General features: G+C 42.7%; 3 protein-coding genes and 1 long non-coding RNA gene across 8 annotated transcripts; 2 read left to right on the top strand and 2 right to left on the bottom strand.

Moving 5' to 3' along the window:
* Nucleotides 1-1517: 1517 nt before the first annotated feature.
* MTG1 (mitochondrial ribosome associated GTPase 1) lies at nucleotides 1518-14008 on the bottom strand. Of its 4 annotated transcripts, XM_088139418.1 has the most exons (11): nucleotides 13846-14006; nucleotides 13675-13739; nucleotides 12130-12234; nucleotides 7304-7384; nucleotides 6953-7009; nucleotides 4948-5038; nucleotides 4398-4459; nucleotides 3519-3615; nucleotides 2692-2773; nucleotides 2495-2607; nucleotides 1522-2217 (listed from the first exon to the last, which is right to left on the bottom strand). In XM_088139418.1, the coding sequence occupies exons 1-11, from the start codon at nucleotides 13952-13954 to the stop codon at nucleotides 2111-2113; spliced, it is 969 nt and encodes a 322-aa protein (XP_087995544.1). In that variant the 5' UTR covers nucleotides 13955-14006; the 3' UTR covers nucleotides 1522-2110. The 4 variants fall into 4 exon arrangements, with proteins under 4 accessions (XP_087995545.1, XP_087995546.1, XP_087995547.1 ...); XM_088139420.1 differs by lacking the exon at nucleotides 3519-3615 and having other exon boundaries at nucleotides 1520-2217; nucleotides 4398-4463; nucleotides 4951-5038; nucleotides 13846-14007; XM_088139421.1 differs by having other exon boundaries at nucleotides 1521-2217; nucleotides 2495-2773; nucleotides 13846-14007.
* A 48-nt stretch (nucleotides 14009-14056) lies between these two features.
* On the top strand, nucleotides 14057-15903 carry LOC112540973 (uncharacterized). The gene is made up of 2 exons (XR_003085010.2): nucleotides 14057-14194; nucleotides 14817-15903. It is a non-coding gene; the product is annotated as an uncharacterized LOC112540973 (long non-coding RNA).
* Nucleotides 15904-16865: 962 nt separating this feature from the next.
* On the bottom strand, nucleotides 16866-28056 carry PAOX (polyamine oxidase). Its single transcript, XM_007431027.4, has 7 exons — nucleotides 27548-28056; nucleotides 25395-25884; nucleotides 24782-24981; nucleotides 21939-22194; nucleotides 20249-20361; nucleotides 19828-19985; nucleotides 16866-17739 (listed from the first exon to the last, which is right to left on the bottom strand). The coding sequence occupies exons 1-7, from the start codon at nucleotides 27723-27725 to the stop codon at nucleotides 17584-17586; spliced, it is 1551 nt and encodes a 516-aa protein (XP_007431089.2). The 5' UTR covers nucleotides 27726-28056; the 3' UTR covers nucleotides 16866-17583.
* Nucleotides 28057-32839: 4783 nt separating this feature from the next.
* Nucleotides 32840-51076, top strand: TMEM72 (transmembrane protein 72). Of its 2 annotated transcripts, XM_015888578.3 has the most exons (6): nucleotides 32840-33057; nucleotides 33178-33298; nucleotides 39177-39243; nucleotides 46875-46946; nucleotides 47371-47510; nucleotides 48954-51076. In XM_015888578.3, the coding sequence occupies exons 2-6, from the start codon at nucleotides 33229-33231 to the stop codon at nucleotides 49328-49330; spliced, it is 726 nt and encodes a 241-aa protein (XP_015744064.2). In that variant the 5' UTR covers nucleotides 32840-33057; nucleotides 33178-33228; the 3' UTR covers nucleotides 49331-51076. The 2 variants fall into 2 exon arrangements, with proteins under 2 accessions (XP_015744064.2, XP_015744063.2); XM_015888577.3 differs by having other exon boundaries at nucleotides 32840-33298.
* The last annotated feature ends 9872 nt before the right edge of the window (nucleotides 51077-60948 follow it).

Raw genomic sequence — 60948 nt, 5'->3', positions numbered from 1 at the left:
TATACATAAAATATGCCATGCGGTCTGCGTATAACTAGCTTGCTAATTAGAATGTGGTGGAGTGCTTTGCTGATTCAAGGTATTTTATGTCCACAGCATTTCCATGCTCTACTACTTAGCACTTTGTCACTGCCTTTTCAAACTTGCACTTTCCTTGGATCACAGTTATTACAGGTAGTCCTCATTTAGCAACTGGTTTGTTTAGCGACTATTTTGCAGTTACGACAGTGATGAAAAAGTAACTTTATCATCAATCCTTGCATTTACGACCTTTGCAGGTCTGTAAAGCAAAGGAAAGGTGAAGTAAGATCATAAGCACAGTCAGAGTTTCACTTAGTGATCATTTCACTTAACAACTGAGTTGCCGGTCCCAACTGTGGTCACTAAATGAGGATTACCTGTATATGAATATGGTTTCTTTAAGAAGCCACAGATTCAGTGAGCGCTCTAACAGCAAATGTGAAGTATCTTCCCAGTTTCAGATGCAAATAGCTGCACACCCCTACAGTAAATGTACACGCAGCAGGATGTAAATTGGTTTTGGCTTTATGCTTGGTCGGAGCAGGTAATCAGAGGGTGGATGACCCCTGTATGACTCCATGGTCACAGACCACTTTCTGGTCAATTTTAGAGTAAGGCTGGTATAGTCTGAAGGAGTACAAGACTTATTAAACCTCCAACCCAGGCCTCAGGAGGGTCCTGAGTGATCTCAGGAAACTCCACAGTATATGTCAGTGATATTGACATGTTAATTTTACATGTGATCTGTGGAATAGGGAGACAGACCGTGCAGTTGACAATTTAGCACCTATCTGCCCTCCTCCCTCTCAGTCAGACCAGTCCCTTAATTTACTAGAGAGCTGAGACCAATGAAGCAGTTGGGATGACAGATGGAGTGCAAGTGAAGGAACTCTTGGTACAGATCAGATTGTACATGATGAGGCTCATCTGGAGGCCCATTTGAATTCCTTCTGCAGTTGCAATGGAGGCAGCCAAAGGGCCTTATTTTTTGCCTCCACTGCATTCATACAGAAGAGGCCACCAGAGATTTTCTGGCTTCTGCAGCGCGTCCCCTGCCGACCTGTTACAAGAACAGCTGTATACTGTGAACAATCTGTATTCTTGGCAGAGAAAATCAATCGTGCCTGTCTCAACTTGAGGCAGGACCTTGGGATGTGACTTCAGCATCCACTTGTCTTATTTTGAATTTTTTTTGTACATTTCGAAGATGTGGACAGGATGTATCATAAGACCATCTGTTTACGCAGCCTTTATAATATTTCACTGTTGATTAGAAAACTCTGTATTGGCCTCTGCCTTGCAACAAAAAGCTGATTTGATGCAAATTAAGATTTTATCAGGGAAAAAAGGGCCGTGATTTGGAAGAGTCGGTTTACCTCTTCATTTCATTCTTGCTTTTATCCTTTTTAGTCTTCTGCATCCTTGATGGATTTATATGCTCTTTCTACCTTGGCAAGAATGAAGTTGGCATAATACCAATGGAAAAGCAATGTTAAATTGTTTATTCATAATACCACAAGGGAAGCCAAAAATATGGGACACATGGGATGGCAATCATTTAACTTGGGACAATGTATTAATTTTATTTTAAAACAGCAGCATTTGTTAACCACATCTTACGTTGTATGAACAAATTACAAAGCAGTACAATCTTCCTCCACGTTTTTTTTTAAATAGGAGGTAAACAATAGATGTCTCTAGCTATTACTGTCATCAAAGAAAAGCTGGTACCAATCACCTAATCATACAGCACTGAGGATTGGAAAGAAGATGTGAAATGTTCCAGGAATAGCCACAAAAAAAGCCCCAGGGCAAACTATTTCAAGGGAGTTTGCATAAATCCATGTCCCAAAAAGGACAATCTGTAATATCCACTTTTATATTGCTAGGCCCAACCTATCTGAGCTTCTGAAGAAACCAAACTACTTCACAAAGGAGCACAGGAAGTTGACAGTGACTACATATAGCCCAGAGTTATTGATAAGGTCACGCTGGTATCTTTCTTAAGCACACAGTGTTGGTCCTCCTGCTCCAGATACATCCCGAGAACGTTTCAAAAGAAAACTTCAGAGTGATGCCACACAAAGATCTAATTAACTTGATCGAGCATTACCTTCCCTAGAAGCCCTTTGCGGAATGTGTGGATAAATTCACAGGCGGCTGCATTGTAATTAGGTGCTGACACTGTCACATTTCCTGCCAAAAGAAGGGAAAGCTTCAGCCTCGTTACTGAGCCCAGTTATTTCAATATTCCAGTCATTCTTCCCTCCCAAAAAGGGAAAAAAAGACTGTCACTCACAGGCCCAGAACAATTTGATCTAGAAAGGCTTGACATTCCCTTATACATTCATTCTGGGCTCTGGCATCATCTGCTCATGGAATTTCCACTTCCTACTCTGAAGCACCAGATTTCAGGTCACCTATCAATGGAGAGCTTCGCAGCAGCTGCTGATGGCGAGAGGACAGGACTCACCTGTGCCCGTCAGAACCTGGATTTTTTGAACCTTGCCCAAATGCAGTGCTATGCTTTTGAGTACGCTCTCCACATCATCACAGGGGCCACTCAGCCCGTAGCGCTCCACATAACTGCAAAGTAGGGGGAAAAAAAGATGCCTGTAGCTTATGGAGGGCCCCACTGGGATCCACATCCAGGCCCAGGGACTGTCCCACCTGAATTGTTGCTGCTGGTTCAGTACATAGAGAAGATAATCAGCAATGACATCCACTCCGACTAGGTGATCGTGAATTGCTCCTGAGTAAGTGAAAAACAGACAGACTGTTAGCAGGACGGGAAAATGTAAAGATACTCCTGCTGGCAAAGTTGGACACAGGTTGGGATTATTACTGCAACCCAAAGAGCCCCAGAGATACAGGGAAATAGCCAGTAAACCAGACTTAGGATGGGTGTTAATTTGGAAATGATACAATACATCTGAACTCTACAGAAATTAGACAAACACTGCAGAAATTAGAAGCGCAAGGCTGTGAAAACAGCAAATGTTATTTCTCTAGTAAGTTTCACACAAAGGAAGTGTCAGGCTATACAGAGGAACAGATATCTGTACGGAAGTGTTACAGGGAAATAGGGTTAAAAATCCAAGTCAGAGCAGCTGGGTAAAATGTTGGTTGACTGGCCTATTTCTCTGGCAACGGACAGACTCCACTGCTATTCTGTGCTCATCCAGCAAGGTCCAAAAGCTGCCTCACTCACCAACCCTATCATTTACATTTTAATTTTTAGAAATCTGTTAAGTTGTATATCCTGCCTTTTCTTCAAGAGCTCAGGACAGCTTCTATGGGGTTCTTCCTTCATTTTATCCTCACTATAATCTGGTAGTGGGGATAGGTGGTTGGAGTGAGGGAGGATGACCAACCCAACATCACACGGCTTCCACGGTTAAGGGTGAACCTGAATCTAGATCTTCCCAATCTAGTCCAATTCATTAATCATCTACCCCATACTGTAGGAATACACCCTCCACCTGAAGTCATCTCACCACATAATGCTAGCTTCAGCCCCGTCTCGACAGACTTAATTTGGGGAGACAGCACCCCAGGAGTATCCAGTAAGTACATGAGGGGTTTTTCAGACACCTAGAATATGAAGGTATCAGATTCAGTTTTACAATCTCCAAAACTGGCACAGAGGATTATAGGATGAGGTGGTTTAGTACATGTCTAAAGCCGACTGAAGACATCAACTTGCTTTATGTTTTTGAAGAGTTATCCACCATGACTACAAGATCAACATTCTGGCTGAAGCACATCCCTTAAACATGTATCATCCTGGATTCCACCTCTAGTTTTTTTATTTAAGCTCTCATGGAGTAGGCCAAATATTATTCATCAGTTTCATATAAACGATTCTGAAACCCTATTCTGAGATGAGAAACAAGGTGCATCTACCAAGCTTTGCTGAAAAAGACCAGCTCTTTCGGGCACCCCCTATCTTGGACTGTACCCAAGTCTTCATTACTTAAGAATCAATACTTAAAATAACCCAAGTTTGTATTCCAGATGGTAACTCTGAAGGCAGGGATGTTTTTTTTTTTTTTTAATGCAACCCATTCTGCAAGTGTCAACTTAGAAGTTAAAAAATAATATACAGAGCTTAACTTCAACATAACATCTTGGCATGCATAAAACAGATGGGGGACTTGCAAAGACACTGTGCAAAATTAACTAGGGATGGAGCACATCTCTACACACCTTACAGAGGCAGCTTTTGTGACACAAATACTTCCTCTGTCACATTGTGATATTAAACAGACCCACCACATAATCCCCCTATCGTGTTACTTCTAGCCATACTCAGAAATGCAACCCAGGGTTCTACTCCAGTCACTTCCCATTTGGTGCAAAAATTATTGGATTACCTGGATCCTGGTGAGAACGGCTCTGGTTATACCTGGTGCCGCACCAACTGGGGAGGCTTTTCCTTTGCCATGGGGAAAGGAAGGAAGAAAGAAAAAAAACAATTATATGCATTAAGGATGCAGCGCGTAGCAAGTTCTGTTGTCACTGTCTGGGGAACTAATTGTCCTTTTTGCTTTTTAGGCTGGTAATCAAGCACAGGCAAAAGTAGATATTGGTTCTGGAAATCAACCCAGCTATCCATTCCTTCTCTGGCAATTAATCAGGGATGTCCATGGCCACATAATTGTGTAAACACTGTTTTCACAACTGCTGGACAGATTTCTGGTCTCAGCAGCAGAATAGCTCAAACACTCCAACATCTCTTCCCTTTGCCTCCAAGAGCTTGCTTAGCCAGGTCAAATTTGCAAATTTGAACTAGACTACCATGTTTGTGTGTTATGATAAATGCCCATGCTTGTTTTCTTGTATACCAATTCTACTGAATACTATATTTAAATATATTAATTTGTTTGATCACGTCAAGAACAGAAGCAACAGGAAATACTGTACCTTTTTTGAGGTGTAGCTTTCTCACTGAATTGATGATTGATGATTTCCCCACATTTGGCACACCAATTACCATGATGCTATTTTCCACATTCTGGAACCAATCAGAAACAGCTGAAAGTAACCTTGAAAACATACTTGGCACTAGCAAGAAAGAAAAGAAGTAATCCAAATCTTTGAGCAATATCTAGATAGTGAAATATATGGAGACATCCTTCTCAGTATCCAGGGTATAATTTCAGGCCAATGATGATTGAAATCTGGGGTTCTACTACACCCAGGACACTTTTCTTCTCCTGTCTCTTTTGAGATGCTTACAAGGCTGGAAAGAACCAACCTACATAAAGCCCACCCGGTATGTACTGGATCTTATGGTCTGATAGGCTGTGAACATCTGTTCTTAGGAAGTCTGCAATTCAAGATGAGATATGTCCAGGTGCTGGAAGATGGAAGCCAAAGAGATTCATCTTTTAAAGAAAAACACAGGAAAATGCTCAACTATTTGTTAACCTTCTAAAATTTAGAATTTCTCTGAAGAACTTGTTAATAGGAGTACACATGTAGGGTGAGTCTTCTACAAAAGGTCTGTTCTGATTCGTTATTGTCTTTGTCCAGGTAATTATTTGCCATTTTATTTAATCTTAATTTTAGGAAGGGAAGTAAAAGCGGTATCATCAGGATCTTCTGAAAGAACAGCTATCATTCTGAATAAAGTGAGCTTATGATCTTCAGGTTAGGGTTTTCTAAAGTTATAGGAGACAGAGAGAGCCAGTTTGGCATAGTGGGTTAAAAGCATCAGGCTAGAAACTGGGAGACCATGAGTTCTAGTCCCACCTCAGGGCAAAGCCAGCTGGGTGACCTTGGGCCAGTCCCTGTCTCTCAGCCCTAGGGAGCAGGCAATGGCAGACCACTTCCAAAAAGAGCTTGCCAAGAAAACTGCAGGGAATTGTTCAGGAAGTTGCCAGGAGTTGAGACTAACTTGAAGGCATGTGCGCGCGTGCACACACACGAGATAGATCTAATGGAGCCTAATAAATCCCATTAAAAATGATTCAATTCCACGCATCAGGAATTGCCACAGGAAAGAATAGGATAATTCTTTTTGTTATTAACCAAGTAGTTACAGGTAGTCCTTGACTTACGACCATTTGTTCAGCTACTGTTTGAAGTTACGACGGTGCTGAATGAATGGTGGTTATGACTCGTTCTCAGAGTTACAGCTGTCCCAGCACCCTGGTGGTCACGTGATTGTGATCTGGGTGCTTGGCAACCTGTTCGCACTTATGACTGGTTGGCAAGCTCCCCGTGATTGCCATTTGTCAATGGCATTTCCCAAAGTCAATGGGAAGCCAGCAGGGGAGGTTGCCAATCACCGGGGTAAATCTCCCCCATCCGCGCACCCTCCCTAACCCCTTTGCACTCATGTTGTGCTGGCCTCTTGTGCACCCTGCACACCCTCGAGAGGCAGAGCACCTCTCATGCACCGCTGCACACCCTCCCTGATTTGTGCAGCACCCCTAAAGCACCCCTACACACCCTCCCTGACCCGCGCCTCTTGTGCACCCCTGCGCAACCTCCCCAACCTGCGTGGCACCATTTGTGCACCACCATGCACTCCCTGACCCACATGGCACCTCTTGCGCACCCTCCCTGATCTGCAAGGTGCATCTTGCACTCTCCTCAATCCTCCTCCGCACCTTGTGTACCCCCTCATTCCCTCCCCACCCAGCAGCAGTCACTTACCTGCCTGCCAGCCTGGGACTTGCAACTTCCTGACTCTGGTTGTCGGAAGTTGGCAGGAAGTTGCCTCGCCTAATGATCATGGGATTCAGTTAACGATGGCACCCAGGACGGCTGTTGCTAAGCGATGCGGTCACGCTTTATGACCACATCGCTTAGAGATGGAAATTCCAGTCCCAATTGTTGTAAGTCGAGGACTAACTGTATTTCAGTATGAAGGAAAAGCATAGCAAAGTTTTTGCTCTCAAAAGTGTCCAGTTTAACTCACCTCTGCCCTCTGGTAACGCTGACTGTTTTTGATCAGTGCTGTGAGAATGGGAACAAGCTACAACAAAAGAAAAGATAGATTCCGTGGAATTCTAGGTCTTTTTTGCTCTTAGAGGAGGTTATATGCTCTCTCCCTCTCCCCTGTAGCTATTCCTTAAGCTAAAATTGCTTAGAGCCAAGGACAATTATTTATTTATTCATTTAAGAAATGTACAAGGCTGCCCAACTCTATGACTCTTTTGTACCAACTGTATTGCTTTATCTATCAATGAACAGGAAGACTGGTTCTAGAATAAAGAGCTCTCATCCAGCCTTATCGTACTAGAATTAATTTTGTACATTAGAATTGTACCTTCTTGATATTTTCATCTTTTAGGCATTCTGTGAAGAGAACGTGTTGCAAACCTTGCTGTTCCAAGAGTTCCAGAATTCTCTAAAAGCATATCAAAGAGATTCATAAGAAGCATTACTGTTGTTATTATTATTATTTAGATATATATTATAGCTACCCACTCTAAAAGACTCTGGGAAAAAACTGGGTACCTCCTGTATAATGTTCAAATGTAAGTCCCACAGTTCACTTTAATATGCAAACAGGCTCAATGCTGCATACAGCTTGTGCGCAATTATAACAATTTAAAACCAGTAAGGATTTGGTATTAAAGAGTAAGAAATAGTTATGTGGGAAAAAATGGTGTGGAAAGGCCTTCAGTTAGAAAGAAATAATGTGGTGCAGTACACTTTATTGTTATTTGCTTATTAAATTTGTATTCCACCCAAACCTCCCAGACTCCTGCAGGCTTGCAATAAACAAAGCATACAATAAAACGCCCATGTAATAATTGAAAGCTCGCTGAGTTCAAATCCACCTTTAGCTTTGGAAGCTGAGAGATGATTTGGGGCCAGCATAACCTCCCTCTCAGGGATGTTGTTGTGGGCAAAATTGGTAGAGGGCTGCTATTTATGCCACCTTGAGCTCCAAAAGAAAAGGCAGCATCTAAATCTAATGAGCAAAAATAAGCAAACAAAAACAAAAGAAAAAGAACATTTTTACTGTTCACTTAAAAGCAGTCAATGGGGACTAGGCAAAGGCCCTTCTTTCTTCCTTGCAAATTACAGTTTTCTTCATACGGGACAAAGCCAACCTGAGAAAAGACTTAGTTTCCAACTCCTTTTAGATAACTGTAAGAATCCTGAGGCAGCTGACTTTAAAAATAAGTAACTTCTTCCCATGACATTTCATGTGGGTCTGGAAAAAGACTGGCAAGGGTCTATCACTGTTGGGAATGCTCCTGAGTCTGACTTCTATTACCACTGAAGGAAGAAGGTGTAAATACTTTGCTGCATTTGAAAAGAATGAGCTGTTCAAGGCACTTGGTGTGGTGAAAGTTGGAATCATGGCTGCCTCTACAATATTTGTGGAGCAGATGGGAGCCCTCTGGTTGTTAACATCTACCAATCTCTGCTTTTTTGGCAACATCCTATCATACCAACAGTGGAGAAAGTCCACCCTTAAATATTTTCAGTCTCACACTTTCAAGAAGATATAGCTGCAAGCAAGTATTAAGGGAGTCGGCCTGTGCAAAGAAAGTTACTTTCAACTGCTGAAAAGATTCTGTTTTCTACCATTATATGAATGGCCACAGTGGGCCACCTGAAATAATTTTCTCAAAAACAAAACAAAACATTGCCCAGATTATTTCATACATGGTTTATATGGAGCCTGGTCCAAATTCAGTACTATATACGATTTAAGCTAAACCACAAAATTCTTAGCCGCAGCTGGTATGTAATAGGCTCGTCTACTGATGATATCATATGCCAAACACTGTAGCTAACTTGAGTTTGATTTTTCACTGTCACTGATTGAAAAATCATTCTCAGATATTTGAAGTATGCTACCTACTCTACAACTTGTTGATTAACTATCTAGATAAGCCTTTCAAACGTTGCTTTCTGAAAATTTATTTGCAGTGGTTGTTCCCTGCAACTCAAGGTGCTGGTCCCTAATCTTATATGGCTTGGAGCCATGAGCCTCCCTGGCCCAGGTAGATTTCGCTTGCCCAACCCAGATGAACAGGAAGTGCCTGCTGAAGGTCCCCCTCTATTGCAAGCACAATGGGAGAGGGCTTGACGGGGGGTGTTCTTTGTGGAAGCTCTCCTCCTCCAAAAGAGCCCGTCCCTCCAGGTGAGGATGGCTCCAACTCTCATGACCTTCCACAAGCTAGGAAAATGGCTTTCCTGGAAGGGGTTTGGAGACTGATTGTGCAAGGTCATCAGCACCAGAATGTCTGTTACTAAGACAATATTTATTTATTTATTTATTTATTTATTTATTTTATTTATTAAATTTTTCAACTGCCCATCTCCCCCCAATGGGGGAACTCTGGGCGATTCACAACAAACATTAAAAACATAAAATATATAAATACATAAAACTATTATGTTTAAAAATATTAAACATAATATTGCTATTATGTTTAATATTTTGCAATTACCTAGAGTCTTTTGGCATTGGGGTAGTTATTAAACCTTATAAATAAATATGCTAGGGTACCCAGTGCATCTTATCTTATCTTATTTTATCTTATCTGTAACTAAGTGAAATTACTGCTTTGTCAGCATATAATAGTCATGCTCTATGCCTTAACTCCATTTCGGTTATATACAAGTAACACTCAGCCACTGAATTGATACAAAAATTAAACAGAAGTGAGACAAGGACATATTCCTTCCAGCCCCTTTTCTAATGGGCCTGGCTCTGCTACATCTTTCTCTTAAATAGGTATTCACATCAAATTTATAGATGTAAACAAACAGCTATTGATTGTGGCTTTAAATATATATATCTCAAAATGTGACTGAAGCTTTGTTAAAAATCAATAAAAGATACCTATAGTGCAGGCTTTGGAGTATATTTCTCCACTAGATGACTTAATATTAAACACTGATCAATGGTACTATGACCAACTCTAAAGCCAGCTTATTCTTCTGCCAAGATGCTTTCCAAGTCTAACAGTTTCCAGTACAGAGATCTGACAAGGATTTTAATGACTGTGCTTAAGTAGACTGATTGGGAAACAACTGATAGGGATCTCTACTGCCCTTCTTAAAAATGAGAGTAATTATTGTTAGGCCCCAATCATTTGGCATTCTAGCTTAAATGTCAATACATGTAAAAAGTAAGGCCAGAATTGGGGTCCTAAAATCTGTTCCAAGTGCCTTACCAGATTTCAGCTGGCTGATCAGTTTAGATATTTCTGAAACAGTGACTGGGGCCTATAGGAGGAGGGCAAAGGAGATGCCATTGTGCCCTATAAGAAGACAAAAGACAAAAATCATAGTAGCTGGTGATTCACTACAGCAAAGAATCTAAACAAACATATGCTGATGGACCCACTGGCTTGCAAAGTACAATCTGCCAGAAGCAAGGATCAAAATCCCCTTCAACTTCTAAAAGTTATCCAGTCCTCTGATAATTATTCAGTCCTGCTAATGTGAGGACAAATGTCAGCACAATGAACAGCCACAAATTTTGAAGATTAGAAAAAAAAAGTTTAAGGCCCTAGGAGTTCAGGTGGTATTGTCACCCATCCTTCTAGTCCATGAAAGAGGACCAGAAAGGGAAAGGACACTACAAGTCAGTGACTGGTATCAATAAGATAGCTGTAATTCCTGGAATCCATGGCCTGAATTATTTCAGTGAGGGACTGCTGGCACAAGATGGATTGCATTACATACAGACTGGTAAAAATGCATTCTGGCAAAACATGGCAAGTTGGATTAAAGTGAATCCTGAGGCAGTCAAAAACCCAGGATCTAAGAAAAAAGATCTATGCACTGTAGGGGGAGTGTACTGTTGAAGTAGGTCTTAAACCACTCTGTGAAAAAATAGAACAAACTCTGCCTTACAGAACATATGGCTTTCATATTCTATGCATTAATGTTCAGAGAATGGGAAATAAATAAGATGAGCTTCAGCTATTAATATAGAAGGTCAAATATAATTTAATAGCTTTAACCAAGACCAAGTAAGACGAATCCCATTATTGGAATGCTGTAAATGTAATATGGTAAAGCCTTTTTAATGAGCTAATTGGGGGGAAGGAAAGTTCATTATTCATAAATGTACAATAAAAAGTACATCATCATGATTTTTATCATGACATGATATATGTGCTAAGAAGGCTGATCCTCACTCAGCACTGAGAAAAGTATCTTCATAATAAGAGCAGTGGACCCAGTTAATGGGGAAGGTGGGGAAACTCTCCTTCACTGGATATAGTAATGTGTTAAACAGTGAGGGGGGGATCACTGGAAAAGAGTAGAGGAAATTTATGCTCCCCCCCCACTGCTGTTAGTTTCTTAAGTTGGTCAGTAAAACAGTACAGCAGCTAAGCAGCATTGATATAATTATGCTAACTAGTTCTTATTGTAGTATGACCATTAAACTACTCCATAAGCATTGCAAATTAGGCTGAACAACAGATAATTAATTAAATATAGATTATGTTTGCTAATATGTAATTTATTTTCTCATATCCCATTTCCAATGGAGGTTTCTTCTTCATAAAAATGGGGAATGGAAGCAATAGGTATGGTTTGGAAACATCACCTCAGATAATTGCAGCTTTCTTTGAACTATTCTTGCTAGTACTTAGGAAGAGTATATGCTATTATCCAACACACTGGGATATTCATAGAACACTGTAAAACATGTCACTTTTATCCCCTCAACAAGGTCATTCTTTTTGTCAGTTCTTTTACTGATTTCTGATGAAAAACTGTTACCAGACTCACACAATACATACAAGCAGGAATTGTGGTTAGCATGGAGTGAGCAACCTCTCCACCTTTCATTAATTTGTAAACTAAATTAAGCAAACACCAATAAGGCAAGAGGCTGACGAAGAAGCCAGGTGTTATCAAACAGGGCAATGGCAGATATGAAACTTGAACATCAGACACAAAACAGTATGATTCAAACAGCAGGAGTTCAGGTTCCCTACTGTAAAGTTAGCCTGAAACATTTGACAGGACCAACCTTTCAAAGAGCAATCTAAACTAAAAGAAATAGTTTCCATCCTATATCCTTACTGAGATACTTAGGGTGTTTTTTCAAACTCTGGTTAAGCCTACAGTCTATGAAAGAGGAAAAACTGACAAGATTCTACTTACTGACTTGTGGGTGAGATCTGCCAGATCCATTTTATTCAACACTAACAAATGTGGACGGATGCCCAGGACTTCGTGCAACATAGGATTCCGGCCGGAAAGTGGAATGTGCATGTGCTAAGGAAACAAAGACCCGCAATCCAGACGCGCAATGGGGAGCACAGATTTACTACCTGCACCACAGAGACTGCATTTACAGTGAAAACAAAATGGTAGGTGAACTCAACACGAGAGCCCAAATCCTATCATTCTCAAATTCTTAATTTGGAAAGGACAATGGGCATTATAGGCTGGCCAGCTTAATGTCCGTTCTAATCAAAATGGTAGAAATGGGAGTCAATGGAAAAATAACTACTGTAATCCTACTGAAGAACACACTTTGTTCAAGGAAAATCAGCATTGATTCCACAAAGGTAAATCCTGCCTTACTAACACAAAAAGCTGGGAAAACCGTAGAAGAGGGCAACCAAAATAATTAGAAGCTTGAGCATTATCCCTATAACAAGGACTGGAGAACAGGACTGAACAAAATGCTGAATTATGAGCCCATCTGCACTGCTTCCTTTCCCAGCATTAAGATGTACTACTTATTGTTTACCAAGGATGTGTTTTCAAGACCCTGCTTCTATCTCATGATCAGCCTGCTGTTAAGGCAGCCCAGGTGTTCTGGGGTAGAAGTGATGTTTTCCCCCAGCAAAATATTCCATGTGGAACAATCTAGGGTATGTGGAAGAGGCAGACTGAGATGATGCAGATAGGGTATGTGACCTGCTTGGCTCCAATTGGTCTTGCCTCCAATTGCGGGACTTCCCCTTCTGTCTCATTGCTGGGCTCTGTGGTTGTTCTTCAGCTGTGAGACAGTACAATTCATAGCACCTGACAGATGGTGCTGGTCTATCTTGTGGGCAGAGCAATGGAAATCCCCTGCCCACCTCCATATACAGGAAGCCCCCAGACTATCTGCTTCATAGCACAGCATGAATAGAACTGGTATTCAAGAGCAGGAACAGTATGTGTGCAGGATCCATCTGGTGGATTGCACAGCCTCTCAATCAATGCAGTGATCTTTTAGATTGATTGATCAAATTATCCATTAGGGAAAAAAAGAGTCCAGAAATAAGTTGCTGTAGAAACAAGCCTTCTGGTCTCCCACATAGCCAAGCCAGCAGTGCAGAACAGGCACAGAGCCAGCGACGGGATGGAAGGAGGCAGGCCATTTGCAGATCACTGACCCCAACCGCATCACCTCAGACAGCCACCTGCGTGCACCCCAGATGGTCTGCACGGATTGCCTTACGCCTGCATAACACGGACAACGTCAGTTCCACACCAGAACTCCTAAATCAGTCTCTGGGATGCTTTAGGAGCGGGCTGGCAATGAGACATCCTGGGCAGAGGCTGCTGGGGCAAGGAGGCTCCATGGATGCGCTGTGAGCAGGCTCTTCTCACGTTCGCGAGCCACTCTCCGGGTCTACTCGGTGATACGACCCGGCGGGCAGAAGCGAGGGCTGCGCGGCGAACCACTTCCCCGCAGCTCCAGAAGGATATACGGGCATCGTGCACTTCCAGCAGGCAGTCCACGGCTCGCAGGCTCCTCCTCATGTCCTTCAGTCCTGCGGGAGTCAAGAGGCACCGTTGCAACCGCCGCCCCGCTGGAGGAGGCCCTTCGGCCGCCGCCTCCGAGGCCCTTCCCGCCCGTCGCCCCGGCCCCAGCCGTGCCTCGCGCCATGTGCCCGGGGAACCAGCGAGCCACGTCGCGCCCACCGCAGTCAAAGCGCTCCCGCCAGCCGCCGCCGCCCGGCGCCCGCAGGAGAGCCGCCAGACGCATCCTCGGCCGCCCCGGGACCGCTGCGGCGGCGCGCTCGGATGACAACGGCGAGGTCCTGCGGGGCGCGCCCGGATGACGGCACGGAGGCTCCGCCCCGCGAGAGGAGGGGCGCTTGTGACGCCTCCTGGAGAGGGCGGGGAGCGGCGCTCAGTCGTCCCGGCGGGAGTGGAGGGCCGAGGCCACGCTGCGCTCGTTCTCCGCCTCTGGCGGTCGGAAGTGCGGAGAAGGATCCCTGAGGAGGTGAGGCTGCCCGGGCGCGCCCCTTGGTTGCTTCCCAGTGCCCGCAGTCCATCCCGCCTCTCTGGCCGTGTCCCCACGACATGTGGGGTTCGCCGGACAGGGCGGCTGCCCCGCGTCTCGTGCCCGCCCGGCCCTCGCGGGCCAGAGTCGTCCGAACGGACGCTGCTGGAGTTAAGCTAACCAGCTCTGTCATCTTGAGCCCATTTGGCGTAGTAGGTGTCTTCAGGAAGACGTTACGAGCCGGGGTTTTCTTTGATTTTACCGTGTGAGCCCGTTTGGTGTCGCGGTTCAGGTGCTGGGCTGGAAAGCAGGAGACGGTGAGTTCTGGGCCTGCCTTCGGCACGGAAGCCGCCGGGCCCGTCCCTCTCTCTCAGCCCAGCCCACCTCGCAGGGTTGTCGTGGTGGGGAAAGCAGGAGGAGGGAGGAGTATTAGGGACGTTTGCTGTCTTGAATTATATATGTAAAAAAGGCGGGGCAAAAATACCTCCTCCCTCCCCCCATTTGGGGACTCTCAGATTCGCATTTGGGTCACATTGGGGTTGAAAAACATCCATTGCAGTCAGGGTGGGTTCTTGGCTTACGAGAAAACCTGTTCGTAATTCTCTCCTTTCCACCCTCCCAGCCTCTCGGAATGAGCTCCGACAGCCAAGCCTTGGCAGAAGCTGAATTGGATCCTACGCAGACTCAGGAGGAGCCCATCCAGGAAAATGCCGGTTGCAGCCCAGAGTCGCTGCCAGCCCCGGCTCCCGAGGAAGCCAGTAGCCCCAAGAGCTACTGCCAGGCCTGGCTCCTGGCCCCGCTGGAGGATGCGAGATACCTCATCTGCTGCACCAACTGGTACTAGCAGCTCTTTCTGGGCCCCCTAGGCAGCACAGCTCACCTGACTGCCTCAGAAAGGCACCAGCATCCATCTTGAGGCTGAAGAGACGCATCTCTCCCTAGATGTGCAGTTGTTATTAAAACACTGGGGAGTGTAACGATCTGGCTTTACCTGCCATAGGCTATGTTTGCACTATCTGCTTGTTCATGGTTAGCTTAATCATGATTTCTCATATTAATTCCCAGCCACATTCTCACAGTGGATGGTATTGGTATTCAAGCTGTTTTTTTTTTGAGATGTAAGGGCTGTGATTGCCCATGGTTCCTGAAATCAGGTGGAGAATCCCTGTTGCTTTAACTCTCTGTTCAACTCTATGTTAAGTTTGGTGCACTTAAGCATGGTTAACAACTGAGTAACAGAAAGCCCAACTTCCTGGGTTTACACATCATACTATGTGGACTGTAAACTCTGGCTGGGTTTACACAACATGCTAAATAAAAATGTGGTCTTGTAAACATAGCCATAGATAGGCTAAGAAGTGTAAAAATGTGATAGAGCAAATATATAATGCACATCTGCTCCAACATTGGAGTGGCAGACCTATCTGAAGACTTTTTGTCCTGAAAAAGGACTGATAGAGAATAAATGCAAGAGGATTCTCATTCTCTTCTGTCCTTTGTGGCAGAATCTGAATTCAGTTCTAAATATGCTCTCAGCTTTATCCGGGACACTTTGAAGAATTTGAGCCTTGCATAAAAAGACTTTGCTGCATATTTATAACTGAGTGGACAATGATGAGAAGAACTTAGAACTTTATTATCATTGTTGTAAAGTTAACTAAGTAATGACTGTCATAAAATATTAAAAAGATGATAAACATATGCCACCATCTTACTCCCTACACCACATGTGGCCTTTTTACCAAAGCTTATCCATGTCATTGGAATTACGATCACCTACAAATTTGAGTTTATGAAAACCAGAATTTCTAACAAGGTTTTGGTTTATAAAATATAATCATGTGCCAGCTTAGGGAAAAGCAACAAAACCACATTTCAGGTATAAACTGAACATTTTATATATTTGACCCCTTCACATTTTCTTTCAATCAACTTTGCTAGTAAGAAATTACACTGAGTGGGAAAGAGGAGTGTAGCTCTGTGGACAATCCTCCCAATACCTGAGTGTCTTTAAAATTGAAAGACCAAGGCAGCGTGTATGTGTACAGATAATGGGTTGTAAGAACATGTCAAGAAGGCCTAGTTAATACTTGGATGCAAGAGCAACAGGAAATTTCAATAGCGTATGCTAGACAGAGGAGCCAAAAAGCGTTCCAGAAGAAGGCAGTAGTAAATCACTAGGTCCATACTGTTGCCAAATGAATGCATGGATTCCTCCTTGAAGTTACCAGAGGTTGAACTCAACTTGAGGGTGCCTTTATCTTAATATAAATGTACATGCTATGTATGAATTATGTTTTACTGCAAAAGTATCACTTTCCAGTTCCTTTTCTGTCCTTCATTTCTTCTGCCCACCTTTAGAACCTTTCAGGAGCATTTGGTGATCCTGATGGGTTGGGGAATGAGTGTAGCTGTCCCATAGGCTCAGCCACATTGTATCCTAGCAAAGTGGTGTGAACTTAGCCTGTGTGGTTAATGTATGGTTCAGGAGGAGACATGAACCCAGTAAATTGGTTTAAGAAAACTATTTGCTACGGATAAGAGCCATGCAAAAACAAGGATAGATACCCAAGCCCTTCCCTCCCACACAGCCATGAGAAAACAGATCACTTCTGTTTTTAGTAACTACAGTTTGTACTGGTAAATAATTATAGCTAATGTTAAATACAGCTTATTTCAAAGAAATCAACTTTATAATCCATGATCTGAAGATGTTTCAAACAGACCATAGTTATGATGAACTGATTGGATTTATGTAGTGCATTAAGCAAACACTCACTCTCTCTGACAATGTTTAGCACAGTGTGAGAAGGCAGCCTATAGCCAGGGTTTCTTGTTCTGTTACAGGATATGCCTCAGCAGCATATTGGGAATGTCATAAAAAGTACATTTAATACAGTAGCTGGGTTCTCACATAATGCAAATCCAGAGCTTTATCACAACATCACATTTTGCTTTCTTGGTATAACAGACCAAGCTATAAACCAGGTTCTTTCACATAATAAGCCAAAACCAAATAATTCCCAATGTGGCTTAGTATGCTCTTATCAGTGGCTGAATAAGCCAAATTTATTTGCTTATTTGTGGCTTAATGTACAGTATAAATTTAGCCAGTGTATTTAAAGACCTCAGCTCACTTTCCATGGTATGTAGTGACTTCAGGAGCATTCTAGGAGCAGATGAGGTAGAAATAGTGACATAAGCAGAGGGTAATTTAAACTGAATGCATACAGTTGAGGTATTAGTACTGTCATATCCTCTGACAAAAATGCTCCTAGTAATTGACTCACAGAACAAAGATTCCTGGAACTTTATCAGACTAATTAAAAGTATCCATAACCACTTCTCATGACATTTGGTGAGAAAATAGCAAAGAAAAAGGCGCTGTTTCAGCTGCTGGTTTCTAGCGAAGCACGTGGAGACTCAAGCATGTCGTAGAGATGGATGAGACGGTCTGCTTCTCTCCAGCCGGACAACAAGGCACCGTGAGTAGTAGAATAGAATGTGCGATGTGTAGCTTCTCCTGCAAAAAGAACCTGGGGGAGCTGCAACGAGAAACAGCAATGTTACGCTAGCCTGGATCACCTAACACAACCAAGTCATGGTGAAGGGTAGAACAGTTGACATGCATGTCTTTAAGTATCAGGATGTGTCAGCTAGTGATTTGATAAACCTCTGAAAAGGTTTGCAAATAGAAATGGGAATCAAAGTATTGAACCAAATCAAAGTGTTGCTTCACTTTTTGAAGTCCTACACAGATTTGATGGTTTTCCTGGTGCTTCTGAGGTGGTTGTATTTAGTTTCTCAATATAATTTGACAACTTTAGTTCTGTTTATGGAGAAGTGTGTGTGTTGAATAATTATGCTGAGCTCTGACATTGACAAGAATAGTCAGCCAATCAGCTCACTGGCTCTTCGTCCACCCAAACTCTTTTCAGGTGCCAATGATAACATTACTATGGGCTTTACTTATTATCCCAGCACCTTTAATATGGCCAGCTGAGGGTTCAACTTTGCTCTCTCTTGTAGTAATGAAATAATAGCACTTCTGTGCTGGTGTTGCCAATGCAAATGGGAGTTGAACTTGGCTCTCAACACATTGAACATGGCCTCAACACTGATCAGACCAGCAAGCATTCTTGGATTAAATCTTTTAAATTTATGCATGGTTGGGGCAGGTTCAATGTCTTGATTAAGAATGTCTGTCAGTCTAATGCAACCATGGGCCCCAACAGTTAACTCTTTTTAAGAGTGTAGAGTGGCAAGGCTGCCATTTTTTTCTGTGTTAGCTTCTCTCTGATCTCCTGATCCCTGAGGCGTTATATCTCACTGTGCCAGCCTGCTTCTGCTTTCTCTGCAAGTCATAACTCTGTCACCAATGAATCTTGATGGTGATGAGAGGATCCTTTCCAGGAGTGGAAAATGCACCTACTAGCAATGCCAAATCTGGCACCCAAGAAATCCCACCAATCCAAGAGAATTAAACATGATCCTACAAGGGCAGGTTGTGGTGATTCCTTAGAGTTATGACAAGCCTGGTACCCCAGGAAAGCAACTGGAAGAATTAAGAGGTTATGTTTTAAAATCAGTTTTTGGCAGTTTATATTTACAATCCAGGGTGGACCATTTTCTGCATTGGTTTCAACCTGCTTCTTTGCTGGATAGTTTAATAATAATCATAATGATTTGTTAAATTTATATGCCACCCGGCTCCCAGTGACTCTGGCAGTTTACAGTTGTTAAAACATTTAAAAACAAGTAACAATATAAGAAACACAAAATCAGCACAAGACAAAGAATAACGATGGCGATGAAAACAAACCTGGAGGGGAACAGAAAGGAGGAACAGGGCATCAGCTGTCCTTGCCAAAGGCCTGGGCAAAGAGCCAGGTCTTTAAGGCCCTTTGAAATACCAGTAGGGTGGGAGCAAATTTCAGGGGTAACATTCCAGAGCTTGGGAACAGATGGTCTATACTTAATTCTGCTAAAATCTGCCCCAAAAGAGGTACGGATACTTCAAAAGTGTACTGCAGTAAAATTCTGGGAGGTATCCAACTGAAACGTCGATTAATCTTGAAGGAGTAAGGTCTTCTAGCATCCTATTCTGTGGAAAGGTGAACTAGCTTCAGATGTTTTGAAGTTTCCTCATTATAGTTTATTTCAGGCTATAAAAAAAACTTGAACATGAAAGAACTTGAAGCAAATTAAGTTGTCCTTGAATCACAAACTTGAGTCATACCCTCTTCAAATCTTGAATGACCAATTTGAATCTAATGTAAGCTGATTTGTGCAATCCTACAAGATATAGGGATAATACCTAGGGAGCTGCATAGGTTGCTCATTGAAGTATACTTTAAAGTGTCAGTGTAAACCTTTTCTAAATGGTTTAGTGTTTGATTATTTGAGGGGCTGTCTCTCCAATTACAAACCAGCCTTGAAAATTTAAAGCAGCAGTCCCTCTGAAAATACTCCTGATGTCAAAATTTTATTTACCTAGTAGGTAGAAAAAAGCCATTTCTCCCAGTGTATTTGAATGCCCTTTCCATGGTTCTCAGCTCTGCCTTTAGTTGTAACTCACTGATGTTCGATAACAGTTGGAAGGTTTCATATTGCTATAGACCCATAATGCTTACCTTGGAATCAGATGTTTCCTGAGGAAGGGGCTGAGACAGTACATCAATATCTTCTCCGCAGCTCCCAACAGCTACATGACTGTAGGAACCTTTGGTATAAGGTTCATTATGCCATTTAGATCTCAATATATTCTTTGGAGGAGCCAGTTGTGGATTTCCTGATCGAAACAAACGCAGAGCAAATTAATATTTTATTTTCTAGTTTAGCCATTTATTGGATTTATACCTCACCTTTCCCAACAATTTGAGAATACAGAGTTCATTGGGGAATACTGATGTTCAGTGAAGGCAAGGTGAATGATATTTCCTCCCTCCCTCCCAAATTGGGTAGAATTGTGGAAACTTTAGGGCCATATTTTAACAGAATATTGCATAAGGCCTGCTATAGATCATCCAGCACTTGCTCAGAAAGAACACCTACCTGTTGCTTTACGAAATATTTGAGTTAAAGTTGTGAGAACCTCAGAATCTGTAAGAGTTTCCATAAATTCAGATTCTTTTCCAGCAATGAAGCCACAAAGTATATGCCCATACCTGTAAAGTCAAAGACCAGAGGAAGAACACTGCAAAGCAAGATTGCCTACAATTCATTAATCCTTGATCTACCAATCTAGAATGATATCTGTTCAGCATTCTTATTTACTATACTATAGAATGTATTTTCTTGGAAGTTACACTTGGCTTCCACTTTCTGTTCTTAGAAAGGATGTACTGTCACATTTCTTTTGCTAGGCTTTTAACGTTCATATTTTAATTTACTGTACTTTTTTGAATTTTGTCACATCTTTTGTTTTCTGCCCTAAATAGTAAACTGCCTTGGGTATTCATTCTGAACAAAAAGGTGGCAAATAAATAAATAGAGCCTATTTGTTCAATTTTTAAAAATTATTAAATTATTAAAATTGAGAAACACTGTTATTAAAATTGAGAAATACTGTTGAATTTATTAAAAACAAAAATAGTAAAATGAAAATAAATCACAAAAGTATCATGAAATGATGTAAAATCATTTACCCAATATTTACTGTACAGAATAGGCACTTAAAATCTTTAAAAAATGGATTGAAAAAAGATTGAAATGAATGGGAGAAGAAAGTTTTAGCTTGGCATTGAAAGGACTTGAATATGGACATGGGGGCAGGGGGTGTAGAGTTTTTACAAGGACTCCATAATTGAAAAGGCCTTTTCCACTACAGCTGTCCTCAGGATGGGCATTTTCAAGACCAATTAAATGACTTTGTGCAATGATACAATCTCATTAATGGGGAATTTTTCTTGATTGAACTAAGCAACTGTCAGTTTCCCTAATAAACTGGGCTACTTTAGGCTTATTCTACACATTCTGTAAGACTAAGGATGAGGTGGGGGAGCCTCCCTAAGGACATCCATGCAGAAAGCCCAAATCTTTCTCCAGCTGTTCTCTCTGCAGTGGATTCTATACATGTGCTGAAATCTTTGACCTTATTCAAGGAGGTACAGATAGTCCTTGTTTTGCTCTGGCCTCATATAGTGACCATTTATAATTATGACAGTGATGAAAAAGTAACTTTACAACCAACCCTCACATTTACAACTTTTGCAGTCTGTAAAGCAAAGGAAAGCTAAAGTCAGATCATAAGCACAGGCATGGTTTCACTTAGAGACCGCTTCACTTAACCAAGTTGCTGGTCTCAGTTGTGGTCGCTAAACGAGGACTACCTGTAGAAGCATCTTGTTGCAACCCCCAACAGCTGCTCTTACAGTCCAGCATTCAGATCTACTCTGCAACCCCTGGATCTTTTGTGATTCCCAGAGACTATTTGGAATGTACAAGACAAACATCTCAGACCTTGGAAAGCTGAAATGCCAAACCCTCGATAATGTAAGACTCATCCTAATTCAATTTCTCCTCCGAGTTGTAAGTTAAGATGTACAATAGAGCAAAATAACATCAGCAGATGGATAGCAACGCTGCAAAGTGTGAAATCATCATAGATTACAGACTACTGTAACTTGTTTGTTACTAGTTCAAGCCCAGCCATTCCCTCTGTTTGAGATTCATGACATGATCAAAGCTTTGTTCACATGATAACTTCCCAGAGTAGCTCATTTCAATCTTTCCTTCTTCTTACCTCTCAGGTGGTTGGAGAACAACATAGCCAGCAATCTTTTGGAACCAAGTATTCTGCAAATCAGCAGGAGGCTCAGCCAGAGGAGATTCATTTTCCCATACCACCTCAATTATTTCAGAATCTGGCTTCCAGAATGGTTGTTCAAATTCCAAAATAATTTTATTGGCTGTCCCAAAACCCATATGTCTTATTGCTACCATCTTCTGTGATGGAAGAGGAGGACAAAAAAAAGTCTCCTGGTGTTCTTTGAGGAAACCTATGAAAAGGAAAATGACACAGCACAGATTAGGACACGCCAGAATTTGAGGAAAATGTCTCATTTGAGAATATTGAACAAATTCTTGAGGAAGCATTCAAGAACAATATAGGAGTTGAAGCCATGGAAATGTAATGATCCAGTGCTGTTTTTCAGAGACTGTACTGTCTTAGAATTAATTAATTATGAAGGCCAGATTAAAAAAGGGGGGGGGGACATTTTTTTTCTCCCCAAAGCCTTTAAAAAAATGGTGGAGGGAGACGATGATTAACTACAGTAGAGTCTCACTTATCCGACATAAACGGGCCGGCAGAACATGGGATAAGTGAAAATGTCGGATAACACACAGTAACAATTGAGTGCAGTTAAAAAAAAAAAAAAAAAACGATCCGCTGCGCCTGTTGCAATCGATTTTTGTGTTGCGATGCTGCACTGTCAGGAGCAACTCACGCTCGCAAACAAGCGGCACACTTTTCTCATTGCCGATTTATGCGTGTTGTGTTTTTTTTTAGGGGTGTCGGATAAGACGGAATGTCAGATAAGCAAAGGTTGGTTAAATGAGACTCTACTGTATTTTCTAGTATTTTCATTTTGGATGTCAAATAGTTAAGATGTGAGAAAATTTGGCCAATGTTTGAAAATACATCAAATCAAGAAACAGACTAACTTGAGAAAAGGTAGAGAAGACTGTCTCAATACAATTCAATTTTCTAATGAAAATCCTAAGTGAAGGATCAGTAGTAGAAACTTGCTAATGATAATACTTTGGATATAAAAATTAAGAGTGATTTAGCACTATTTGTGTGGAAAAATAAGTATTTTGATTTCCCTGCCTCCTGTTTCTCAGTCTTCTAATTTTTAGAAAAAGAGAAAAAGAACTCATTTGATTCAATGGAAGACAAAGTCCAAAATACAATATTTCCTTTGTTTTATCACAATGTTGATAGCGGCTTCTGTTTCAACATTAACTTCTTTGCTGCCTGTTTTCATGGAGAAAAAAATGAAGAGAAGCCACGTTGCTTTACAGATCAGTAGTTTGGGGCTTGATACATGCACCCAAACATATGCATATAGACAACCATTTTAAAGTAAATTCAACAAACACATTTATAATTATTGTTTAAATAGAATAATGTTCTGATGTTATACATTGAACATGCTTTTATAGGCAACCACATTATAAACAATTCCTTTTTATAAAGCAGCAAAGTAAGAGTTGATTTAAAGATTGTTACGAATATTGGATATTGGATATATTTCAATTATTCCCAAGAACATCATTAAAAAAAAAAACTTGGTTCCCTCCATTGCTTCAAAATCCTGAAAATTTTACATGCCAGGGACTAACACGGCACTGAATCCTGTTTGTGTGGGCCATGGAATCTCTCTTAATTAATATGGATGGCATTTTGAGGCAAGAAACAAAAAAATGTAAAGAAAGTCCTAAAATAATCTTACCACAGCTAAACCCCAAAGACCTCCTTGCATCCAACTTCAGTGCATATGTAAATGTACTGTATATGCATATGCATAATAAAATAAATGCAAGGGAAAATAGGCCCTTCCCCCACACGTGATGCAAAAGCATTCTCTTTGATGTTTGATTTTGGCTTAGTACAAACTGTGAACCCACCCGGTGTGGTTTGTAAAGCTTCTAAAGCTTAAACATCTGTGAATCAGGTCACGATGGCTTGTTTGACAAACCATGGTTCAAATAAGCCATGACTTGGAGTGTATGAATTCAGTGAAGATCCACTAAGGGTCACTAATCTTACAGGTAAAGCAGGAACCACACAACCTGTAGCTGAAGGAAGAAGCTGTTTGTTATCTGCCATCAAGTTGGTGTCCGTTCTTAGCGACCACCAAGATATATTGTCAAAGGCTTTCACGAGCGAAATACGATGGCTGGTGTGGGTCTTCCGGGCTGTGTGGCCGTGTTCTGGAAGTTTTGTTTCCTAACGTTTCGCCAGCATCTGTGACCGGCATCTTCGGAGTGCAGGAGCACAGACAGGAGCAGTTCTCTCTGTGCCCCTGCTCCTGTTTGTGCTCCTGCCCTCTGAAGATGCCGGTCACAGATGCTGGCAAAACGTTAGGAAACAAAACTTCCAGAACACGGCCACACAGCCCGGAAGACCCACACCAGCCACCAAGATATACCTTCTCCAGTATGATCTGTCCCCAACCTGGACCCTTAGCTCTTCCAACAGTGCTGTATTCAAAACAATCTTGTGGCAAGGGGAAGAGGTTGCACTAATCTTTATAAGAATCCAGGTCTTTGCATAAGGGAGCAGGGAGTAGGCTCACTTACATGATCTTCAAGCTATGACCTACTATGCCGATTACTGCACAGAGCTGGAGATCTGTCCAGAAAAGGAAGCTCTAAATTCAACAGCTAAAGCAACGGTGCCCTAAGTGACTTCTTTTCAGGTGTTTCTCCCATGGCCTTCTCCAGCTCACTGCTCGCTAACCAGGCAGCACATGCTGACCAGGTATGAAAAGTAAATTTATTGTGTTTTTGTGCAGAAAAATGTTGACACAATGGCAATGAAACCAAATGGACAAAATCAGAAAGCCACTGAGATTTCACCTAAAGGCACTGTAACGATGACATGATCTGCTAAGAACTTCTCGCCATCTTCACATTCCACCTGCACTCCAAAGAATCGTCCTGTGGGAATCTCCTCCAAGTCAGATCTTCCCCAATGAATTCTCTTCACCGGCTTATCAAACAGCACAATCCCTTTGGGTAGAGATGCCATTATGTGGTCTGTGAGGCCTTCATAACCCCTAAGAGGAACACACATAGAATTAGGCAGCCCGATCTGAAATGTGCTTCCATACAGTTTTGCTCCCTCCCTTACTAAATTGGAGGCTCAGGATCCAAGCTGCCCACTATAAAAGAGGAAGGTGGCCAAAACAGAAGGAAGAAAACCACAAGAACATGTGAGGGAAAAGAATTTAACAGGATAGATTGCAGAAGACATGACACATGTAAAGAAACAGTTAAAATAGATCCATTTAACAGAAACTCCCATATCCAAAAACATGTGTCCCTATTTGAACTCATTTGCCCTTCCAAAGCTAAAACACTATATCTACGTTCGGACAACTGAGTCTGAAGGACACCAGAAAAACCTGGGGATGAAATAGCAGGATTTTCATTATTTCTTTTTTAAAATTAGAGTTGAGGTAGCACTCACTTGGGAAAGGTACAGTCCAGGCCAGGAAGCATGGCATACTCTCCAAAGGGCCCCAACGCCACCAGGTCCAGGCTATGAGTCCCATTCACACAGCACTCCATCTTGAAGTAAGAGTTGAGGATGGCCAACTTTAGGCGCCTTGTCTCTTCTTCATCAGGCCATTCCTCCAGCTTCTTAGCTACAGCATTTTTCAGGTACTCCCCCACGCTGGGCACCGGCACTTGATCCACATGCAGAAACTTGCGTGATTCTTCCAAGAGACTTGAAAAGAGGACCCCCATGGAACCCACTAGCTCAGGACTCAGCTCCTGCCCCTGGCTGGAATACCAGGCAAAAGGCCCTACTGGATGCCCATCCACTTCTATCTGTTGGTTTTCTTCAGTCAAAGCATCTTCATCAAGCAATCCAGCCTCTGATGCCAGCTGGAAGACTGGGTTTTCTCTTGAAGGCCCGTGTATCCAGTGAGCACCAATCTCAACCAATTTATTCCCTAGGGGTGGGGGGTAGGGAAAGTAACCCATCTTTAATTCAACATTGCAACAGGCCATGGTTTATTGAGTTAACCCAATTGCTAGGTTTGCAGAACACACGGCTAGGTCCGCCTACCTTGGGCAAACCCAGCCTAGATGATGTGTTTACAGTACAAAGGCCCTGTTCGCACATTAGGCATATTTGTTGCCTTGAGTTATATATATCAAAAGGCAGGATAAACATCTAATGATAATATTAATAATAATAATAATAATAATAATAATAATAATAATGTGCTTAACTGGAGTTGGGGGAAGGTAGGGTGTTGTGCAAATTCCAAAATCCACATAATAAACCAAGAGTTAATGACTTTTAGCCCTGAACTATCTGGATTTGTTCAAGGCTAAACTCACTCCCCAGTCATGTGAACTTGACTTAACTGCCCCTTCGTACCTCTGTTTGTGACCAAGATGACAGCCTAGAGAGGCTTTATAAAAATGGGGCCTCTCTAGGCACTCTGTGGTAGTTTCCCACATCATCAGCAAAGAGATGGGAAGGAGGGGGACAGCCTCCCTTGCTGTGGGGAGGACTGAAAAATGTCTGTCTGATAACTGACGAGTCTTTCACCCTATGCTGCCAGCTCATGGGTCAGCCATGCTGTGTGAATAGGGCCATTGTACGGCCATTCCTTCTGTAACAGGAGGGGAACAAATTCAACAAGCAGGTGATAACCTTCATCTCTCCAAACCCATGCTTCTGTCCTGGAGAAGCAGGCCTCCAAAATTGTTGGAGGCCAGGGTCCAGGGTCCAGGGTCCAGGGTCCAGGGTCCAGGGTCCAGGGTCCAGGGTCCAGGGTCCAGGGTCCAGGGTCCAAGCTCAGGGTCCAAAACCTGCTTGACCCAGCCCCAGACTTGCTCTCTTCAGCTGGGCCCACTTTGTATCCTTTCAGTCTGACATGTCACCGGCTGGTCTTCTCGCTATTGGCACAACAGAAAAAGTCCCACAAGGAACGGGAGAGAAATGTGGAAATGTGCCATGCCTGTGCTCAAACCCCGGGTACAAAAGCTGCCTTAAGGGAATGTCTTGTTTCAAAAGAGAGAAGTTGCATCCTTCCCATTTGCCCCTAGGGAATGGGACAGCATTCCTGCAGGTGATGACAGGCCCTTGGGCAGCAGAATGGGGCACCCTCCTCCCATTCCTGGGTTGAGAAATAAGACGTTGGCCCCTGCAAGTGTGTCACCCCTACTATCTCTTTCGGCCATGTCTGCCATATTTGGGACACAAAAATCCAGTTGCCCTCAGCAAAGGGGTACAGGAAACCCTGGCCCTTGGGTGTCCTCTGGTGGTTATCCGGATATTTGCAGCCCAGAGGTGGCGGCAAAGCACCCACCTGACTTTGCCATCTGTTTACAGGGCACTTTCTGCAAAAAACCACGAAGGGCCCTGCCAGGGAAGGCCTCTGCACTCTGAAGAGCCCTTCGAAGGGAAAGGCGCTTGGAAGGAAAACCCCCCGCCCGAAAGGGGCCGAGGGCACCCGGGGGCGAGTCCGGTTCGTCCCTTGGCGAGAGCGCCCAGAGCGCTTCTCCAAAGCGAGCCACGCTTCTTCCCGGGCCGGCCTCCCAGGGAAGGATCGCCCAACGCGACCGGCCCTGGCCCTCCCGATCCTGCAGCGCCCTGCTTACCGAGCTTCGCGGTTCGGATCCGGCCCCCGGCGCGCCCCGAGGCTTCCAGCAGGCGCAGGTCGGCGAAGCGCTGGGACCCGAGAAGCCTCTGCGCGGCGCCCAGCCCGGCGATGCCCGCGCCCACGATCAGCACCCGCGGCCGGGCCAGCGTTCCGGAGCTTCCCGCGGCCCCCGCCATGGCACGGGCGTCTGGCTGCAGCTGCGGCGGGTGCCGGGAACGGGCGCAAGGCGAGGACCGGTGCCCTTATTCGCCGGCGCTTCCTGGCTGCTCGGGGGCCGTGCAAAAGCCGGGGTGGAGCGGCGCAGCCCGGACGGGGTGGTGCCAGGAGCAGCCAGCTGCGCACAGAGAGGCTGGAAGGGCCGGAGCAGCCCTTCCGTCCCGCTCCTCGCACCCTCGTCGATGCGGCGCGGTCTCCTCTGCTTTTGAGACGCTCCGGAAAAGCGCTGGTGAAGTTTCCCACCGCCCGAAGAGATGGGGAGAATTGAATCTCACGGCATGTCTGTTCCGGCCCTGCCTCCAGATGACTTTTGCAAAAACGAAAAGCAGCGCACTGAGTTTCCTCGGCTTGCTTTTATGACAGGCCTTCTGGGTAACCGTGATTCCCGTTCCCGGGACCCTTTAACGAGTTTCAAGGCGTTTCTCCTCCTCGGGGAAAGGGCTGTGAAAGCGATCCTTGAAATTTGCGAGAGAAGGGCCGTTCTCCTGGGAAATTAAAGGACTGTATCGCCCAGGTCGTGTCTAGCCTTTTTCATAAATGGGCTTAGCTGTAATCCTCCAGGGCTTCCAAAATAAATAGCTAAAACTAAAACTGGAATAGCAGAATGATGAAATGTGAACTCTTGTTCTGGATGGTATTAAAGGTAAAATCAACCAAATAAATAATCACCCCTGATAAACTATTTGTATGGTGGGGTTGACCAAGAGAGTTAATTTGAATCGCTTCAGATTAGCTGTCAAGGTTTCCATGACATACCAACCCTCGCTGTCCAGTTAAATGTGTTGTACAAACTCCAAACTCAGGGATCCAGATAATCCCTGAGGTTATGGTCAGGAGATTGCAAAGAGATTCTGCCTTAAGAACACTGGTTTTTTAAAACTCTATCCTCCAAATGGGCTTGGAACCACAGCCATAACTTGACCCACCTTTCATGCCATCCATCAGAAGCTCTTTTTTAAATTGGGCGACTACCACTGAGAGATCTAGAGAAAGCAGAAGTTTAGCTTCCTCATCATTCCCCTGGATACAACATTCGTCAAAGCAGTTGTGGATAGCATCAGATAGATTTGGCACAAAAATCACAAGGTTCCATGGAGGTACTCAACATTGATGGACCTGTCGTTGCATCTTTTCTGCACCATAAATGTGATTTGATGATAGTTTTATGTAGGTCCCGTGTACAACCATGAAGATCCTACGTGGGTCCAACTTTGCTCAGATGCCTTATTTAACAGCTGCAGCTGAGAGGGAAAAGGATGGGCTTGTATTGAGCACCTTCTCCTTCAAAAGGGGCCCAGAGGGGACAGACCAGACACATATTTGAAACTGGAAGCATGGAAGACTGCTAGGAAGCTGCAGGGGCATTTTGTGAGGGAGGGGTTGCAACATCTGGTAGCCCAGAGTTCATCACAGAGGAAACTGGCTGTGTGAGAATTCTCTGGGTGAGATCTTGGGCACTGGGAGCCCTTCATATCAAAACCTTGGGAAGCTGGACTGCGTAGAACAGTTTCTCAAATCTCAGCAGCTTTAAGAAGAAGCTGGCTGGGGAATTCTGGGAGTTGAAGTCCACACATCTTAAAAGTTGCTGAGCTTGAGAAACACTGGTTTAGAACAAGCTTCACTTTTTATTTCCCTAAATTATTGGCATCTGGCCAAATAGTTGCTTGAACTGTTTATGGAGAGGCAGATAGTTGGCATAGGGAATCCTTTTTATATTCTAAAGCAAAAAATTAAAAAATGGTCATTTTTAATCCTCTACCATTCTGGTTGATCTGAGCTTTCAGCTGCCCCAGGACAGAGGACTTATTGGCTAGGTACATTCAACTTTCTGAACCAAAAACTAGCCAATCACATTTTAGCCTGGTGTGTCCTATGAGCCCAGACACCATCTTGGTATCCTTAATTCATGCACTGTAACCAAGAACAAACCTAAGGCAGAGCATCCAGGTGAAAGAGATTCAAAATGGCATTGATACACAGTTTGTACAATGCAGTGAGTCTAAAACATGGCACACTGGCATTTAAAGATGGTGCCAATGTGCTCTCACTGCATTTAGTATGTCAGGTGAACATGGGCCTATTAAAGTAGGGTTAAATATCCTGTTTTATTGTTATGTATGATATAGGCCACTGTTTTCCATCCCAGATATCTGGAACTTTTATGCTCCTCACCTCTGGACTTTCTTTGGATTCTGCTACTTTGCTTTTATTTATTGCCAAAGTATTTTCCTGAACCTTGATCTTGACTTGTTTATGATTCTGCTTTCTGAACTTCTGACTCCACTTTGGTATCTGCTATAATTGCCTTTTCTATGGGTTCCTCTACAGTGGCAACTTTGCACCTTGAACCAGCCCAGCCTGTACACAAACTGGATGTTGTCTTCTCTAAACACATGGTTAGAACTAATTTCGTGCTGCTTTCCAAGATGTATAAATAAATAAAAAAGTTTGGTGGCACCTTAAAAACTTTGTTAGCACAAGTTTGGTGGATGATAGTCCAATTGATCTGAAATATGAAATAGCCTTGAGAGAAGAACATTTTACATACATGCAGTTATTCTGGGTGTGTGTGTGTTGGGGGGGGGGGGAAGAAAAGCAGGGAGAGGTCAGAGAGAGAGAAGGAGAGACAGAATCACTTCTGAGGTGGGAGAGAGAAAGACAGAATTGCTTTCAATGTTGTTCATAAATAATTTCCAAGGGAGTTGCCATGTTAGTCTTTGCAGTAAAAACAGTCCTGTGTTATCTCAAGGAATAATAAATCAATTACTGTATGAGATTATTGTCTTGGGAGAGAAGTAAAAAAAAAGGGAGGGGAAAACAGTGAAAGGACGATACATATAACAGCAGTTAGGTGTGATGCACGTGGGAGCGAACCGTTAGCTAACAATATAGCCTGGCAAAGCTTTGGTTTATGCTTATTCCTTTAGAACGAACATTTAAGAGAGCATAGGTTGAGTATTCTGGATGATGAACTGCTGGTGGGAAAAGGGTTACAGTCCTTGTAAAGCTGTTTGACCAAAGCATGATGAACTGAATCAGGAGGGCTTTGAACTAAATCTTGCCAGGGTTGCAGACAAAATCCCTGAAGTAAGCGGGTCAGATAAAGGCTCGCAAGCTTTTGTAGGAAGATAGAGGATTGCTTTCATGGGGCCTAATAAAAAAATGAGGAAGAACATTGGCTTGTGAAGTCCATGGCTTTAGTTGCCTACACTAAGGCACAGAGTGCAGGAAATAAACAAGATGATCTTTAGTGCTTAGCAAAAGTAAAGCTTCCTTCAAGTCAAGCTTGACTGTGAGTGACTGCATGGATATTGAATTAAGTTTATTTATTTAGGATTATAGCCCACTTCAATATAACAAGTTCTAAGTGGCTTACATTCCTGGTTTACAGTAAAAAGGATTAAAACAGTAAACCCAGCAAACATAACAATAACATTCTCTCTCATCATAGCATGCCAAAGAACCACAAACCCCAAATCAATACAATCACATAAGTTGAAGGCAGGAGGCACTCCAGCCACATCAGTCTCTTCTGGAAGAGCCAGGACTTTAGGACTTTCCTAAACCTCAACAGAGGTGGTGCTAGTCTGATTTCAGGAGGGGAAGCCAGCAATGGAGAAATCTTGTTCGTGTGGCTCGCCGGGCCCCGAAAGCCACTCCTTCCAGAACTCACTGAACGGGCAGGTATTGCCTGCCAGCAAAGGGTCTCAAAGACATGCAAGTCCTGAGTCATGTAGGTCCTTCAAGGTACAAACAGCATCTTGAATTGCATCTAGAAGCCAACTAGTAACCAGTGCAGCTGTTGCAGTCAGTCACACGGGCAAAATGAGAACCCCGGTTACTACTGCAACAGCTGCATGTGCCTGGCCCTTTCCCCCCCGAAATAATATGGAGGTGATTTACCCTTGCCTTCTTCTGGCATGACCCCAGTTTCTACAGCCCTGGATTTCCTAGTGGGCTCCCATCCAACTAGACTAAACTCAACGCTGCTTAGCTTTATAAGATCACCAATACTGGCTAGTATAGAAAGCCAGATATGAATTCAAAGGTGTAACAGGGTGATGATCATAAGATCTCCAAGATTTTATTTTATTTTATTTTATTTTATTTTATTTTATTTTATTTTATTTTATTTATTTATTTATTTATTTATTTATAAGACATAACTATCTTATATGCTATAACCCTGGGCAACTCACAAAAATAATGTTAAAACATAAAAAGGAACATAAAAAACCAACTCCCAGCACCCCAAAAACAACAGTCCCCCAGATGCTGACGTTCATATTTACTGGGCTCCAGTCTTGCCTAGCCTAATGCCTGGGGGAAGAGCCAGATCTGCAAGGCCTTCCAGAATGCTAGAAGGGCGGGAGCACGCATTAGGCTCAGGCCTTGTTTCTCCTACCAACTGTGGTCTCCTGGTGAGAAAACAATCACCAATCACTCTCTCTCGGCAGGACAATGACAGGTGAGTGTAGGTGAGCCTTTAAAACGGATGGTTTAGCCACATCTCAAATTGCCCACTAACATTGGGAAGTATTCTGCACCTGTTACCTGTCAGTCTGACTATTTCTGAATGTGGGACTAGTGCTTTTCTGAAAGTGTGCTAAACCTGTGTTCAGAATTAGCCTGGATGAAGCAGGAGGGAGTGATTAATTACAAGCAAGCTCTATCCTTCACTAGTGCTGGAAAGAAAAGGCTGGCAGCATACAGAAATAACCGGTGAAGTAGGCAGAATGGTATATAGGGGTAAAAAAACTGGTGGAGCATTGATCATGCTGTCATGGCTCCCATTTTGATTTTTTTAACCACACCTTCCAGACCATCCTGTGAGCTAAGCATTCCAGCTGGGGTGCCTGGAAATATTAAGCATTTATTGGTTGTTGTTATATTCAAAGGAGGTGGTAACTTAAATGAGAATCCATATTTTAAGACTGTTAAAATAAGGATTCTCATTTTTAAAATAATGTTAAAAATAACTGTAGCTTTTCAGCTATTTCACAACTTATTAACTCAGGGCTTTAAAACACGGGTAGCAAAGACTTAAGCCTCTGATTTCCTCCCCTAGCAATTAATCTGCCTAGCTGTGGGCTCCACGCCATCAGGCGCTTGCATGCACGGGATAGATTTGTCCTGCACTGAAATGCCACAAAAAGGGAAAGAGCCTCAGGCATTAATTGATGTGTTTGTTCTGCTTGGTAATCATTAATTGTCCTCTGAAATAAAGCAGAATAAATGGCAGCACAAAGAGGTCAATAGGAGCCCCTCAGATGCAGTGCTTGCTGGTTCAAGGTGGTAAAAAAGGGTGTTCTTTGGGGGTGCTTTTGCTATAGATCTTTGGAATTATACGCTTTTAGTTTGCTCAGCCCCTGCTACGAGAAACTCCATCTACTCTGACATCCCCCCAAACAGACTTAGAGTGACCATTTCAAGAGCTCCGAAGACCTTCCCTGCCTTCCTAGCATGAAGCAACCCATGTTTTGGAATGTGCTGGAATACGTTTGCCGACTGCTGGGCGTCTTGACTGGAGCAGGTGAGAACCATTGCTGGGGGAGCCTTCCTTCCTTCTATTTCTCTTACTGAAGTGTTGCTCCTGGCACCGTACAACTTGGGATTTTTCTCTTAGTTTTCTTGGGCATTATGAGAGCTCCCCAGGAGGGGAGAAGCAGAGCAATTACCTTTGCCCTTTTAAGACTTGAAGGTCCTCTTGTGCTTTTTATCAGTTTTTGTTAAGAACATTTGGGAATGGATGAAAATTGGAGGAAGGAAAAAAAATTGGCAGAAGGAAACTTGATAGTATCTCTTACTTCTTCCATCCTCTAAGGGAGAGTTTACAGGTAACCTCTAGACAACTGAGGCATGGATGTGAAGTTAGCACCCCCAATAGTGAAACTACTGACTGTGCTGTTTGGAGTGGTAGTTATGGCAGTGTGTTATTGCCATGCCATTAAATGCTTCTCAGTGAATGCCCTATGGTCAAAAACATGGGATAAAACATGGCAAAGGAAATAAAATAGATAAATAAATACACGGTTATAAACAGTCATCTACATTAACACAGTAACTGCAACAGATGCCATATGAGAGGAGACACGAGGGGCTGTCCTAGTTGAGACCCACATTTGTTCATGAGAAACCTTCAGGTATATGCCTGGAACCCAAACAGGCTGGACTAGATCCAGTCCTGTGAAAACTGAGGTGGGAACCACCAGTTCTCAGCTAGAGATAGCCATGATGGTCTTGGCCAGGCAACTGCCTGTCTTCAAGACCACCAAGCACCATGCCAGTTGTCTGTCATTCAGAAGGGTGGGAGGAAGAAGCCATGAGATTAGACCTCTGAGGCAAACAACTGTTTAGGATTACTTTATTTTTCTCTGTGATAAAGATTTTTATCCTTCTGAGCCATGTCTGTGAAACTTCTGCCAAGTCAAGCAAGTGAATACAAGTTGTGAAGTGTAGGAGATTTGTAGTCTAGTGATGAATTCATGTCTGGAAGCCTGGCACTAAATCTTTTTCTCACACATATACCACTATTTCCATTGTTTAATTTCTATTATTTCTCTTCCATTTCTTGCTTTCCTTCCTCTTCCCTCTTAGGATTCACTATTTCCCCAAAATTACACTTTCTTAATTAATGAATATGTCCCATTGTCTAGGTGCTTTTCATATAGATATTTCTCCAGATGTTCTCCCCATAATGCTCCTGACTCTTCTAAAATTTCCTTCTTCCACTGGCATAAGATTCCTACGTGAATTTATCTTTGGTTGCTGCTAGTAGAGGATTTAGGAATAATATCAGGGATAGGAATACATTATAATTAACATAGCTATTTAATGATCATATGAATAGCTATCAGGAACACACACACACACACACACACACACACATATATATATATATATATATATATTCTCTTTTAGTGACTGCCTCATTTAGTGGCTGTTTGCAATTAAAATGGTGATGAAAAAGGACCTTTATGACCAATCTTCGCATTTACAACCTTTGTAGGTCTGTAAAGCAAAGAAAAGATGAAGAAAGATCATAAGCACAGTCATGGTTTCACTTAGTGACCGCTTCGCTTAATGACTGAGTTGCCGGTTCCAATTGTGGTTGCTAAACCAGGACTACCTGTATTAGAATAAAAATCCTCTATATTCCTATATCATTAAGTAAGTCTTATGTCAGTAAGTCTTATGCGGAAAGGCTGAAGGAATAGCATATCTTTATTAAGACTTTGCATAGGTCTGAAATGAAGTGGAAGGGGTGCTTTGGAACACACAGGGGCAGCTCTTTAAACAGCCATGTCTTTTTGCAGGCTTCTGGGTGAGCTGGAAAAAAGACACAGCTGCTTCAGTGAGTCTACTCATTTTATAGAAGTGCTATAGCCAACCTCTTCTGAATAATTTTTGAAGCATGCACAGCCCTAACATTTAGCCTTAAGAAACAATGGCTGAAGGGGAATATAATAGCACATTTCAAATACCTGAAAGTCCCCACACAGAAGAAAATCAAGATCTGTTATTGAGAACCCAGAGTGCAAAATTCAAAATAAGGGACATAATTCAGATTAATTAATGGGAAAGCAGGTTCTCACTGAATGTTAGGAATAAACTTCCTAACAAGAAGAGTAATTTGGCGCTGGAACCCATTGGCCAGAGAGGTGATGGGCCCCCCTTTATAGCACGTGTTCAAGCAGAGATTAGACAGTCATCGTTTGGAGATGTTTTGATTCGGATTCCTGCACTAATTAGGGGGTTGGACTTGACAGATTGAAAGGTCTCTTCCAATTTTAGATTTTATGATTCACTTATTTTATGAATGCTCTTTGTGAAGGTCTTAATTACATTTCACTAACAGTTTGTAATTTCAAAAATGTGTGGAGGCTAGTACTGAAAAATGATTAAAGAGGCCCCGAGAAGACTTAAAAAAACATTTCAGCTGTAATTTGAGAACAGTGTCATGTCCCTTATTTGTGTTGCTCTACGTTGGATGGGATTCCCTGAGTTACTTGATTAAACTCTTCTGTCTTTCACACTCAAAAATGAAGGGTGAAAAAATACCCTTCATTAATAAGTAAAGGAAAATAAAGAAATGTCATTGAGTCTAAAAGTATATGGAACTGTATCTTTAGTCATGAAGAATTACTAGAAGAAAAAGTTAAGGAGACAGATTGAAAGCTCAGATCCCAATTTAGGTGGCCATTAAATGTGTTGGTTACACATACAACCTGGGTGTCCCAGGTGGCATCCATAGAGGATGGTGTGCCCAGTGAGACTTGCTTGGTGTCCATCAGGCTCAATAGCCCACTCTATTTTATTTTACTTTACTTATTTTTCAATTATTTTAATTGAAACAAAAATAAATGGAATCTGGCCTGCAGCAGAGCAAACAATCAGTCCAGAATGATGTATTTTATTTCCAAGAGTCCCTCTTGGTCCCACATAGACTCTAGAGGCATTTTCAGAAACTAGAAATGACCTGTGGCTTAACTCGAATGCATTGTTTGGAATTGTGCCCATCTGCTCAGAAAAGAGACAGAAGAAATTGAGGTAGTTGAGAACATCTGGCTGAGGGATCTTGGGAGAATGGCAGGGAGTGACCTCACTCATTTGTCTTCTTGTAAATTGGTGATTTGTGTACCCTCTATGACAGTTTTTTTTTTATGAGAATGTCCATGAACTATGAACACCAAAAGTGCAAAAAGAAATGCAAATGGAGGGTCAAGGACCTGACTTACAGTTCTGATGGATTAATTCATTGCATATTTGCAGGTGTTGAGTGAAGAAGAATGTTGCTGTATAATGAGGTTTGTTGTAAAATCTGATCCTTCTTGGACTTGCTGAGTTATTGAAATGTTCTGGTTTCTCACTGACACACTCATGTGATCTCTGCTAGGCCAGCACTGAAGGCTCCTTCTGTAACTAGGTATAAATAATGGCAGGAAAAGATTTGTAAGCCTGTGACTGAGTTGTTTTATTCCTCAGCTAGTTGAGATCAGTTTTCTGAGGGGGACCAACACTTTAGCAGTATTGCTCAACCTTGGTGGCTTTAAGATGTGTGGGCTTCAACTCCCAGAATTCTGGGAGTTGAAGCCCACACATCTCAAAGCCACCAAGGTTGAGCAACACTGCTTTAAAGGAGCAAGGAGCAGGTGGAATGCCCCAGGAATCCCAGTCTAAATCTAATGCTTTCCTTCTAAGCCAAGTCTATCCAGGCAACACTGATTACAGTCTCTAATCCTTGGCTGCGATTTCTTGGTTCTCTTTCATTTGTTCTCATAGACCCATAGATAAGAAGCTGAGTGCAGAGCATGAGACATGGCAGTATGTTTTAGGTGACTGAAATTTGATTGGAAAAAGGAGGGGGAATTACATGGGTACAGCCTGACGGATTCCAGTCCATGTTAGGCTGGGCAATCTGTGGCTTAAAAGCTGCAGGTGGCCCTGTAATCCCTTTGTGGAAGTGATTGCAACTTCTCTCAAGGGTACTTGAGGGTACTACTGCAAGATGAGGGCAATTTCCACTATATGAAGATAGGGAAACACCTAAAAATGGCAGTGTATACTCTGAATGTCAAGAAAAACTCCTTCTGAAACACACCCACCTACATGTGATGTGGCTCCATCCATTTTGCAGCTCTCAACTACCCCAATATTGTGAATTTCACTTTAACCACCAAAAGGTGGCTCAGTCCTTACATACTTAGTCTCTTGCATCATGTAGTGCCCCCTTGGGCCTCTGCACAGCTAACTAGCAGCATCATTTGATATAGAGCGACATTGTTCTGGCAAAGTATTTGTCTTGGCCTCAGGCTCTTAGGTGGAGTGGCAATGATCTTCTGAGAGAGTTGGTGATGACCAGATGTCCTGCTCTTTATGTGAGTCCATCTATGCGAAGCCAGATCCAAGGACAAGTTGGGGATGCTGCTGGTGTACTGTGGATCCTGCTGCCAGCAGCATCTGCCCTTGAGCTTCTTGACCTGCTGATGCAGCTGATTATGGATTCTCCCAGATGGATGGTACTGGGGGATTTCAGGGTCCATCTTCTGGGAAGCAGAATGGCTCACGATTTCATGGCCTCCATGGGAACCAACTCATAGCTATTGGATCTAATTGCCACTCTGGAGCAATTGGTTGGTGATCTGAAAGTGGAATCTCTATTCCAGATGTGGCCACAGAATGCAGAATATAGTGGAAGCATTTCTTCCCATGATGAGGACCAAATGCCTTGATTAATGTAATCAGAGTTTCCATTAGTCATCTTAGCATCTACATCATTCTTGCTCATTCATTAAGACAACTGTCCAATTTCACATGTAATGCCACCATGCAAAGTCATACACTTGATGGGCAGGAATGATTATTGATTTTCATTTAATTAATTTGTTTAATGTTTATACTATACAGTCATATGACTCTCATATGACTTTGATCAACTTGAGCCCAGTATTCTAATCTTTTGAAACTCGAATTGGTTTGCTATGGCACTGTGCATTCCTTTCAGTTTTCTGTCATCTGCAAATTTGGCAAGTATCTGTCAGAACTGGGCAGGCTGTAAACCACCTGCTCCTCAATTTACCTTTTACAGATTTTCAGCAATATTTTTTTTTTTTTTGTTTTTAAACAGGAATGAAATAAATTCTGCTTCTGCTAGGCACAGTTCATCTGTTTTGTGTCAACCTGCCCAAGAACCACCTTCAAAAAGAAAAAAGGGTGAAAATTTAGTCTCCCCCCCCCAATTCCAGTGCCAACACTGCATTATCACCCATGTCCCCACCATCTGTCAGAGGCTAATAATAGTAGTAACATAATCATCATCAGAAATAATAATCAATAATAATAAATGAGGAGGAGGAGGCCTCCAACGGTTGCAAAAAATTGCTTACCCTGGATCCAAATTATCTAACAAGTGAACAAATTTTCTCTGTCAATCTGAAAAATATCAATCGATCGATCAATCAATCAATCAATCAATCAATCAAATCTTTATTACATTCATAGACCAGCATAAATCTTGAATAAGTGTTCCAAGAAGAAAAGATATCTCTGAAGATGACACCTCTGTTCTACATACAGCTACTTCCATCCTTATAAGAATGTTACATCACACTAAAGCTCCTTTCTTTGGAAATTCTTCTCAAGGGAGTTTAATGGCTAGGGAAAAGGCTAATGTTGCTACAGCTGAAATGTGACATGCATCAAAGTCTGGTGTGAGATACAGTGATGTTATGTGTGCCATGACATATGATAGAAATGATCCAAATTATGTAATTTGTGTTATTTGCACAATTATGTCATGGCACATGTGACTTCCCTCACTCTCCATGGAAACCATGGATGATACCTCTCCATTGTTAAGATGACGTGCTTCACAAGCTCTTCTTACTTCTTCTATTTCTTTTGCATTTCAGTGCTCCTTGGTGTGGGCATAGACACGCTCCTGCATGGACAGTTTAAGAGCCTGGCTCTTTACCTCCTGTGAGTATGACTGTCAGATCTGAGGAAAGAACAGTGGATCTGGACCCTCTCTTGAATTACATCATGGTCTCAGATCATTATGGAGGGAAGTCCACAGGGATGAACAACCTGCAGCTGGATTGCAACTCCCTGCATTCCTTGGCTTGGATAAGTCTAATGGGAATTGTAGTCCAACTACACCTCTCTACCAAGAGAGCCATCTCTTTTCTAAATTGTGGTGAAAGTGAAAAAAATAATATTTGCATTCTGAGTCACCTGTTATGTGAAGAATAAGAAGTTCCCTTCTGAATTAGTCCAAGTTTTTTCCTTCTGAATGTTTATTAACAGTGAAGCTGAAGATTCTTGGAAGCCCACTGAAAGCCCAGAAGATGACAGTCATCTTCTGGCCCTCTGCAACTGAATGCAGAGATTCCATGTAGCTATTGTGCTGGGCCCTGAATAAGTTATACACAATAAATCTATCTGACTTCCTTTAATAGCATCCAAGCTCTGGGCTTTCATCACATTTTATGGTAGTGAACAACTATCTTCCCAGGGTTCTTTATGGCAAAAGGGCCAGGGCTTTTCCCCTTATTTGCAAGGATTAAAAGTGTTCTACAAAGAATTTGGGGCCAGAAGGAGGGCAGCTCACCTTCTCTTGTCAGTGGCTTCTGGGTATGTTTCTTTCTTTTTTCTTTCTTTCAAAAACTTCTGTCTGTTCCTAATAGCATGAGGGTTTTTTTCTTCCCACCTTCTTCTCCATCATCCCTTCCTTGTTAGAGAGATCACCAACCACGCAACTTTGTATGGTCTCCCAACCTCAATCATGTGGCATTAACTGTCTTGCATGGATGGTAGATGTCAAACTGGACAGAATGTTCAGTGCAGCAAAAATAGCAATTCTAACTCTTTCTCTCATCTATGTCCTCTTTCCCGGGATCTATTCTCAGGTGTTTGTATGTGAAGAGAGCCATGGAGATGGCCTTGAGGGGAATATTCAGAAACTCTAACAGGAACAACAAGGGCAGAAGCATTACAGGAAAGGAGAGAATATTAGGAAGAGACTCGAGCTGGCTCTTCCCTGTCTCAATGGGATATAAGACTTGTAAGGTTCTGTCTCAATAAAGTATAGTTCTAGTCTTCCTGTAGGGTTGGTTTCTCGATCCAGTCTACCTCATAGGGCTGGCAGTAAGTTGTAGTGGAGATTCAGGATAGATTACTATTTCTTTTAATGGAGAAAGCAATCTCAGAGTAGTTCTCCTGGGGTTTCAATAGTCTTGCCACGACCAGTGTCTAAATGCTGCTATGACGACATGTAACATTCCCACATGTTAATAGATTTGAGGGGCTGGGAGAGATTTTTCAACCAGTCTGGCAGTTCTTCCTGTTGAAACTCTCTATTTGCAAGATTCTTTTTCCTATCCCTCACTTCTTCCTCTTATCTCAACACCCTGAATTTTTGCATTGTAAGGCACTTCTCTTTCTACCTGTCTCAGTTTCTTTAGTCAGTCATCTTGGTCTGAAGTGAATTATTTTATTCTTTTAGGGGCCAGAATTATTTTATTCTTTTAGGGGCCAGAAGCTCATTTCGCTGCATCTATTAGCCATTGAGGGGGCAGATATTCCTATACCAGGGCTGTCTGAGGTGGGGAGGGGGGCTGAAGAGTCAAGATGTGAGCCACACCTATGCAGTCAAAGCACAGCCCCCTTTTTTGTGTCATGGCATATGTAAAACAGGGGTGGGGTCTCAATCATATGGTTCTGGCTGCCATCCTGACTTTTTTGACATCCTCCCTGTGGAAACCCCTGATTATTATCTTTCCAACTGCGCTGTATTATTTTTTAATCAAACATAAGCGATTTACTGAACAAGAACAGAGAGTTTTGTTGTAAAGCTCTCAGTCATTATTGTTTCACCTTCCTTGCCTTTAAAAAAAAAAATTAACAAAAGAGAAAAGAAAAACCACAACAATATAACTAAAGATTAAAATTAAGGGATGCAAAGAAAAAAAATAAGTTCACAAATAAAGCCACCTCAAAATGCCCTCTTCTTTGTCTGGCAGAAACAAAGACTCTGATATAAATATTGAGAAATAATATATCCATTACTGTGAATCTGATATAGATTTATCCTTCCAGCACTAAATTTTACTGATTGTTCCCCCATGCATGAAAAGTTCTTGATGTCTTGAATATTTCAAAATACTGGAGGTATAGCCAAGAGGAACATATGCATCTGACATGTAATGAACAATATAAACTCATATTAAATTAATATTCTTGTGGATTTCAGCCCAAAATGTAGCAATTATAGGACAAGCAAAATAAAAAATTGTGTTGTATTAACCTCATTTTGAGATTAAATCTCACATTCCTTAAAGAAACTTGCATTGATTTGCATGAATAGGTCATTTTTCAAATGTAAATATTTGTTTTTATGTAAATAACATCCATTTCATCCATTCCTTCAATCCTGGAATGACTGGGATTGAACTAAATATATTTTATTTGCATTGTAGTGATGAAGTTCATGTGCTGCTCCTGTTGCAAAGCCAGTAAGGCCCCTTCCAACTCATGCATTCCCTGATCCGTAGAACATGAGTCTTCCAAAACTCCTCACAGATGGGGTACCTCAGAAGTAGCCTTGTTGCTAAAATTGTGTAGATTTATTGACTGATTGATTTAAAAAATTTGTATGGCCACCCTTTTTAAACAACTCTGAGCAGCTCACAACAGCAGTAAAACCAGTAACTATAAAACATAACCATAAAACAATAAAACAGTAAAACAATCAAACAAAAACCTTGCGCCTTAATCGTCCCCTTAGGATGCCCCGCAGCAAGCTCCAATTACCCTCATTCCATTCTGCCTAGCCTAGCCTAGCCTAGCCTAGCCTAGCCTAGCCTAGCCTATCCAGCGCCTTGGTGAAAAGCCGGGTCTTGATGGCCTCCCGAAAGGTTAAAAGCGGGGAGGGGGGCGGCTGCTGAATCACTGCAAGGTAGGGGCAGCCTTGGGAAAGGGACACTTCCGAGGTCCCACCAGGTGTCAGGATTTCAGGGAAGGAATCTGGAGTGTGCCTGCCTTATCCAGTCTAGTGGGATAGGCAGATATGCTTAGGGAGAGGCGGTCCTGCAAATAACCAGGTCCCATGCCATGTAGGGCTTTAAAGGTGATAACCAGCACCTTGAATTGCACCCAGGAGGAAACTGGGAGCCAATGCAGCTTACGCAATAGAGGTGTAATATGGGCGAACCTATGAACACCCAATACTGTGTGCGCCGCTGCATTCTGGACCAGTTGTAACTTCCGAGTGATCTTCAAGGGCAGCCCCATGTAAAGTACATTACAGTAATCCAAACAGGAAGTGATTAAGGCGTGAGTGACTGTAAGCAAGACCTCCTGGTCCAGGAAAGGGTACATTGGGCACACAAGATGGATCAGTGCAAATGCCCCGCTGGCCATGGCTGCCACCTGCTTATCAGGCAGGAGCTGTGAGTCCATGAAGAGCCCCAAAATGCGCACCAGCTCAGTCTGGGGGAATGTAATCCTGTCCAAAGTCAAAGATGACAAGTCCCCAGACCCAGGGGGCCAAAAACCCGGAGCCCCTCCATCTTGCTAGGGTTGAGCTGAAGTCAGTTCCTCCCCATCCAAATCTTTCAGCCTCCAGGCACTTGGATAGCACCCCAACAGCATCACCTGCCCGGCCAGGGGTAGAGAGGTACAGCTGGGTATCATCAGCATACTGACGATATGGCATCCCATGCTGTTGGATGACCTCACCCAGTGGTTTCAGGTAGATGTGAAAGAGGAGAGGGGAGAGACTGCTCCCTGAGGCACCCCACACCACAGGGGCCTAGGGATCGACCTCTCCTTGCCCACCAATACCAACTGGAACCCGCCATGGAGAAAGGAGGAGAACCACCGCAGACTGGCTCCGACTCCCTGGAGCCAGTCCAGAAGGATAGCGTGGTCGATGGCACTGAAAGCGTGGCCAGTGCCGTCTCAGTGCTATGCCCCGGCCTGAACCCAGACTGAAAAGGGTCCAGATAACCCACTTCATCCAGGGCCCTCTGAAGCTGCATGCCGACCGCCCTCTCAACAACCTTTCCCAAAAAGGGAAGGTTGGAGGCTGGGCTAAAGTTGTCTAACACAGCTGGGTCCAAGGATGGCCTCTTGAGAAGGGGGCATACCATCACCTCCTTTGAGTCAGGCGGTACCACCCCCCCACCCCAAAGAGGCCTTAACCACCGCTCGGACCCAGCCACATGCCACTTCGCGGGAGGCCTTAACCAACCAGGAAACAAGCTCTGCTCAGGTGCCGGTGCTTCTGTAACGCGCTCAGTGCCTCCACCCGAGCAGGCCTTCCATCCAACATCTTACCCAACCCTTCTTTCACCCAACTCTCCAGCACCCAAAACCAGATGTTCTTCTTTCACCCCCCTGCCTCGCTGTCCCCCTGCTCTCACCCAGGCACCAGAGGAGCCACACGCCCCCAAAGGGACTGGGCCGCAACACCCACAGCCCACCCCCCATCTCTCACACGAAGGGAGCAAGAAAGCCCCAGCCACGCCCAGCCCCCACTCCACCTACCAAACCATATAAAAGCTCCTGGTCCATACAAATGTCCTTAATGCGGGGGCCAGCCACTTCAGTCCCAGTCCTCCCAGACTGGCAAAGGAATCCACCAAAATGGCTGCTTTACCATGTGGCCACTTGAGGGGCTGCTGCAAGACACAAGGCAGCTTCCCCCACCGGTCCACCGCCTTGTTCCTGCCCCCGCTGCCGCAAACCGCCTGCTACCTGAGCCCTCCACTCCACCCAGGACCCGGCAGCCACCGCCCCTTCCTCAGCCTGTGCCGGCCCAGCCGGTCTTTATATTCTCTGTGGCAGCTGGCCCAAGATGGAGGGCAGGAGCTAAGCGGCTAGTCTGTCGCCACTCACTCTGCCACACTGCCACGTCCTCTGGAGTCCGTTCCATGCTGCCCATCAGCTGGAGCAAAGGCAGCTGATCCACTCCCTGAGGAGCCTCTGCAGTGGAGGGGCCACCACGTGACTCAGTCCCACTCAGCTGCCGCCCACAGAGACATCGACAGCACTACCAGCCCCTTCCCACCGCTTGGTCCATTGCTGCCGTGCCAGTTGCCTCTGCTGCGGTTGCTCTTCCCGTTCCTCCTGCTGGCCAGGAAACTGGTCCTAACATTGTTGGCTGCCCACCGAATCGACCAGGACCACCAACGCCTCCACACGCCACGTACACGATCCTCCAAATTCCTGGCAAAGTGAGCCTACTAAACAGCCACCCACCTCGGTGCCAAGATGGGGGTGGGGGGAGATGCTAGACTAGCTTGTTGGATGCTGTGCTTCTGGGTGTTTTGTTATGCAAATCCGCAGAGCCTCTTTGCTTGGCACCAGGACATCCCAACCATTTCCAGAGCACATCGACACATGTTCCTGCGAAATCTAGGCATGTGGCTCCAGCCATTCCTTTTGTTCAACTACATTTAGGAAGTCTGTCTCTTCCACCTGGGCTGAAAATAAGGAAATGCGCTCCAACTCTCTTGAAAGCTGTCTATTCCCCCGACAGACAGGTATTCTCTCTAAACATGTTGGGACTTTTGGCATAAAAAGAATCTATCCATCATCTCTCTCTCTCTCTCCCCCTCATCTATCTATTTATATCTATCTAATCTCACACTGATATTTCTTTATTTTCCACCTAATTGGCTGGGGTATTTCCTCTTTTTGCTCCTGTCTTCATCCTGGATCTCCTTTCAGTAAGGAAAGTGATGGTGATCTATTCTTAGAGATGTACAGTAGAACTCTTTCATGACAAAACTACTCTACTTGTGACATTATTTACATTTTTTAAACAGCTCCTTAGAGTGCTTTTATTCTGAAGAAAAGGCAGCTTCCAAGGCCTTGATTTGAAATGTGGTCCGGATCCTTTGCCAATTTCCTCCCTCAAATCTACTCCTGGCCCTAGTTGCTGTTTACTGCAAACATCAGATTTGATGGCAACCATGGATGTGTGGGTTTGCTGCAGAATCCCCATTAAGATTGAGTATCATTCTGGATCAGTTTCTTTTAGTTGCTTTGTCTATAGAGTAAAACTAGCCAGCTCAAACACACTCTTTCAAAAGGTTTGAGTAATATCACGTTAGTCTGGCCTTTACTCTTTCTGGAGTGGTGATTTTCTGAAAGCCATGCTGGATTTCACACTCCATTTACTATTTTGAGATGGCAACTCAGATGTTTATGACTATTTTGATGTGTTTTTTTAGGGTGCTGATGAACCATGAGATGTACTTCGGTTGTTGAGAATATAACTCACCATGGCTTCAAAGAATGATTAAATGTTGGAATATACATGTCAGACACAGTGCATTAACCCCCACCCCCAAAGTAGTTATATTAATCATACTACATTAGACCCCATCCCAAAATTGCTGTGGGAATCCATTTGTACATTTAATGAGGAAGCACATTTTACAATTTTGGGATGTGATATTATCCAGACCTTAAAAGTAATCCTAGATTAATGGGAAGAAGGAAGAACATCTCTCTCTTTCTCTCTCCTATATTTATCCTGAGAAGGAGCAGCAATTGTTAATGTCATGTAACACAGGAGCAGGAATAAGTCTTAATCATCTTCCTCTCTATGGTCTGAAGACTACAGGTAGTCCTCGCTTAGCGACCACTTGTTCAGCAAACTTTCAAAATTACAACCGTGCTGAATGAGTGGTACTTATGACTGGTCCTCAAAGTTCCGGCCATCCCAGCATCCCTGCAGTCATGTGACTGTGAGCTGGGTGCTTGGCAACTGGCTTGCTTGCGACAGTTGCAGTGTCCGACAGTCATGGGATTGCCATTTGTGACTTTCCCTGCTGGCTTCCCACAAGCAAAGTCAACCGGGAAGCCGGCCTGGAAGGTCACGAGTCGCTTTGGTAAGTCACTCGCACCCTCCCCCACCTGGCAGCCACCCCAGACCCACTGCACTCAAGCCTTGCCAGCCACCCATACATCCTCCCCCACCTGGCAACAGCCACTTACTTGTTTTCTGGCCTTCTTGTGATCTGCCTGGGACTCGCTTAACAATGGCAACAGGGAATGCTGGGATTGCTGTCGCAAAGTGATGCAGTCATGTGATGCCGCACTGTACGACCACAGTGCTTAGTGACGGAAATTCCGGTCCCCATTACCGTTGTCAAGCAAAGACTACCTGTAGTGTATTCCCTCGGCTTCCTGCTTGTCCTTACGATTCTTTGTCCTGATGTATCATAATGGATTCCTCCTGTCCATCTGTCCATCCATCCAATTTCCTGCCTTGCCTAGCAAAACCTTGTATGTATCATAGCTGCTTCTCCTTGCCTGTTCTTGGTATCATCCAACTCTACCCCTCTACTTATTTTCTAACACCTGATTTCTGCTCAGCTTTTCTCCTAGTAAGCCAGCAGAGACTGTAAGCTATAAGTCCTCTGCCCAGGAACTCTGTCGCATCGTCTTGTCTTTTGCCTTCGCAGAGCTTGAAAGTGCAACCAGGATGACAGATATTCTACAGAAGCTGAGGCACCCTTCCCAGTTGGTCTGGCTGTTTGACGAGGATTGCTTTCGATTACCCAGTTCGTCTCATTTAATGGATCTCCATGCTTTAGTATTTCAGGGATGGCGGTCTTTCTGTGGGAAGTAGTGTACTTTGCCAGCCTCCTTTTGGTTACCTGCTTCATGTGAGTTTCACTCCTATCCCCATTTTGCCAGAAAGCACTTTCCAATTAAGTTCAGGGCCTTTTTAAAAGGGAAGCCTTTGCTCAGGCCACACCAAGTGTAACTGAGTATTTGAAATGACCAGATAGATCCATATTATTCATTCAAGGCAGTTCAATGTAAGGATAGGAGTTATTTCAATATTTCAGGTTTCCACAAATGCAGTGGTGTATCAGGGTGTGACGTCAGTGGACAAAAGGCAGAGAAAGAATTGGTGGGACAAGTGAGGAGACAGTAGGGAGGAGACACACTCAAATGAACCTTTTGTGGAAATGGACCACCTTCTCCATTTGGCCTCTCCCAGCCTTGAAAATGTATAATATTTTTGCTGAGGCAGAATAGCATGGAGGCAAACCTATGGAGCTTCAGCCCTCTCTCTTATTGCAGCCCCAGGATGGGATCCATGATGCACACTTGTTGGGCCCGAGCCAAACATCGCGGGGCTTTCCAGAAATTCCTAGCCTACGCCCTGCTCTCCATAGCCTGCTTTGTCAGTCCTGTCCATGTCTGGCAGGTCACATTCCCAGGTAAGTGGGATGGTCCACAGCTTTGGGGATGGTGGCGCAGAAACCAGAAATAGCCGCTGCAGTTGGGGGAGTAATCAAAGACCTTCTATTTAAAAGAAGGATGTACAAATTCGCTCCTTGTAGAGGAAGAGGGAATGGCCTTGAATGACAGGAGGAAGAGCTGCTACCAAGGCAATGGTCAGATAAGAGGGGTTTGAGCCAGGGCCAAGAAGGTAACTTGAGAAAACATCTCAGACAAGCCCCTCCCTAGTTCACATGAAAATAAAGGGAGGGAGGAGGAAGCCCATTCAGACTTGCAAGATCCTGTTGCTATAGCTGTTAGAATGAAAGTAGTCCTGACCTACCTGGCATTGGTTTACCTTGTGGGGCTGACACTACTTCGTGAAAAGGTATGGAAATGATACTTTATTAAATAACTTGTCCGTATAAGCAGTAATGCTGAATAAGATAGACTTTGGAATTTGAACAAGGAAGGAGAGTGTTATGAGGGGCAGAGCCATTCACAAAATGCCCAACGCAGCTGTGGGGCTATTCACAAAATGGGGAAGGACCAGTTCTTAAGCTAAGTAAATTCAGTTAAATACATAATATGCCTCTAAAATTATATAAATAAATTAATAAAACCTGGTTAGGTGCAATTTTTCTTTCCCTCTCACCCATTCTGATAGTATGATAGCAGTAGTAATTGATTGCTTTCTGGGACATTGCCAATCCTCACTTGCAAAATAATTTGAAATCAATAGATTAAGATAGTGGAGTGAATTAACCTCCCCCAAAGCTCTAATTTACTGGCTCCTGGTTTTCTCACTGCTACTATTCTGTGCAGGAATGGGAGAAGGAAAAAGATTCAGGTGATGCACAGAAAAAGGGGATGGGCTTTGATTATGCAGTCATTCCTGTCATCTTGATGTTTTTGACCCCTCTAGAGATGCCTCTGCATTTTAGCCCCTTCTCACGGATGTTTAGTACAATAAATGATGGAAAAAATGCTTCTGCTACAAACAAACTTTGCTGCTGCTTCCAGCTTCAATGGCTGCACTCTGAGTGCTTTCAGAAGAGTGATCCTTTGATAGCTAAGATAAAAACTGCCTGTAGTGTAGCTTTTTGCCCCCATGTCCTGCAAACAGATTGGAGGAATTATGATTCCTGATTATTAAACTGCAGGAAGTTTTGATTGATAAAAAGAATATGTCAAAATTGTTGGAGGGAATCCAGGATGAAAATGCTGGTCTGGAAAATCAAGTAGTTTGAGCTGTTAGATGGGACAACTGGAGATTACCTGTGTTTTGCTATGTATTTTATTCTAACCTGGACTAGCTACAGGTTACCTTCCTTCCTTCCTTCCTTCCTTCCTTCCTTCCTTCCTTCCTTCCTTCCTTCCTTCCTTCCTTCCTTCCTTCCTTCCTTCCTCCCTCCCTCCCTCCCTCCCTCCCTCTTTTCCAGGCATCCTGCTAGTGCTCACCAGTCTAGCCTATTTCCTGCTCAGTAAGCAACAGAAAGAAGGCACAGGAAATGGAGCACAAGAACAGAACAGGGACCCCTGTGATGCAGTTATAGATGAACTGGCTGAAGACAGGAGTAGACAAACATCCTCTTTCCACCGTAAATTCAGTTCCCTTGCTGGATATCTGAGGAGCCTCTTCAAAGGCTGCAGAAGGCCAAATGCTTTCATGGCCTCTTCAAGCGTTCTGTCTATGAGGAAGCACGTTGACTTTGAGGAACAGGCGGAGCATATGACACTTCCTCTCAGAGAAGAGCCAGAGGGCCTGGCCAAGGAAAGCACACCTGAAACGGCCTTCATCCTTCCCCCCCAGATATGAGGCTCTGGGCAATTCAAGAACAAGCTCTTAAGGGATGGTCTGCTTTTCTTCCACTGTGTTTAATTATTCAGTCATAGCGTTACACGTAACAGTTCTGACAGCCACTGGAAGAGAGGAATTGCCTAGTCTGAGAAATGGACCTTGATAACATTGCTGAAAAGACTTCTACTTGGATAGAGGAATGTATGGATTGCAGAAGGACATCTCACCTCACCCCATTTCCTTGCCCTTAGGTCTCAGTTGTCCTGAAAAGTCTTTTAAGGAGAAAGTTGATTGGACTGCTATGCAGCATCTCCTTACAGGAATTGCTCAGGTACTTTGAACATGACAAGTGAACATCATGTGAAGGAAGGCCGTGCATGGGACTACAAACAGCTTCCCTTTTGTATGAAGTGGGGTGAGGCCACTTTTGCTTTTCCAGAACCTGAAGCAGGTCAGTCAGCGATTCTCAGCATTGTAAGGCTGCAGGGACAAGAAGATTGGAGATCATTTTCAAAACTATTTTTGAGGGTTGGAGAGTGGTGGTATGGAAGTACTTTGTGTTTTATTTACCTGTTAGCTCCAATGCTAGAAAGCAAATACATATCTAAAATAGAATACTTACTTAAATCTTTTGATGTGGTGATTGTACCAGTGTGATACAATCTTACATATTTTTATTAGAAGAAAGTCCTGCTGTCTTTAATAGTACTTGTGCCAGTAACCATAATTATATATACATAAATCTCAGCACCAGTTATCCCTAAAGTGTGTGTAAGTGTGTGTAGCAAGATAGCTAATCCAATTTACCGTAATTTTTGAAAGCTGAACTAATTTTATACCTAATCCACTTGTCTTGCAGTATGACAAGTGGAAACTCCAGTTCTCTTGATCTTCAGTTCATGGACATAGCCCCTGACATTTTCCTGTAGAATCTGCTCGTATAATTCAGAATTCATGGTTCCATCAATGATGGCAAGTCGTCCTGGTCCAGAGGCAGCAAAGCAGGCCCAAACGGTGATACTGCCACCACCATGTTTCACAGATAGGGTAACGTTGTTATGCTGGAATGCAGTGTTTGCCCTTTGCCAAACATAATGCTTTTCATTCATGCCCAAAAGTTCTATTTTGGTCTCATCTGTCCACAGAACATTCTTCCAGTAGCCTTCTGGCTTATCCATGTGGTCTTTCACAAACTGTAGACAGGCAGTAATGTTCTTTTTGGAGAGCAGTGGCTTTCTCCTTGCAACTCTGCCACGTGCACCATTGTTGTTTGGTGTTTTCCTGATGGTGGTCTCATGAACAATGATGTTCGTCAATGCAAGAGAGGCCTTTAGTTCCTTAGACATTACTCTGAGGTTCTTTGAGACCTCCCAGAGTATTACATGCCTTGCTTTTGGCGTAATCTTGGTCAGTCAACCATTCCTGGGGAGAGTAACAGTGGTATTGAATTGCTTCCATTTGACCTCAATCTGCCTGACAGTGAACTGATGGAGTCAAAACTATTTTTTGGAGGTCCTCTGTTTGAGCCATGACACACTTCCACATACATATGATGTGAAGATCAGACTTTGATAGAGAATACCCAGAATTCTGTTCTTTAAATAAGGCAGGACCTTCCTCATTCATACCTGATTATCATCCCATTGATTGAAACACCTGGCCCTAATTTCCCTTCAAATGAATGGATAATCCTAGAGGTTCACATACTTTTGTCACACACAAATATGTAGCTTTGGATCATTTCCCTCAATAAATAAATGAACAAGTAAAATGTTCTGGACTCATTTATTTAATTGGATTCTCTTTATCTAGTTTTAGGACTGGTGTAGAGAACAGATCACGTTTTAGGTCATAGTTATACAGAAACATTGAAAATTTAAAAGGGTTCATAAACTTTTAAGCACCACTGTATATTTTTGCTTTGTTTTGTTTTCAGATCTTCAATTAACTTTTTTATGTAGTCATCTTGGCTTTTTCTGCTGTCTTCCATGTTTTGCCTTCATTGGATCTGCTCGCAGTTGTGCTTTTAATACCTTCTCCCATCCATCTTGAGCTTCCCTTCCCATAAGCTTCTTTGGCTACAGGATGCAACTTATCATTCCTTTGAATTTAAAGTCCAAGATAAATGTTTGACTATCCTCAGTTTTACTTTCCCCTAAAATCAAATGTTCTAGTATTACATGGACACTTACACAATGTTCCTTCTCCTTCAATTTCCTCAGCTAAGCCTTTCCAATTGCTTAGCATCATGTCAAGGACAGCTGATTCTCTTATGTCTTCCTTCACCCTCTGAAGGAGAAAGTTGTTAAGCAAGTAAATCTGGAATTTCCTAGAAGGACCAACTCACCACCAGTGTTGAGATAATTAAAATCTCACATCACTATTAGTTCATATCTCTTAGAAAGATCTGCAACTTGCTTTTGGAAGATGATAAGAAGCTCTAGTGACAATATTGCTTTTATGAGTTTCTGTACTTATTTTAATCTAACGCTCTCCATAGCACTGCCAATGTAAGAAACTGCAGCACTCAACTCCCAGCGAAAGCAACTCTCCTTGAAAGTGATGCAAGTTCAAAGAAAAGTTCATTTATTGAGAAGTAGTGTACAGAACCAGAGCATTGCTGGAACTAAAGCCCATGCACACCAGAAGTTGCTTTTATCCTCTTTCCCATTTCACCTCCCCCCTTCTATCTTGGAGCCTCTCTTGCACACATCACCAGTCGTCTCCTGGTCTCACGCTGGTATGGCCTTGGGCATTCCTGAGAAACAGATAACAGTCCACCTGCGCCTAACAGTTCACCTACTAGCCTTACCCCCCCCCCTTTTTCTAATGGCAGAAATGAAGCAAGCAAACTAGCAGGACGGTTGATTGATTGAGAGGATTCTGAGAGCCAAGCCCATTCATTTGTATGTCTGAGCAGGAATTTATATTTGTACATACAGGACAATTCCTCCTTGCTTTCTCTTAATCCTGCTCCTTTGGAATGAGTTGCATCCTTCCATTGCTGCTCTCCAGTCATGGGAATCATCCACCATGTCTCCATGATATCAATGTAATCATCTCTCTCTCTCTCACCTTTGGGTAACACCAAATAATCTTGTGTTTCACGCAAGGTTGCTCTATTTGGCTTTAAAAGTTCAAGCTCTTCTTATTTATTTCTCCTACTCTGAGCATTAGAGTTTTGACAACGAAGCTATGACTTTTACAAGCCAATAATCTTTCTGATTTTTTTTTTTGCAAATGGGAGACAATGACTAGTTCTGCATCATAACTGTTGGCCAGGGAAGCACAAGAGAAAGAACACAAATAGCCTTGTATATAATACTTCTTTTTAAAGTCTATTTTTCAGGTGTCTGATCATGATCCATAAAAATGTATAGATTTATGGAAAGCCTTCTCTAATCTGGGGACTCTTTAGAAGTGTGCACTAACTCCCAGAATACCCCACTGGCATGGAATTCAACTTCTGTGAATTGGGCTACACATCTCCAGAGTGTCAAGGTTAGGAAAGGCTGGCTTATGCTATAATAAACTGCCCACCTTTAAAAGGCTAACTTTAAGGGCTAACGAAGATCCCTTGAAGTGAAATTCAGGGCAACGACATTGGGAAAAATCAACAGGGTTTGAGATTTGTATCAATCAACATCTGTAAGACTCTTTGCTTCTCAACCATGCAAACACTAATGAAAGCGTTAGGACATATAAAAATGTCAAGATCTACATTTATAAAGATCTGGGTCCCAACTTTCTCCCCAGGCTCTATACATTCATTTGCAGAGCTTCTCCAAAAAGCTGGGAACTAGTATTGCTTGGGCCATTAATTTAGGTCAGTTTTGTACACAGGTAAAGGGCTGGCACAGCCTGCTTTATAATGAAGCAGGAAGACGCAAGTTCTTAGGAAACAGATTTAAACTTTCAGTGTCCAAAGAAGGCACTGGCAAACCACTGCTGATCTAGCCAAGAAAACTGGATGTATTTGTCTATTTGGCCCTCAGATATTAACTTGGACTTGAAAAGGACTTTATTTTTATGTCCCTTCAAAGTTCTTCCAATACGCAGCAAGCTTGGACTAAAAGGAACAGCATATTCTCTTGGGCACTAGAGGGCAGCAGTGGCACTTCGTGTGCGCGGGAACTGCCAAAGTCAGGGGTTTTCCTGGGATTTTGGCATGTATAAAGATCTCAGTGTGGGGTGCATTGTTCTGAGGCAGCCTGGAGACAAATGCGCTCCTTGGGGTCATCAGCAGTTGGGCTGCATGCCCACTCATCCACTCGTCTTCTTTCCAGGGAGTTTCAGAGTTCCAGGTCAACCCCATCGCTTCCCAAAGACAACATGGCAGAAGGTCATTAACTTGCTCCCAGTTAAAGTTACTCACACGGAAATCTCAAAGGCAGCTCAATCACTAAAGAGAATAAAAATCTGACGTTTATAGAATGTTGGACTGAAAGTAAGCCCAGAGCAAATCTCTATTTGCAATTAGGATGTTCAGCCCTTCAAGATAAGTAGCATGTTAAAATAGTAATAATTGCAGGGTAGCCCTGGGATGGGAGCCTTAATTGGACCCAGAGGACAACCCCATTCTCACTTTTCTGCTACCAAGAGCCAGGCACTAACATCTCGTTGAAGGGAGAACCAGGTGTGCACCCAGATGTGTATCCAGGTGTTACTATTCTTAAATTGGTCGGATTATGTTTAATATCCCAGTAGCAAAGATTCGCTTTCCATTAATTGGGGTACATCCACCCACAGCAATGCTTATTTCCTGTGGCAAGTATCCAAACTGCCCTATGGCAGAAATGGGGGAGGCGTCTATGCACAATTCCTTTCACGACCTGTAAGTCCAGGTTCACTTCCCTTAGCTAGCCAGAGCTGTGTCTGGTGTTGTCCTTGAAGACATTTCTGTAGCTGAGCTAAAGAACCTGCGGCTTCTCAGATGCTCCTTGGGACTCCACATCTGGACAGCTGTAGCTCAGCAGGAGGAAGCGGGAAGCTGTACTTGAGCAACATCTGAAAAGCGACTCTCAGCTTAGAGATTCTTTTACTTGGTACCAAACCTGCAGTTTGTTGGTTGGTCTGCTTTATGGACAGGCAGGTTAATCTAACATGTTCTGCATGGATGGACTACATGGGTAGACAGCATGCAGGCTTTCAATTCAGCTGCAATTTAAATGCACTTACCGCAGTGGGTTTATTTCGGATTTGATGCAGAGCACTGTTAATGTGCAAACACTGCTAGAGAACAAAAGCAGATCAAGACATGATTCTATGTTTCAACTGTCTGGATAATAGCAGTTTCAGAACAGAGAAATCTGATCAGGCACACCGCTCTCCTGTTCCAGTTTGGGATGTCCTGTTGAACACTGAGTCCCAAACAAGTAATGGCATTTCTTTTTCAGGAAAAGCAAAATGTTCCAATGCAGGGCAATCGGTCCTCAGCTATTGAAAATGCAAATCTTGCTACTTTATTGTGTCCTGTTCCTCTGATCTCAGGTTACTCCTTCGCAAGCAGAGCAGTACAAATAAATTCCTCCGGTGGCAGAAGCATATCTTGCATCTACGTGAATCTGCAAGTAAAGACAAAGAGCTTCATCTTTTATTATGGCTTAAACAAAAGCCATGGCTACCTTCTTGGATCTCAGCCGCAGGCAAAACCACCTGGTTCTTCTCATTTGAGAAAAAGTATCAAAGGAGCCCCTATTTAACTGCCTCTTGTTACGATCGCTTTGACAAAATGCTCAGTACATCCTAGAGATATAAACTAGAAAGATAATATTCCCTTGGGACAATCCAAGCTGTAAATTACCTAAATTAAGATCTTCCTGTGGCATTTATGACAGCGGAGGCTTCCTTCACGGGTGCAGAATAGGCCAGTACAAGCACATCCCTGCAGTGTTGCATCTGGAAAGAGCCTGACACTGAGACCATGTGGCCAAAAATTGCTAGCAGGATCAAAAGGTCTTCTCAGGTTTGAGGCAACCACACAATCTGTCTGACATCTCATTGTTTAGGAAATGGTTGTGAAGTTTCCTGAGATTCAGATGCTGAGGATTAGGGAGTGGTGTTTGGTGTTACAAAAAATAGGTTGCCAGAATTGAGGAGAGATAGATGCAGACATATATTGATTAATCATAATTCTTTATAATGAATTTCAACAGTGATCTTTAAGAACATTCTCAAATAGTCAAGAACAGTTAAGGACAGAAATTGCAAGGGCCATCTGCATTTCAGGGAGTCTACTATTTTTGGGTGTCCACATTTCATGACATTCTGTCTACACTACAGGTAGGACAAATTTAGTAGTAGAACATATTCTGTTTATTCTCCATCTGCCTCCATCTGAGTTTTGATGACATCATCAGTTTGTTCAACATCCCTGTTTGACCAGAAAAAAATTATTTTCACTTGTGCTCTCAGTAAAAACAAAAACAAAAACCCTTGCACTAATTTATCATTTCAGTATTCTGTTTTTTTAACCTCTACAAGTGCCTAGAGCCCAAGGCTAAACTTATTTGAAATAAGTAGAGACACAAATAAAGCTGTAAATAATTTATCCTGAGAATGTCCATTGTTTATTAAATTTCACAACCCTATTTTATCAAAGGTATTCTGTGTGGTTGATTTCTAATCCCTTTTAATTTGCATTCTGAATTGTACTGCACCAATTTCTCATGAATGAATGATGAGATTGACTCATTTTTACAGATTTTGAGATTCCCACAACCATTCCAGGACCAAGTTACTAACTTCACCTGTTTCAAGGAATCATGACTATACTTATATCTATGAAATCTATAAAATTGGGGGGGGGGGCTCCTAGCCCCAATTAATTTTCAGTTGATTGAGATAAAATATTTCTTATCTCCTAACTTATTGGAATTATAGACTGATGGTTTTTCTAAAACTCTTAACCTCTAATTTCAACAAGAGTTTTATTACAGTCCTTTCCAAGCCATGAAATGATCTTCATATATGTTCCAATTATAGACCTAATAAATGTGGATACTAAGATTTTAACAATAACTACAGACTGCATTTTAGATCATTCTTTAAACCACTGAGCATCTTATGAAACAAATTTTATATATGTCACCAGTTCAGAAGGACAAAACATAGTGACGGAGCATAGATTCTTGAATGACAGAGAACCAGTTTTCAGCCTGAAGTAGAAAAATGGTAGGAAACTTGGATACAATACAGTGATTGGATCTGTGTTGAAGAACTTGTATTATGGTCCTTCTAAAGCCAGATAATGCTCTTATCGTAGGTTCCAATTACATGCCTTTATCCTTGATAATTATAAATGATAATACTTCTGTTGGTCTGCATCCAGCTCAGGCTAGATTTACACAGCACTGTCAATGTTCTGATAATATTAACAGGGGACTAAATATAAATAAGACAATCCTTGAACAAATATTTTTTCCCAAGATGCTATGTTGCTGTATTCATTTTTCAGCAAAATTTGATTTCCCCACTTTTGATACTATTGATACAAAGAAAGATGTAGTTTAATATTCCAATGTTTTGCCATCTAGTAGGTAACAAAATCAGATTGCTTCCTTGTTTTACCATTCCTGCAGTGTGCATGGAGTTGGAGTGGATGAACTCCAAGACCTTTTCCAAACTTACATGTTCTGATTCTATAATAAATCTTGAGAAAAATGGACAATAATGACACATTAAAATGAATTACTTACTATAAGATAGTAAGATAATTTTTCCAAAGTCCTCAAAAATTTTGAACAATAATGATTGGTAATAGTAGGCATTGCTACCAGTGGTACTAATAGTTGAACCTCCTTCAAATTGAGCTAATGGCTTCATGGAGAAATCCATGTAGTTCTCTCGGCAGCAGTATGGATATAGGTTGCCTTTTCTGTCTTCTGGTTTTTGTTTTAATTTTCCAACATAGCCCACAGTACACTCCCTGGAGGAACGTAATCCATGTACTATCCTTGGCTGATCCTGTTTAACTTCTGAGGCTAGGAAGGGCTCCACCTGCTGAGAAAGAGAGTTAGTATATTTCAATTAGTTTAAATTCCCTTGAATAGGAACAGGGTTTAGTAACCTTCTTCTGCATAGGGGCCAGACGCCATGCTGCCAGCACCATTTCCTCCTCCTTCTCCAGGGCACAGCTTGTTGTTGCTAGTGCCGAAAAACAGCTGATGACCCTGTCTCCAAATGGCCACCCAAGGAGGTGGTGAGTGCTTACAAGAGCAGCTGAAAGCATGGCTGCTCTTTCTCTCTCGCTTGTGGGCTGGGTGGATATATATTTCTTTTTGGGACTGTTGGTTTTGGATGGCTGTAGGTTGCCAACCCTGATCTAGAATTACTTTCATTTTAAGGGGGAAATAGTACCATCTATGAATCATTTTTATAATCAATTCTTCATTATGTGCCAAAAAGGAATTTTATACCATAAATAATTCAAATATTAACCTCTTTTCCCAGATTTTTGACAGCTTTTTAGGACAGCCTGTTGTTTTTGAGAATTTTGAATAACCCTGAAGGTGTGTAATTTTAAATGGTATACCATAGATGTTCACCATTTTTATGTGTTTAAGAAGAAATTATTTCACGACTCACTTGAACCAGGTTGGAACATGTGACCAACAGAGGTAGATTTCCCATTGATATTCACATCTCTAATTCTTTAGCTAATCATATGTATCCAGCTATTTAAAGCTTAAAAGATTAAAAAAAAAACAGAATAAGATGGAAAGATTAGGAACCAATATTTGTTTTCTAAGCTTCCAAAGTACAGTAAGTTTTAAATATATCTTTGGGATAATGGAAACTGATTTCTTAATCTCAGAGACATATTGCCCAAACATATTGCAAGCCCAATGTTAATTCAGTTGATACACTTTAAGCATCTTTTCAGTTCCAAATAATGTTTTAATTGTTTTAATTAAAATTAAATTAACTGTTTTAATTAAAATCCCTCAAAATAATGTTTCAGCTTTGGTATCTCCACTGGTACCTCCATTGTACTTTTATTTATGATATCCTTAATCCTAGACTTTTTATAATTATGTATAAATATAGACATAAATCTTTACCATATAGAGAAGCAAATGATAGATCAGAAACTTGGGAATTTTAAGGAAGAATAATCAATTTAACCTCAGGTAATTTACCCAGTAGTGAGAAAGAATGACCTAAAGAGTTTTGATCTGCCACAGAAGAGAGTCATGATTTCTTTACCAATTTCTAATGCTAATGGATTACCAATTTCATTATCAATTTCTAATGCTAACTTTTATAATTATTATTCCTAAATGACTAAATCTACCTGGACTGATATTAAGCTAGCAGATTTTAGAAAACATTTTTGCAACTATTTATTGAATATTGGTTAGCACAGCAAATTGGCTTCTAGTCCTGCTACTAAAGGAAATAGTTTGCTTTCAAGCTGTAACTTAATTATATTTCTAATAGGACTCTTGAAAAAATAAGCAGCATATATGTGAATATATTTATTACATGATATGTTTTAAAGACTTCAGATGTTCTTATTCCTCCTAATTTTATTTGCTAACATTTTTGTAATAAGATTGAACAAAAATGGGATACACTGGGCATCTTAGCTTAGTGCTCCTATTCATTTGAAATAACTTTAGAATAAGGACAGCCCTGCTAGCACAGGCCAAGGTTGAACATTGCCCTGAAACCATTATTCCAAGAAGGTATATGAGGGCCAAGATTGTGCCTTTAGAATCAAGGGCTGACTTTGTGGGCTGTGGAGAACTCAGAGGTACTATATCTGGCTGATGAAAAAAATGAGGAAGGTACAAGAGAAGAAGATGGGCTGATCTGTCTCAAGGAAGAGAGCTCCAACTATCACCTAGTCCTCTAGTCCACCCATATATATCCCTGAGATGACCATTAGATGGAGCACAGTTTGGGGATTTAGTGATGCTAGGGCTGAGGAGCAAACTAGAGGTCCATCATCGAAACTACACTCACCCTTCTGTGGTGGGTTACTTGGAGAAGCTAGCTGGAAATCTTTCCTGTGACACCCTTGAGCCCTAAGCAGCTTGCAGCCTGAGCAGACTTCAGTTGCTTGATCGCATCTGCTGTTCCCACCCATCAGCGTTCCCAGTGACAGGATGTTTTCCATGGGAGTGACATCCCCGTTGCTTGGATCTTGATTCATACAGTGGTTGGTATTCCTAAAAGTCCCAGTCCGTGGCTTCACTGACCTCCAAACATTCTTGCACTGTTTCCGTTTGTAATGCTGCCTATTTCACCTTCTCTTTTGGCTTGGCTTGCTGGACTGTGCCAAGTCTTCCAAACCTGGCAGCTTATCCCCTCTCTTGGCACTGGGCCATATGGTTTATCTGCCTCTGTTCCAGCCAGGAGATAGAGTAGCTTTATGGGCTAAGAGAACACGTTTATTTCAGCTTCACTTGGCAAAACAGCTGCTTAGTGGCCTGGCTTTAACAAAGAATCAGTGAGAGAAGAATGTGATTAAAAAAAAAAAAATCTTTAACACTGCAACAGAGACTCTGTCTTTCTAGAGAGTTGAAGCAGGACACGGTCCAGTGATAACCAACCTTAAAACTTCTGCCTCTTTTTTCTAGGACTTTTGAGCAATATTTGGGCCATGCAGACAGAATAACAGAGAAGCTAAGCCCAGGCAGAATGGGGTCAAATCTCACTTTTATTGTACTTGCAACATTTTACTGGGAGCTTTGAAAGCTCTATGGACACGGGTTGCCAGAGTATTTGCTATGGACAAAGGACAACAAATGAAAATATGATGTGTATAATGCTAATGGTGAGGCCCCAATACCCCTAAATAGTTAGATATAAAACAATCTAATTTCTGCTTATGCAGCTTGAGTCTTTCCCAGCTGCTCAGTTGTGTTGAGATGTGAATTGAGTTGAGATGTGTTCTCCATCATCTTGAGTCAGCAGAAAACAATACTGGCATAAAACTCACTTTCTGCCCTGTTGCCAATCCCTATCCTGTTTGACACGCTGCTGATTGGGTGTGTGCAGTGCGTGATAAGCAAAAGCAACTGCTTATACTGTTGTTCAATTGTTTCACTCTTTCAGCCTTGTGTTGAACCTGTAGATGCCATAGTTCTGGCTGGTGAGCAGTCTAGAGCTCCTGTGCAATTTGCAGAGACCACCAGCACAGAGTTCCTGTATAGCTGTGTTCTGCAACCTCAGCAGCTTTAAGATGTATGGACTTCAGCTCCCAGGATTGGCTGGGGGAATTCTGGAAGTTGAAGTCCACACATCGTAAGTTGTAGACTTCAACTCCCAGCATGCTGGCTGGGAGAATTCTGGGAGTTGAAGTCCACAGATCTTAAAGTTGCTGAGGTTAAGAAACACTGCTCTACAGTATTCAGCTCTTTAAGGGCAGAAGAGCAGAATGGCAGCAGACGTGCCTGATCAGGAACTAGAAAGACAAAGGAGTCTGAAACGGTCAGTTAGCACCATGCTGACCCTACCCTCAAATGTTCAGTGATTTCATCTCCAGCGTAAGAGATGGCAGAGCCTAACAGATTTTAGACACCTCGAGGCTGCTGTTGAAGACTGTTGGATTAAGGGGGAAAACACTACTTTTATCCTGACAGAAGTAAGGATCCCTTAAGCTCAGTCAAGGGCTTGGGATGAGACAA

Source organism: Python bivittatus, unplaced genomic scaffold (genome assembly GCF_059951505.1).
Source record: "Python bivittatus isolate LINGU-HERP-01145 unplaced genomic scaffold, Pbiv_v1 ctg000210_np1212, whole genome shotgun sequence".
Classification (NCBI taxonomy): domain Eukaryota; kingdom Metazoa; phylum Chordata; class Lepidosauria; order Squamata; family Pythonidae; genus Python; species Python bivittatus.
This window is presented reverse-complemented; position numbering and strand designations above follow the sequence as displayed.

Excerpts from the sequence above, each read along its gene's own strand:
- MTG1 (XM_088139421.1), bottom strand. The coding sequence starts at position 13,954 with ATGCGTCTGGCGGCTCTCCTGCGGGCGCCGGGCGGCGGCGGCTGGCGG. Across the intron at positions 7,010-7,303 it reads AAGATGAAAATATCAAGAAG|CTTGTTCCCATTCTCACAGC; the intron begins GTACAATTCTAA and ends CTTTTGTTGTAG. Across the intron at positions 4,460-4,947 it reads AAAGCTACACCTCAAAAAAG|GAAAAGCCTCCCCAGTTGGT; the intron begins GTACAGTATTTC and ends CCCATGGCAAAG.
- PAOX (XM_007431027.4), bottom strand. The coding sequence starts at position 27,725 with ATGGCGGGGGCCGCGGGAAGCTCCGGAACGCTGGCCCGGCCGCGGGTG. Across the intron at positions 24,982-25,394 it reads CTGGACTGTACCTTTCCCAA|GGGTTATGAAGGCCTCACAG; the intron begins GTGAGTGCTACC and ends TGTTCCTCTTAG. Across the intron at positions 19,986-20,248 it reads AATATTTCGTAAAGCAACAG|GAAATCCACAACTGGCTCCT; the intron begins GTAGGTGTTCTT and ends TGTTTCGATCAG.
- TMEM72 (XM_015888578.3), top strand. The coding sequence starts at position 33,229 with ATGAAGCAACCCATGTTTTGGAATGTGCTGGAATACGTTTGCCGACTG. Across the intron at positions 39,244-46,874 it reads AGCCTGGCTCTTTACCTCCT|TATTTCAGGGATGGCGGTCT; the intron begins GTGAGTATGACT and ends TCCATGCTTTAG. Across the intron at positions 47,511-48,953 it reads CTGGCAGGTCACATTCCCAG|GCATCCTGCTAGTGCTCACC; the intron begins GTAAGTGGGATG and ends CCTCTTTTCCAG.